We start from the raw sequence: 67,534 nt of genomic DNA, 5'->3' as shown, positions 1-67,534 counted from the left end.
CGTTATATCAGCCCCATTCTACACTTGATCAACGAGACAGCCTTCGGTCTGAGATGTCATTCAAGCACAAGAACCCATTTACAAATGAGGTGCCCACATCGAGTCGTGGACGCGAGGGGGCCTAGGAGGCTCGCCCAGTAGGCCTGACGTCGACAGCCTTCACGTCTCCATTCACCCAGTGAACCATTTAACACAATTGTCCATGCCACATGGATAGACCTATGCCTTTTATGACCTCCGACCGATAATAACCGTACAGGTCGATGTGAGCTCTCCGAGGCCGAGAGCCGCGAATACAGGATGGACCAGATCCCTTTCCCCGCCTCATCGCCGGCAGGCGTGCGAGTGACAGTAAGCCTGCATCTGAATAATCACCTGCGACCGGGACCCACAGCCATATCTTCTCCTGTACACGCGCTCTCGTCCCAGGACATCTCACACAGCCCGGGTTACAATTACAGAATAAATCCTTAGACCACCATGGCCGAGGAGGCTCCACGGAGGCCCGAGGATGCTCCGACCCACAACTGAACACCATGGCCGAGGAGGCCCTGAGAAGGATGAGACTCACCGCTGAACACCATGGCCGAGGAGGCTCCCATCACGGCGAAGAACGAGGCGTACTCGGGGCTGGAGGAAGACATTCTCTCTGTGGTTGGAGTTCAGCTACGAGTGAGTCGTGTCCGTCCTGAAGTCCCAAGGCCGCCGAGCTGCTAGGAGAGGAGAGACGAACAGCTGATACAGACCACCGGTGGACCAGAGGAAAATGGCGAAATGGAAAAAGTCACATGATCCGCTATGTTGGACGAGTCCATGTGGTGGACACGGAGGGGACCGATATCAGTACAGTCGTGTTTTCTCCTCGCCTGTTTGCTTCACCTGATTTCTGTGTCGTTCCAGTGTGTTTGACCGACGGACGAATAGATGAACATGAGATTTGGACGTGGTGGTACATGTAGGTAGCAGTTGGTTCGTTCATGGTTGGACGGGTGGAGTTGGTATGTTCTGCTGCATGTCACTTGCTTGTAGTTGAAATGTTGCATCGGAATACTGTGCAGATATGCATCAAATAGGTTTATAACCAGCCAGGATGATAACCTTACAAATATTTGAGATGACGTCCATTTATGTGGGTTTGTACACAGAAGCATAATGACGTTATAATCTTCCCGATATAAGAGGTCAAATGTTATTGTACCCGTCGACTCCTGCTAGATGGCGCTATTGTGCTTCTTTAAATAGCGGTGGATTTACACAAAAACAAATTACATTGTGTATTTTTGATGCCACTATCCAGATATTGAAAATAACGTTGTGGAACTGGGAACATTGGTTTTCCAAAGGTAACACATCATGCTGGGGGACCTCATGGAAGGATGAGTTCTACACGGTGTTCCCATCGTCAGGCGCTCAGAGCTCCATATGGAGCGCATCATGGGACTTCACCAGGAGCTCCATCATGGAGCTCATCATGGGACTTCACCAGAGCTGTATCATGGGACTTCAAGATCTCTTCAGACTTTAAAATCCCGTTGTCTTTTCCATCTCTAACAATTTAAAATTCGTATTATTCCATCACCTTAGAATCGATTCATTCAACATGCAAAATAGTCGATGTATAAAGGTATATCATTTTATATTTAATCTCATTCATATTATTCGTATGTTGCAGCGATCCACATATTGCCATCCCTATAGTCAATGGTTGGACTCACGACCTGCAGGCGAACAGCGAACTCTGCTGGACAATCAATGTACTGTCACACTCCGATAAATAAGGTATAGTTTGGGGTTAGATGCCCAGTTCTGACATCAGGATCAGATATTCCACGCCTGCCAAATCCCATGAAAAACAAAGTGTTGGTTAAAATATCCACTTTAATGAATGTAGCCGACATTAAAAATCAACATAAATATGCTAAAGTCCAAACATTTGCAGTCTTACCGATTTAACATAATCAGGTGAATGCTCTCCATGTTATGTAACTCACATGACTTATGATTGACAACATCAACACAAGAGTAAAAGAGTTCTATTTTCGATGTCCCCCAGAGGAGGCTGTGAGCGTGTTCCCTGCTGCAGCGGACAACACTTCATTCTACTAGGTCTCCCGCGGGCAGACGACCCTTACCATCCATGTCGGCTCAGCCGCAGCAGAGACCTCAACGTTTAACATTCCTTTGATACACTTTGATTTAAAAAATTGATTACAAAACAGCAATGCAAAAAGAAAGAAGGAGAATCGACAGAATATTCCGTGAACCTGCTCACGGTCGCCCAGGTGGATCCGACATCCGCCCAGCGGGCTTTGAAGAGGTGCACCACCAAGCGCACCTGCTAAATAACAAAAGCTAAGCCTGCGTTCGAATCCAGCTTGTACGAAGATTAAATGATTCAATGTTTTAAATCCTTAGATGACGTCACTCCCAGCAGAGTGAGACTATCCACTCTACACGCACGCGCACACACACATGCATACACGCACGCACACACACACACACACCGTGTGTGTGTGTGTGTCTCCATCACCCGGTCTTTCTCTCACTGGCCTCCACGTGGTTCCCGGTCCCAGCGATACTATTGAATTAGGTCAAGACAAGCAAATGTGCTCCGGTGGTCGTTGGACTATACAATACACATGGACGGTGAAAGGGTATATATATATAGAGATATATCTCGCATCACATGCTACTCTCGGGAAAGCTGTAGGAGGGGAAAGGGGGCGGGGCATGGCGCGAGCGCCGGCTTGAGGGCGGAGCTGCTGATGAAGCGACACTGAAACCCTTTTTTAAGGTCGAAAGGGGTGGAGCTTTGAGGGGGCGAGAGGCGTGCCTCCCCGCGGCCCCGCCCTCAGTCCCAGCCGTTGTCCTTGATCATGTGGGACAGCTCGATGATGAACTTCCCCTCCTTGTACTTCTGGCTCAGCTCGAAGGCTTGCTCCTGGGGAGGGAAGGGGGTGGAGAACATTGGGTCAAAGACTGAAAGGGTGTCCAGCTGTACTCTAGGGCTGGACGATTACTACTAAATAAAGATGTTATAATATCATTATTACTAAATAAAGATGTAATAATATCAATTCATGCATCAATTCATCTCTACACATAAGCCTGTCCTAAAGGAAACAGCAGTATATATGTTGACTGATTCCAATGGTCTGTTGTTCATACTTTAGAATGATGTAATCATTGTTGGGTGAATAATACGGATCATAAGGAACTTTAAAAAGAAAAAACGCATACTAAATCACAATTGCAATATTGGTCGAAATAAATCCCAATTTGATTATTTCCCCAAATCGCTCCGCCCTAACGCGGCCCGGCGCCACTCACGTATTTCCAGCCCAGGGTGGTGTGACAGTTCTCACAGTAGATGTCGGCCACAGCGTGGAGCCCCGTCAGCAGCAGTCTCTCCTCGGCCGCCCCGCAGCCCACGTTCACGCTGCAACGCGCCCACAGAACACCCTCAGACAGAGCTTGGTCTACTGTTCACCTCTGTTTGTGTTTGGTTTCGCTTTCTCTCTTGTTGACACAGTAGCGTCGTTTCGCAAGAAGCAGAATATCTCTCCGTCAAAACCCTGATTGATTTAGAATGCTGGAATGAATCATTCTTTCACAATACATTTGTTGTCCTGGAAGACGGAGGGTCCTTCGAATAGAGACGTACTGACCAAGGGAGAGGGGTGGCTCACCAAGGGAGGGGGTGACTGACGCAGGGAGGGGGTGACTAACCCAGGAAGGGGGGTACTGACCCAGGGAGGGGGTACTGAACCAGGGAGGGGGGTAGTGACCCAGGGAGGGGGGTAGTGACCCAGGGAGGGGGGTACTGACCCAGGGAGGGGGGATACTCACCCAGGGAGGGGGCTGCTGTCCCGGGGAGGGATTGACTAACTGGGGTTGACATCTCACTTCAAAGTCCATTCTGTTACACAACCTCGGTTGCGTAAACAAAAAGCTAAATAAAGCTCCAACTATAGATTCCCTGTTTACAAATGTTGCTGGTTTCTAGGCGATTATAAAAAGGCATGCATGTTAAAGAATGACTTTTATTCAGGGAATTTGACTCCCAAAGAGGAGTCGTTCTTTTGTCCCGCCGGGCTCTGTGGCGTCATGTTGACACTAGAATGCATTCAGCACTCATCTATTCTCACAGACACCCTCACTGGCGTGTATCACGAGACAGGGGTTGACAAACCATCCAGGCATTGTGGACTTTGACCCTGTGGGTCGGGGTGAACGCTAGTTCCATTATCTTCACTAGGCGTGGATCACAGAATTCCCCGCAGCCCCGCCTCCCTCACCCGTAGACACGGTTCGAGGTAGCCATGGTAACCCAGAGGAGTCTTCACAGGTTACAGACAAGGTGTGGGGGAGGGAGCGAGCAGCTGAGATACTCACACAGAGTTGAAGAGGTAGGCTCGTCCCTGGCTCCCCTGGAAAGACTGCAGAAGACAGAGAGGAGGTCACAACCGTGGGACTGAAAACATGAAGCTCAACATGGCCGTGGCACGTGGGCCCGCCACACACATCGCCGCTCTTCAAGGAGGTCGGGTTACCTCTTCTGCTGGCCAACATGTGGAATGGTCAGCTGAATGAAAAGGTTAGTTGGATGAAGGGGTTCGTTTTTAGTTAGATGAAGGGGTTGGGTTGGATGAAGGGGTGAGCTGGATGAAGGGCATAGCGGGATGAAGGGGTTATTGGGCCTGTGCACAAACAGCTTTAAGCGCAGCACATCCATGTGCCATCATCATCATCATCATCATCATCATCATCATCATCATCATCATCATCATCATCATCGCACACACTAAGTGAGGCAGCTGAGGTTTTGGCAGCCGGTCTGCCGCGTGTTTCCACGATGACGGTTACTCTCCGTGGAGTCCGGCAGAAGGCTGGACGGCGGGGCGAGGGCGACTGACCTTGGAGATGAGGTCGTCATGGTTGGCCAGGTGTGCGCGGCAGTGGACACAGCTGTAGCGACGGTGGCAGGAGTCCAGGTAGGCCTGGAAGGTCTTGGCCTTGGTCAGCTTCACCATGTCTGAGGAGACGATGAGAGAGGATAACCATCACATGACACTCTGAGCCTTCTGAAACACGGGACGATGCACGGAGACTTCTTGATGAAGGGTCTTTAGTCTTTTTTACAAAACAAAGAGAGTTGTTATCCTCACTATCTCTGTGAGGAGATATATATAGTTGTTTCTCTTTCTTCTGATCAACGTACTTATTGTAAGTCGCTTTGGATAATAGTGTCTGCCAAATGCCCTGAATGTAAATGTTGCTTTGTGAAGACCTGATCAATCTATCATGCTTGGCATTGAAAAGGCATCGCAATGCTCTATGACAGATGTTCTGATTTTTCATCGAAGTACCCCTTTGACCGGAACAAAACATTGAATAAATGCACTAAATGTAAATGTTGGGAATTCTCCAACTTTATAAACAGTTCACCCGTGGTAATAGAGTAGAATCCTAGCAGACCAGCTTTAGGCCTCTGTACCACACAACACGGTTCTCCACATCCATTAGTCTAATCACGAAGGGTTCCTATCTGTAAGTGCAACTGGCTCGTATTTGCCTATGTGAAAATACTCGTACCCGGTCGACTGCCACACGACCTTAATCTCAAAATGCACCGAGAAGTCTTCCTGGTCGAGCGGCTGTTACAACAGCCTATAAGAGCATGAGCCTGTCTAATTTTAGTCTACTTTAATTTGCGAAACCCGGATTAGTACATTTCCCTTGTGGCATTTTACTGTATTACATGCGATGCGACCCCCTGCAAAGTCAATATCTCGTCTCCAACACAACAACAGTCGGTCACATGAGACCCCCCTCCATGCTTTAATGTCATAACTAATTCCGATATGTGCTGTAGCTAAGCTCCGACGTGCATGCAACATCTAGCATCTATCACGGGGGTGGATTGTTTCCCTGCTGCAGGCAGCGAGGTCAGATGCGCATTGCAGGAGGTTCCTTGTTCGCTTCCTACTGACCGGATAGTGGGGTCTTCACCCGGATAGTGGGGTTTTCACGGTGGGGCTTCGTGGGTTAGCTGACCGTCATCCGATGGACTGTTAAGCCGTCTGGAGAAACACGGGGACCCTGCGGAGAGCTGCTTGTTCCTGGGGGGGGCAGACCATGCGCTGCGGATCCACACATAAAGGATCGCTCGGGAGTCGATCCCTCCAACAGATCCCTCAGCCCCTTCACACCCCTGGCTCACAGATCTGGTCCAACTCGAAACTCACTTCGATGTCGTTATTTAATTAATATTTCAACGTCGTCTCGCTCGAGAAAGGTTATTTTCGCGGCCGTGGCGGGAGAAAAAAATATCCTTGTTTACCAAAACACAGACTGGCGGAAGTGCGTCCGCGCCACCTAGTGCAAAACACATCTCAGCCGACCAATAGCATTCGAAGATTTGATAGACGGAATATAGGTCAACCAATGAGAGCGGACCTCACATGCTTGTCTTGTTATGGCCTCGGAGGTACAAAGAGCAGCAGTCTGAAAATATTGGAGTGAAACTTTCACCTGCACAGTATTATTTCTGCACGACCAAATAATTTGTGTTTTTAAATACAAGAAAAGATAAAAGCACGGATAACAAAAGCAATGTTTTTTAATTGAAGATAGATTGGTATTGTTAGTAGGGTATGCTCATTTGTTAAAGAACATTACAGAACTCTGTTCCTGTGGTCATAAGAGTAGTAATGTCAGCGCTGGAGAGATTAACAGCGATTAATGAGCTCACACCTACTGTATAAACACACAGGTCGCACTGCAATGCACAGCCAGCCCAGTAAGAAAAAGAATTGCTTTGTTCCAGCAGGAAGCTGGTTGATTATTATCACAGTAATGTGTGCAGACTTTGACCACGGGGAAACTCAGAAGACATCCAGTATATTGTGCACATAAACGCCTCTTTGGTCAACAGAAGGTGTCCCTCATTTCACCAGATTGCTAGACTCGAAAAGGTCATTACCTACGTACTTATGGAAATACAAACTTTAAATAAACAGAATAATTTGAGGACAGGATTATTAAAATAATTCAGATTGTTTGTAACTCTTCTCCTATAAATGTAACTATTAATGTTCTATAGGTCAACTGCGCCACAGAACTTAGACTAAGTAATATGAACAAAATCCATAATGACGTCATATTTATTTTCTTATCAGAAAATCATCAAGGCCCAACCCTCAAAACAACCAGTCAAACCAGTACACATTCCCATCGAACCACTGGGTGCATCCTCTGTACTCCAGAACCCCCACTAAACGCACAGCGGGAATAACTAGTTTTTAATCAAAAGAAGGAACCTTTAGTCTTTGTGCTTTCTTTCACATTTCAACATTGTTTTATTTCACCGTTATTCATCTAGGTTGAACTCTATTCAGAAGCATCCAAACCAGCATGTACCCATTTAGGTGGGCTACTTCTGCTAAGCATTAGCTTAGCATCGTGCTTAGCTTCTTCCTTCGGAGAAGAGTCAGCGTGGGTCAGCTTCCTGCGGTCTGAGGCGGGACAGGAAGTTGGTGAGACGTGTGGGGTAATCCGTCATCACCCCCGTGGCGCCCAGTCCCAACGCCGTCTCCATGTCCCGCTCCTCGTTGCAAACAAACAAATGGACCTACAGCAGGTAGTCCTTCCATTAAGCATTAAGTAATAATTACAGGTCCAGCATTGAACCATAAATCAACACCCTGCATTTCTGAGGAGCTTTAGATCTGTTTTGGACGGTTTTAAAATATATATTTTAATGGAGAAAAAAATCCAGAACCTGTGTACTTTAGGAGCAAGGTAGGGAGGGAGGGGGTGGGGGAGAGAGGGAGAGAGAGAGAGAGAGAGAGAGAGAGAGAGAGGGAGAGGGAGAGAGAGAGAGAGAGATCAGACATCTTTCTTACCTGGATCCCGCGGGCTGCCAGGTGTCTGAAGAGGCTCGGTCTCATCGTCAGCCTAGGAGGACGGAGATGATTTGAGTCTTTATATTTCTTTACTATTCACTTATCTTTTAAAGGCTGGAGCAACTGTTACCCAGGGCCCTTTTTCCCGATGCATTTTTCAAAGGAAAAGCAAAACGTAAAACTCGAATCCGATTCGATCAATCAGTGTGTTTACACGCAAAGGGAAACCCAGACTGGTGAGGAAACCAGATGAAGTTATGGTAACCAGGTTATTGTAACCAGTGTGGAGGAGTGGGGGTTAAAACCACGATAGCTCAGCACTTACTTCTCTAGAAAAAGGAGAACCAGCTTGTTTTTCAAGATTCTTTCTTCAGGTATGAACGTCCTTCAGAGAGAGAGAGAGAGAGAGAGAGAGAGAGAGAGAGAGAGAGAGAGAGAGAGAGAGAGAGAGAGAGAGAGAGAGAGAGAGAGAGAATTTCAGCATTATATTTCACACACACGTTCACCTCATCAGCTTCTCACAGCTGAAGCAGCACAGACCTGATAACCAATAAGAACACATGGTGAAGATTGTTTACAGCACACACACACACACACACACACACACACACACACACACACACACACACACACACACACACACACACACACACACACACACACACACACACACACACACACACACACACACACACACACACACAGAAACTCAAAGATGAGCATGAGATCATCTTGTGAAGCTGCTAGACGTTGCCTCCCCCTTCATTTAGCATATTAAGACACAGAGATGAATCCATGATCCATAAGTGAACCACACCCACCTGTTGATGACGGGGATGAGGTAGAACTGCAGGAAGCTCTCGCCCAGAGGGACGAAGGGCAGCAGGCCGCTGTAGAACAGCAGCAGCAGCAGCACACCTCGCCTCATGCTGAAGCTGTACGGCATGGAGGGGTTCTGGGGACGGAGGGAGAGAGGGGGTGAGAGGGAGGGAGGCAGGGAGGGAGAGGGGTGAGAGAGGGAGGGGGGGAGGGATGGAGGGAGGGAGGGGGGAGGGAGAGGGGGACGAAGGGGGGGAGGGATGGAGGGAGGAGGGAGGGATGGAGGGAGGGGTGAGAGAGGGAGGGAGGGGGGGAGGAGGGATGGATGGAGGGAGGGGTGAGAGAGGGGGGAGGGAGGGAGCGTGTGAGCCTGTGAGTACCAGCTGGGTCCCTCAGGCTGAGTCTCTAACCCCCCCGGACGGCAGAGTCCCGGAGGGGGTCGACCGTGGCGGAGCTCACCTCTCGTCTGCAGGTCCTCAGGATGCTGTGGTCCGCCGAGGCCCAGACCGTGATGTGCTCTCTGCCATAGCGCCTCACCAGCTCAGACACCTGCGGAGAGTTCCGGAGAGACTTCACCTCCCTGTCCACGCACACACAGTGTCTATGATGGAGTGGGATTCTCTTTGTTCAGTACAGGACCCGCAGCAGCCACTCTTACAGTTAGTATAGATTCTAGAGACTGGGATATCTGAGTGAGATGGAGGAGATCCAGCACGTTGCGTGGTTAGGTGAGTTAACCCTCCTAGCTCAGCATGCTGCCGTCCAGAGGGACTGACTGATTAAACCAGGAGCCAAACACTCCTTCTCTGGGTCATCCCGGGGCCGAGAAGGACCCAGTGCCCCAGGAAGATCATCCCACCCCTCCTGGTACCTTCTGGATCAGCCTGCAGTTCAGCTCCTTGATCTCCACGTTGACGGGCATGCGGGGGAACTTCCTGAACAGGTCCTCCAGCAGGGCGAACTTCCTGTCCGCCCCGCTGCTGACCTGACCTGGAGGAGGGGGACCAATCAGAAGCAGGGAAGGCTCGGAGTGCACACACACACACACACACACACACACACACACACACACACACACACACACACACACACACACACACACACTTGGCCCATATGAAACAGACTGCCTCGCCCATATTGTGGATAATGAAGACATGAATATGAAGATAAGATAAATCCCACAAACCTGCGTTAAACGTGACTTCCAGCCTCTCCTTATACAGCGGCAAGTCCTACAAGAGAGACACGCATCATGAAGACACTGAAGGTGAGGACGCCTGCTGCTTCGGCTGAGTGACCTCTGACCTAAGGGCCGAGTGACCTCTGACCTGCAGGTTGAGGGAGGACACGTCCACGTCGTGGCCCGTCTGCCTCAGCAGGTTCTTGTCATGTGACACGATCACGTGACCGTCGGCGGTCAGGTGACAGTCCAGCTCGATCAGCTCCGTGCCCAGCCCCTCTGAGCTGATGGAGAGAGGAGGGAGGAGGGAGGAGAGAGGAGAGAGGCGGGAGGAGAGAGGAGAGAGGAGAGAGGAGAGAGGAGGGAGGAGAGAATAGACCAAGGTGAGACCGGCTCCGTCAGGTGACCCCCAACCATATGTGTGAGTGTGCGTGTGCGTGTGCGTGTGCGCGTACTGACTTCTGGAAGGCCTCCATGGTGTTCTCGATCCGTTCTCCGCATCCTGGAGGAGACAAACAACAACAAGCCAGCGATGAACATGTTGCAGTAACAGGGGGGGCTGAAGGGGGTGGGTGGGTACGACGCTAAGGGTCCCATGACATGCCACCAGGTGGGCGTGTCCACCTCGACGTGTGACGGATAGACGAGCCACGTTTGCTACAGTCCACTGGGTAGGCTGGTAGACTGATCAATCCAGCACACATCTAGGTGGACACGCCCACCTGTGATGTCATAAGGGGCAGAATCCCAAAACGGCTTGTAACGGCTAGCCACACCACACCTGGTGGCATGCCATGGGACCTTTAAGACATGGACCCCTAACCCCTTCCCCCCTCACTCGCTAGGGCTCATGGGATATGTTACAGGACCAAGGCCTGCGTCTGACTCTCATCGAACAGTGCACTCTGGGTAATATGTCTTGCTACAGTGCCTCACAGGGAGCCCGATTTGTACTCTCACATTTGTGCAGACTAAATACAATAAACAGAATATAGGGCACAAGTGGACCAACCAGATTGCGTCTCTCTGGACCATGTGACGGCTCCTCTGTGTAACCATGGGGAGGACTTTGAGCTTCACGGAGGGAGGCGGTCAGTGTGTTCCCTTCCTGTTTGTGCAGCCAAGGAGGCTTGAAGCCTGATGATGTGTGGCTGGTCCACCAAACTGCTCGGAGGACCGCATGGGGCGCGAAGAACTGATCAGACCAACAGGAGAGACCGTCTCACTCCCTGAGAGGAGAGACCGTCTCACTCCCTGAGAGGACCGTCTCACTCCCTGAGAGGACCGTCTCACTCCCTGAGAGGAGAGACCGTCTCACTCCCTGAGAGGAGAGACCCTCTCAGGGAGTGAGAGGAGAGACCGTCTCACTCCCTCAGAGGAGAGACCATCTCACTCCCTGACCTCCAGTAGGTTCTCAGGACCGCTGCAGAAGGCTTAGTGAGCGTTTGGTCTGCTGCCTTGCTGCTGCTCTGGGTCAGAGGAGTGAGCGAGGCTCCTTGTGAACCCCAGCGGCTCCACCTCCTCCACCTCCTCTTCACCTCCTCCTCCAAATTGACCTTACCTCACCTCCCCCTCCCCCTCCACTCCTCCTCCTCCTCCTCCTCCTCCTCCTCCTCCGCCTCCTCCTCAGCTCACCTCCGTCTCTTCCCAAAGACCACAACGTATCTTTTCCCGCCCGCAATCCCCTTCCAGCAAACAGGATCTCCTCTACAGTCTCTTGGCTGTAGATCCCTCTGCAGCAGACAGACCAGCCCCCCCCCCCGTGCCCCCCCCCCCCCCCTCCCCCCTCCTACCTCCTCGGTGTGAGATGTGTCGGCTGTGGAAGGCGGTGCGTTTCCTGCGGTGCAGCAGCTGGGGGTTCCTCAGCAGGTAGAGCGAGGTCAGGGCGTACCCGCCCAGCACGGGGAACACCAGGAACAGCAGCCCGCTCATCCTCTGGGACCGGGGGGCACGCTGACACACACACACGCACACACACACACACACACACACACAGATACAGAACAGGCTGCTCAGGTGAACCCCTGCTGGTGGCTGGTCGGTCCGGCCGGCGGTCAGAAGCCAAACATCAGGAATGAAACCACAGAATTCAGACGCGCTGAAGACGCCCGGCGCTCAGAGAGATCTGCAGCGAGTGGAGCTCCGTGCCGAACCAGTAACCTCTAAACATTAACCAGCGCCTCACCTCGCCGCTCACTAGGTCACCTGAAGGCTGAAGAATGTTGAAACTTTCTTCTTCTCCTGAAAGAGAGGATGTCAGAAACCGGTCCGACCGGTTATTGGAAAGCTCTCCCACCGCTGAGGGGCAAAACCGCAGTGAGGAGTCAGGTCCCAGTCAGCCTAGAACGCTCTCCCCTGTGTGTGTGTGTGTGTGTGTGTGTGTGTGTGTGTGTGTGTGTGTGTGTGTGTGTGTGTGTGTGTGTGTGTGTGTGTGTGTGTGTGTGTGTGTGTGTGTCTCTGTGTGTCCTGGCAGGTCCTAACGGATTGTAAAATCTGTTAATGTAAGACCATTCTATCCCTATCTCTCTCAGTCTCTCACAGTATCTCTCACTATCGCTCACATTATCCCTCTCTCTCTCTCTATCTCTCCCTCCTGTGTGTACGACCATGTAGTTTCTCTCTATTTTAGGGGTTTCGATTGAGACCGGGCTGATGTGTTGCTGTGCGAGACACTTTCCTCTGGACGTCTGAAGACTGGGGCTCAAACGTTCATGAAACGTGCTCCTGCAGCCATAAGCCTCGATACAGAACGGGAATCATGTCGAAACTCATACCTTAGTCAGCGTGGTTAAAAGAAACAGCGGTGGTAAATGATTGCTGGACCCTCAGTGAAGCGGGAAGGTATTTCTCTTAGAACAGGTGAGCAGCGTGTTTGACGAGGGAGAGGCCACGCGGATGGAGGCTGTAAACCCAGAACTGACCCTGGGCTCTCCAGAAGGACAGGCCGGTGAAAGCCGACTGCAGCCTCAGCATAGTACTGCGGCTCTCTGTTGTTGTGCGGTCAACAGCCTGGTGAATGAACTGAACGGTGGATCTCGGCCTGGAGGCTTCTAGAGCCGAGGTCAGTCCCGGGGCAGCGCTGCGGACGGAGAGACACGGTCGCACGGCTCCAACACGTTCACCTTGGTCACGATCCGTTGGCTCATGGCAGGTGTTTTATCATTTTGTCACCTCAGCGGTAGCCGACGGCTTCGTTAAGTTTATGACTATTAGTTCTTCTCTGAAAGGATAAATGGACTGCATTTATACTTCGCCTTTGTAACCGGTTGCCACTCAAAGCACTTTACAATACTGCCCCAACATTCACAGATTCATGCACACATCTCAGGGGACACACGTCTCGCTCAGGGCGGACACCTCGACACTCCGGGAATCGAACTAGCAACCTTCTGCTTAAGAGTCGACCTGCTCTACCTCCTGGGCTAATCCGACCCAAAAACACAACTTTAAGAGTATTACTTTGTCTCTTGAAGTTTATCGAAGTTGATTTACGTCCCGACGTGAAGGCGCAGGCGTTCCTTGGCGAGGGCTTTGTGGGGAACATTCCTGGTCATCGGGGGAACCCGGCCTCCGTGTTGCGGCCTGTACCCCCTGCTGGGACACGCCCCTCAGGGCACGCCCCCTGCTGGGACACGTCCCCTGCTGGGACACGCCCCATCCGGGCACGCCCCCTGCTGGGACACGCCCCTCCGGGACACGCCCCCTGCTGGGACACGCCCCTCCGGGACACGCCCCCCGGGACTGTGTAAATCCTTACTTGAAGTCCCCCTAACTGTCTTTTAATTGTGTGTAAGTTATGCGTATTGTTTATATGAGACATGTATTGTCTGTTCCATGCTGCCCTCTTGCACACGGCTCACTTGAAAAACAGATCATCCCACTGAGTTTTACCTGATTAAATAAAAGGTTAAAATAAATAAAAACACTTCCCTCAAACGTCGAGTTCGAGGTAAATTATCCGTGAGTGCGAGAGAAAGTTAACTCCAGGCAGCGATAACAGTATGAGGATTTTTATTTAATATATGTATAATAACCATAGAATATACAGACTATAACCCTTTAGAACTCATCTTTGACAATCAAATCATATTCTCTTAGAATAAAACTTCCTTATAAGACCAGAGGGGGAAAATATAGAAAGATTGAAACATTGCCAATTATTGTTATACACCCATAAGAGAAATGACTCTAAATAAAAACTAATCATTAAAACAGAAAAAAAATACAACTTTAATAACTCCCTTTTTGTGTAAAAAAAGAAAAAAAATAAGACAACACCCCACCAACGACAGCATTAATAAGAACGTTTAAAACCACATCAGGAAACGGACCTTGCATCAGGTAAGCCTTTAGAAATCTGTCTTTAAGTGCAATCGGCCACACAAATGCTGTGTGTGTGTGTGTGTGTGTGTGTGTGTGTGTGTGTGTGTGTGTGTGTGTGTGTGTGTGTGTGTGTGTGTGTGTGTGTGTGTGTGTGTGTGTGTGTGTGTGTGAGCGGTGGGGGGGGGAGTAAGCAGCGTTAGTCCAGAGAAAGACGCTCATGCAGTCAAACACAACTCTGGAGCGCACAGCGGGGAGACGCACACACCTGGAGACGCCACGACGAGGTGTGTCAGCGCACTGTTAACCGTCGCACAACATCCTCATCATCAACCCCCCCCCCCCCCCCCCCAAGCATGAGACAGATGGACGGGGAGAGACATAAGAGGACCAGAGAGCTAACAACAGAACACCAACCCCCACACACACACACCCCCCCACACAGACAGACAGACATATGTCGGGGGGGGGGGGGGGGAGAGAGAAGGGAGCAAGCTAAGGCAAAGTGCAGGTGTGCTGATTGAGCCGTCAGATTGGGACCAGTTCCTCCACACCACACACACACACACACACACACACACACACACACCCCCCCCCCCCCCCCCCCGACGGACACACACACATATAGGTGATGCTCCAATTGGTGATGAGGCCGTTGCTGAAGGGGCCCGGGGGGGGGGGGGGGGATGGAGCAGCCCTTTGAGTGAAGCATGGTGACGGGGGGAGGGGGGGGGGGTTCGGTGACGCCCGGGAGCCCGTAGGTCCGGGATGGGATCAAACCATCTCATGTGAGATGCTCTGTGATTGGGTAAGGCCGGGCCATCGTCCTGGCAACAGGGGGAGCCGGAAGCAACATGAACAGAGCTACCGGTCCAAGGGAGAGGGAGGAGCCAGGCGACAAGAGGGAGGAGCCAGGAGACGAGAGGGAGGAGACAGGAGACAAGAGGGAGGAGCCAGGAGACGAGAAGGAGGAGACGAGAGGGAGGAGCCAGGAGACGAGAAGGAGGAGCCAGGAGACGAGAGGGAGGAGACAGGAGACGAGAAGGAGACAGGAGGGAGGAGACAAGAGGGAGGAGACACTGACAGGAGACAAGACGGAAGAGGGAGGAGACACTGACAGGAGACAAGTCGGAAGAGGGAGGAGACAGGAGGGAGGAGACGAGATTGGAGACAGGAGACGAGTGGGAGATGAGAGATTGTAGGGAGGAGACTATACATTAACCTGGAGGTGAGGTGAGCGGGAGGAGACGTACGGACAGACGGACGCACGGCCTGATGAGCTCACACTGGAGATAAACGAAGCAGAACTCGGAGCACAGCCGTCGACGCGGCGGAGAGACGCCCGCCGGCGTCAGCGCTGGCTACGGAAAACAGGTCTGAACGATGCCAACATAATCACAAAGTCTGAAGATTAGTCGTTTTTTTGTCCGTTTCTTTCTTCTTTTTTTTTTTTTACAAGAAAAATACAACGGCTATCGAATAGCCAAAGGGGAGGAGGGAGGAGGGAGGAGGCAGCGAGCAGGAGCACAGCGGCGGAACGGAGTCTCACATCACCGGTTTGAACCGGGGGGGTGGGGGGGGGGAAGAAGTCTCCGTACGCCGTCTCTCAGTCTGCTCACTGCCCCATCTCAGCCGTCACTAAACTAATAATCCTCTCGTTCAAAACGCCCCGGTCACTGATTCTCTTCTCCCCTCTATGGTAGCGTCAGAAGTGGCATGATCAGAATAGATATGGCAGAGAATTACTAAGCGGTACTGTAATAATGCCAAGTAGTTTAGATTCAAGTAACACCAGCCATGCCCCGCCCCCTGCCCCGCCCCCAGGCCCCTGGCCACGCCCCTCCCCCCAGGCCATGGAAATCATTTCAAAGGACGCTTGATTTTTTGGAGACAATTTGAAAGTCAACGAGGACCTTTAATTAAAAAAAGCAGAAGCTAAATATGGAGGATGGAGCGGGCGGGGTCCTCGCCCGAGACACCGAGGCTGCTGCTGCTGGGAGGAGAAAGCGCTGCGCTCCAGGGAGGAGCCGGGGTGGTCAGCAGGACCCCCGCTCGCGACCTCTGACCCTGGAGCAGCTACTGATGGGTTACATTTTAATCATCACATGCCAAGGAGCCCGTGTTGCTGAGCGCCGGTGATGCAGAAGCACAGGAGCAGAAGCTCCGCTCAGCACGGGCCAGACCCCGGGACTCGGGGGGGCGTTGGAGAGAGCGTCACAATAAGTTGCGTTGTCGAAAGGTCTTGTTAATCATTTACAAAAATAAAACACAAAAAAACAAAACCATTGTTAAATATCACACTTGATCCAACGCTAAATTCTCTCTTGCATCAAAAAAGCTCCTCTAGAAACAGTTTTGAGTCTCTGGTTCACTCGGAAAAACTGCAATCACATCAAAAGACTAAAGTCGAGTTTCACTACAGTTAAAAAATAATGGCTGCAAGTATCACAAGTGCATCTGAAACGGGGCTCGGACCGCCCCCCCCTCCCCCCTTGTTCCTTAGCTTTCCATTTCTAAATTACTTGGCGTTGTTTGAAGCGGGAACTTGAGTTGTGTTTTACCCTCAGAACAGTACAGGTTCAGGAAATGCGTTGAAGTTCAGAGTACAAAAATGTGAGCCACCGCCAGCTGATCATCAGATACCCCCCCCCCGAGAGGAAGATAGCCCCCCCTAGAGGGCGCTAGCCCCCCCCAAGAGGACACTAGCCCCCCCTAGAGGAAGCTAGCCCCCCCTAGAGGGCGCTAGCCCCCCCTAGAGGAAGCTAGCCCCCCCGAGAGGAAGCTAGCCCCCCCTAGAGGGCGCTAGCCCCCCCTAGAAGAAGCTAGCCCCCCCGAGAGGACGCCAGCCCCCCCCGAGAGGAAGCTAGCCCCCCCCGAGAGGAAGCTAGCCCCCCCGAGAGGAAGCTAGCCCCCCCTAGAGGACGCCAGCCCCCCCGAGAGGACGCCAGCCCCCCCTAGAGGAAGCTAGCCCCCCCAAGAGGAAGCTAGCCCCCCCAAGAGGACGCTAGCCCCCCCGAGAGGAAGCTAGCCCCCCCGAGAGGAAGCTAGCCCCCCCGAGAGGACGCCAGCCCCCCCTAGAGGACGCCAGCCCCCCCTAGAGGACGCCAGCCCCCCAAGAGGACCCTAGCCGCAGCTAGCCCCCCAAGCAGAAGCTAACCCCCCTAATAAGACGCTAGACCCCCCACTGCCACTTTGGTACGTTTCAGGAATGCATGCATTCACGTGATCATAGAACTTTGTTTTTTTTCTTTGAGAACAAAAACAATCAAAACCAAAAAACCCAAAGTAGATCAACAGAAGAGTCGACATGCCAGTAAAAACACACGTTCCTCTCAAAACCCCAAAAGTGTTCCAAATGATGCGCAAATATCAACTTCCGAGAAAACGTACAAACACGAACTAACCGACGGGACGTTCGGAGAACGTCGTACAAAACTGAACGAAAGTTAAGCAACACTCATCCACCCTCCCGCCAAAAAACACCAACCCTTAAATATATATATATTTATATTCTATATACATACACGCCCCCCCCCCCCCCCGCCCACCCAGAACCCTCCCACCTCATAACGCCCCCACCCCACCCAATGCCCTGGAGCGGTTAATACGGTAGTAGCCTAAACGTTAGCATACAGACACTAGCGGGGGGGGGGTGGGGGGGGTGGAGAAGGCAGAGTAGCATACAGGAGGGAACAACGATTTGGTCCGAGGGTGGGGGGGGCAAGGGGGGCAGGGGGCGGGGCTAGGGATGGGGTTCGGGGGGGGGGGGGGGGTGAAAGAGGGGCGGTCCCAGGTGGAGGAGGCGTCCACACTCGGGACAACACTGAAGCAGTCGGGAGCAAAAACACAACGGCTTCCCCCCCTGGCGACCCTCGCCCCCCCCTCCCCCCCCAGCGGAGGAGGGGTTGCCATGGCAGCGCTCGCAGTAGAATGGGTAAAGCAGTTGAGAGTCTCGCTCGGTTCCTGTTTTTGTCGTTTTTTTTCTGAATGCCGTTTGGTTTTCATTTTTTTTTTTTTCTTCTTTTTTTTTTACATGATTGGTAGCGGTCGTCGTGGTCGTCGCGGTTTCTTCGTGGTCGTCGTGGTTTTCTTCGTGGTCGCGTTCGGAGTCTTCTGGTGCCGCCGCCGCCACCCGATGCTCCGCCTCCGCAATGCTAAACACACAAACACAGCGGGCCGTCAGCCCCCGGAGAGAGGAGAGAACACCCCCGTGGCCCCCCGGACCCCCCCACAGCCCCCTGAGTCGCTCCGAGGATCCGGAGGCCAGAGAAGGCGCGCTCCTTGGGGAACAGAACAGGAGCGTTTGCTGTGGGCCGGGTGAAGCGCCTGCACCGCCCCCTGCTGGACAGAAGACCCAACAGCAGCCCCCTCAGCAGACTACAGGTAGAACGGCAGGTTTGGTTTACTACAACGAGGAGGGAGGGAGGGGGGAGGACCTGGAGGAGGGGGGAGGACCTGGAGGAGGGAGGGGGGGGACCTGGAGGGGGGAGGGGGGGGACCTGGAGGAGGGAGGGGGGGGGACCTGGAGGACGGAGGGGACCGGGAGGAGGGAGGGGGGGGACCTGGAGGAGGGAGGACCTGGAGGAGGGAGGGGGGGACCTGGAGGAGGGAGGGGGGGACCTGGAGGAGGGAGGACCTGGAGGAGGGAGGGGGGGGGACCTGGAGGACGGAGGGGACCTGGAGGAGGGAGGGGGGGGGACCTGGAGGAGGGAGGGGGACCTGGAGGAGGGAGGGGGGGGGGCCTGGAGGACGGAGGGGGGGGGGACCTGGAGGAGGGAGGGGGGGACCTGGAGGAGGGAGAGGGGGACCTGGAGGAGGGAGGACCTGGAGGAGGGAGGGGGGGACCTGGAGGAGGGAGGACCTGGAGGAGGGAGGGGGGGGACCTGGAAGAGGGAGGGGGGGGACCTGGAGGGGGGGGGGGGGAAGGCCCGTGGGGGTTACCTGCACTCAGGAGCCCTGGTAGGTGGCCTGGAACTGGGCCGTCTCCTCGTAGATCAGCTCCTTCAGCTTCTCCTTGGGGAGGTCGTCCAGCTCCATGGTGAAGGTGAAGGGCTCCTCGGCCACGGGCTGCACACACACACACACACACACACACACACACACACACACACACACACACACACACACACACACACACACACACACACACACACACACACACACACACACACACACACACACACACACACACACACACACACGTTAAAGCTCAGCTGTGTCTAACTAAGAAACACAAAAAACTGATGTCATTCACTCAAGCCCCCCCCCCCCCCCCCCCCCTATTCACAGAGCCATTCCACTAATGCGTGGAGCAGGAGGCTGCCATATCTGGGTCTGGGAGGGGGAGATAGGAGGGGGGGGGTGGGGGGTCGTGTTGCCATGGCGACTTATTGCTGGAGGCCTTCTGTTGACATGATGGTTCACAGCGCTGATCATGATAAAGGAAAACACCGTCCTTCAGGAGAGAAAGCAGGCTTTGTGCTGGGGAGAGCACTCTGTGTGTGGGGAAGTGCACGCTCTCTCTGTGCGTGTGTGTTGGGAAGAGCGCGCACTCTGTGTGTGTATTGGGAGGCGCGTGCGTTGGTGTGTGTCAACCCCTCGTCTGTTTCCATTTCAAGTCGTTAAAACCAACGTGTTATTTTGATAACGCAGGCCTCTGATAGGCCTCTGATGGGACAGCTGAGCGTGGGGCTCAGGACCCCCCCCCCCTCCCCCACAGTGCAGGTCCGCTCGTTAGGATGACCACGCCCCCACGCCGACCACGCCCCCACGATGACCACGCCCCCACACCGCCCACAGGAGATCCACGGGACTGAACTCGCTGCTGATGCCGTCGCACTATATGTCATCACCACAGTGGAGACGATACATGCTCTACGGCGGCGAGTCAAAAAGATTTATTAATTATAAATAACAATTAAAATCTAAGAATAATCAAAGATCCCGGCGCGAACACCGGAACCACGGCGGCACTACTGGGCGGCGTGGTGCCTACCGGTAACCACGGCGACACTACTGGGCGGCGTGGTACCTACCGGTAACCAAGGCAACACTGTACCCTTTTTGTTTCTTGCCCGCCGTGGTGGTGTTGCCGTGGTTACCGGTACCATGTCTGATCCTCGTCGGCGCTGCGTCGGCCATCTTTAGGCCCCGCGCTCGGTTGGACCGAAGCTCACGGCCGAGCGAGTGAGTGAGTGCGCGTATGAGGTGTATGTGCGTCTAGTTGTGCGTACGTGTGTGAATGCGTGTGTCTATGTATGAGGTGTAGGCGTGTGTACGTGTCCATTTCTGAGCTGTGCGTGCGTGTACGTGTATGAGGTGTGTGTGAGTAAGTGTCTATGTATGAAGTGTGTACGTGCGTTGTCTAGGTGTGCGTTTGTGGACGCGTATGAACGCGCGTGCGGGTGTGTACGTCTATGTCTGGGGTGTGCGCGTGTGTGTGCGTCGGCGTGTGCGTACCTCGTCCGTGGGGTCGTAGTACTGCTCCAGGTAGGGGTGGGCCAGGGCCTCCTCCACGCTGATGCGCTTGTTGGGGTTAAAGGTCAACATGCGACCCAGCAGATCCAGGGCTGTTGGACAAATCAACAGTCAGGGGTCAGAGGTCACTGGACTGAGTTTATTCTCGGCTCCCCCTCTACTCTCTCTCTCTACTCCCTCTCTACTCCCCCTCTACTCCCCCTCCCTACTCTCCCTCTACTCCCCCTCCCTACTCTCCCTCTACTCTCCCTCTACTCTCCCTCTGCTCCCTCTACTCTCCCTCTGCTCCCCCTCTGCTCCCTCTCTACTCCCCCTCTACTCCCTCTCTACTCCCTCTCTACTCCCCCTCCCTACTCTCCCTCTACTCTCCCTCTACTCCCTCTACTCTCTCTACTCTCCCTCAGACGTGTTGGGATCGGTCTAGGGCCGGGCCGGGGGGGTGCTGTCTGGGCCCGCAGGAAACACGTTCGAACCGTCCCCGCTGCGTCTGCCTCCCCCTCCAGGGGGGGAGGGAGAGGAGAGGCTACAGGCCTGACACCACCACAACCACCACCACCACCACCCCCCCCCCCCCACCCACTGCTGCTGTTGCTACAGGCCTGACACCACCACCACCACCACTCCGGCTGCTGCTACAGCCTGACCCCCCCCCCCCCTACTGCTGTGGCCCAGCGGGGGGCCCGCGTACCCTTGCCGTCGGCCTTGGGGAACAGCTTGTCCCAGGGGATCTTGGGCTTCTCGGGGAGGGACTGCAGGTAGTTGCGGGCCTTGGTGTTGATGATGCAGTTGAGGTCCTCCTGGGACGGGGAGCCCAGGATCCCTGGGGGGGGGGGGGGGGGGGACAGCGTTACACACAACCGCTCCCAGAGGAACAGCCTGTACTGGGTAGTTCTCCCGCTCTGATGATCTGGTTGATTAGCGAGCAGAGTTTGTCATTTCGGTGCAATTTTTGTTGAATAAGTGACAAAACAGACAATGAGACGGACTCTCTAATTACATACAACGCTTCAGAAATAAAACAAAACAAGGCGTGCAGCTCAAAATGCAAATGAGCTCATCCACTGTAACCAGCAAGTCTATTTTGGACATGCCCACGCGCAGAGTGCAAACCAGTCTCATCGAAGAAGTGCTCTGGTAATAGTGTTACCAGTACATACATATTTTTATTTATTTAATATTTTTATTGTGATAATGCTCCCGTACTGCAACCTTAACCAGGGCTCAACCAGGCCTCACTGCAGCGTAACCAGGCCTTAACCAGGCCACACTGCACCTTAACCAGGCCTCACTGCACCGTAACCAGGCCTTAACCAGGCCACACTGCACCTTAACCAGGCCTTAACCCGGTTCCTGAGCAGGAGCGGGCTACCAGCCTCACTTGAAGGGTGACATTATGCCACCAGGTGTGAGGGTGATTAGCCGCATAATATCACCCCTTCACGACGACCTGCCATTCAGAGGACCCGGCCAGGTGTGAAGAAGAAGAAGAAGAAGAAGAAGAAGAAGCAGCAGCCGTGGCTCTCACCCAGTATGTGATTCAGCTGGTCCAGGTAGTGCTTCCCAGGGAAGATGGGTCTGTTGGACAGCATCTCGGCCAGGATGCAGCCCACGGACCAGATGTCGATGGACTTGGAGTAGCCCTGGGACAGACGGTGGAGGCGGGGTCAGGCACCACGCACCAACGGACCACACACACACACACACACACTAACCCCCCCCCCACACCAACATACTACACACACACACACACACACACACACCTTTGAGTTGAGCATGATCTCGGGGGCGCGGTACCAGCGTGTGGCCACGTACTCCGTCAGGAAGCCGGTGTGGTCGTGCTCCGGGTCGGCTATCCGTGCCAAGCCGAAGTCACAGATCTGAGGAGGGGGAGGAAGAGGAGGAGTCAGGGCCCCTCTCCCCAGGACGGCCCACCCAGAACCAACGAGTTCCATTGATTTGTTGGCGGGAGATTTGTTTTGTACTAATAATGGTGAGGTGAACTCTGCTCTTCTGTGGGGGTGAAACGCTCGTCCTGGAGCGGCTCGTTTAAGAGCCGCTCGTTTGGGAGCCGCTCGTTTGGGAGCCGGACACCAACAAAACTAGCCTGGCTAACGCCGGACCTGATCTAAATCTACATCATGAAGAGGTCTGGGAACCACACATTAATTTTCTAGTATTTGAGGCGTGGACTACGATTGCCCGGACCCGTTTATTAGGCTCTACGAATGTCTATCATACAAATCTGTTTCTCATAGCCAATCGTATCAATTATACCAGATGACGTATGTAGAGCGACAGAAATTCGATGAGGAGGAAGACGATGGTTGTCCCGCATAGACGTCGTCATCGTCTTGCCGTCCCTCCCCGTTCTGTGATTGGTTCCCTGTCTCAGGCAAAAAACTGATCCATGGAATCCAGGCTGCCGGGCAGCGCGAAATGAAATCGCACGCAAGGCAGCGATGGTACACCCAGGCTACAACAAAACAACATCAGGTGTGGAGACCAGCGTCTGGGTTCTTCGGTAGGGTCGGTAATATCTAGCAGCTGTATTAACACGTTATTCAAATTATATATTAATAATACTCTATAGTCTCTGAACGGATCCCGGGTCTGTTCGGGTCGGGATCAGAGGGGTTGGACCAGGCCTTAGCACCATACCTTCCAACGAGGAAGGCCTTCCTGAGGTGAACCCTCACACTCCGGACCCCCTGACCCACTAACCCCACGACAACCTGCCTCGGGTTCTGTGACCGTGGACCCAGACATCCCAGGAGACAACCACTCCTACAAGCCCTTTACTGCCCGACTCCAAACCGCTCTCTCTCTGCTGGCCAGCAGGTCGTTGGTGTAAAAGCAACCGCCATAAACTCTAATAGCTCATCTGAGCGCTGAACGCTGGTTTATTGTGTTGACACAATACACCATACTCATGAGGAGCCAACGCAATGGCTCTCAGGGCAGAGGCTGCCGCGATCAGGCAGAGGCTAGCAGGACGAGGCTAGCAGGACGAGGCTAGCAGGACGAGGCTAGCAGGACGAGGCTAGCAGGACGAGGCTAGCAGGACGAGGCTAGCAGGACGAGGCTAGCAGGACGAGGCTAGAAGTACAAGGCTAACAGGACGAGGCTAGCAGGACGAGAATAGCAGGATGAGGCTAGCAGGACGAGGCTAACCGGACGAGGCTAGCAGGACGGAGCTAGCAGGGGGCTGCCGGCACGAGGCTAGCAGGAGGTTAGCAGGAGGTTGGGGTACGAGCTGAGCTGCCTTCAGTCCGGCGTCCTAATACAACATTCCTTGGATTCCTCTGGCGTCTCCGTGCTACATGATAACGGCGTGCCATCTGCTCTGCAGCCAGCATCCTGTTTGTGTTGAGTCCTCTCCCAAGAATCACTCGTTGGAATCGACCCAAAGTAGGCTTCTGCCCAGAGACATCGGGAATCAAACCCCCGGAGGAGGAGAAGCTTCTTCTATTCTTCTAAAGAGGCGTTTTACAAATTGTACAAGACAGAACGATGCATGATACATCGTTTTGGCATTCTTAATAAATGTACAACGATGAAGTGAATGTAAACACATCTCCAAGAGCGTGTTACTGCCGCTAAAGCATCCTGAGCAAAGAGAGCTCAGAGCACATCGACTTCACAGGTCTGAAACCCATTAGTGTGTGAGGTGGGGGCACCTTCAGGTCACAGGTGGTGTTGATGAGCAGGTTGGAGGGCTTCAGGTCCCGGTGCAGCACGTTGGCAGAGTGGATGTACTTCAGCCCGCGCAGGATCTGGTACAGGAAGTAGCAGATGTGGTCGTTGCTCAGCTTCTGCGTCTTCAGCAGCTTGTACAGGTCCGTCTCCATCAGGGTCTGCACGATGTAGCTGGGGGCGGGGGGGGGGGGGTTAAGGCCAACACCGGGTGGAGCGGGAGGCTGCTGCTCTACAGCCTGGAGATAAGGACCATCCATCCTGCCCCTCCCTGGACCGGGGGCTAGGGTTAGGGCCAGGCCGAAGGCCTTATCATCCCACCCCAAGACCGTTTTGCTCTCATCCGCAGAGCAGATAATGCCAACCATACAAAGCCCCCGCTATAGGATGGCCACCACCTCATCACCTCCTTCCCCTCTCATCTTCCTACCAATACACCTTCTTATTACATTATTGTATTTTGTGTTCACTCTGTAAAGCATCTTTGAGGACTTAGAAAAGCCCTACATAAATCAAATTGTATTCCAAATATTAGAATAGAATATTTATTCTAATTGAGTTAAAAACGATGTATGTATTTACCATGGATCTTTTGATAGTGACAGAAGGGATGTGAGGTTCAGTGATACGCAACACACACACACACACACACACACACACACACACACACACACACACACACACACACACACACACACACACACACACACACACACACACACACACACACACACACACACACACAGAGAGGCCCTAGCATACATTACAAGCCGCACCAGGATGCAGACTTGATTTAATGGTCTGCCCAGTGTTCTTCAGACGAACTGAAGATGCATTAGCAGATCGGATGCTGGGCTCCATGTAAGTAGGGTTTTACTACATGAGAATGCAAAAACTGCAGATTGATTTTTTTTTTCAGAAGTACATTATGGATGCATTTGATGAAGAATAATCTCATAATGACACATCCAATTTAGGTTTGCTTGCACCCGATATCAGTTTAGTTTTAAAGTCTATTTTCAGTTTTGGCCACCATTTTGTCATCATCTATAACCAAATTTAAAAATCGTTAACAGTTCTTCAAAGGGTGGGTTGGGCTGGCACTGAGCGGTCCAGCGGTGCCTCGACTAAAGCAACAGGTCCGACCATCAGGGTGGATCACCCACCTCAGCTCTCTGGGCTTCACTGCACGGCCAGTTGGAACTCAACGTTCTACAGCAGAGGATGTTCAAGTGGAGGTTCAGTCAAGTATTGCAGAAATGCAGCAACAATAAAAGCGTGCACATCTTGACCATGGATGGTGAGCAACAGCACGGCGTTTCACACGCAGGTGGACCGCACACTGGTGACGCATGAACACACACACACACACACAACCCGTTCACTCATCACACACCAACCATCGGGCATTTAGCCTTCACTCCGGGGGGTATTGAACACACACACAAATACTGAACACGCATACAAATAGAGAACAACACACACAAATAGAGAACACACACACACACCTTGTATAAAACCAAGTTGAAGCCAAGCTGTTTGTAACTGTGTGGCCTCATCCCCTCTGTGTGGTGAAGGTTCATCGAGGCTACGTGGACGACCCCAGAACACACAAACACACACACACACACACACACACACAGTGTGTCAGAGGATACACGTCCCTCATGGCCTCCAGTCGGCGGGCGCGCAGGATGTCGTTGATGCCGATGATGTTCTCGTGGTGGAAGCGCAGCAGGATCTTGATCTCTCTCAGCGTGCGCTGGCAATACGTCTGGTGCTCGAACGGGCTGATCTTCTTGATGGCCACGCGGGAGGTGGTCACATTGTCCAGGGCAGAGCTGAGAGGTGGGCAGCAGAGTGCGTGGGGGGGAGAGAAAGGGAGGCAGAGAGGGAGGAGGAGGGAGAGAGGGATGGAGAGAGAGAGAGAGAGAGAGAGAGAGAGAAAGCTCAGGTTACACACTGCGCTAGCTGCCGTACCCTTTATAGCAGGATGGGGGAAACTTGGGGATAATGCTCAAAAACAGAGCACTGCAGGGTCTTTGGTTCGATTCCCTTTCCAGAACCATTGTACTGTACTATAGTGGAGAAAACCAAAACATCTCGCACGGAACACATCCTCCTTTGCGTTTAGTTTTTGTGTATAAACTCAACGTTAAGTCAAAGTGAGAGACAAACATGCATGTCTTCAGCTGACAGCACACACACCTGCAGTGACCTATAGCCCATTATAAACCACCACACTTCACGATAGCGGGGAGCGATCCTTGTAGAGATGTGAACAATAGCTGAAGCTACTTCCTCGGCCTATGTGGCACTCCTTTTTTTTTTCCTATTCAACATTTCAGAAGAAGCTAAACAGAGCCAAACGGATCCGAGCGGTGAACGAGCGGGGCACGGGGAGTGTGCAAGGGGGATTAGTGGTCTTCAGACCGACAGCCTAAACAAGACTTCTATTCACACGTAGTGATCCGATGGGGTGAGGTGGACGGTGGCCTGCTGCGATGTTATGGCGCTATCGGGTCCGATCCGCTATCGGTTCCGATCCGGGGGGGACCGAGTCCACCGCGGAGAGCAACAGGCCCGCTCCCACCCGGATCTGTTGCTCTTCGTGGCGGACTCGGACCCACCCGGATCCGGGTTGGAACGAGTCCATCGAGTCCGACAGAGTCCAACGAGAGCAACAGGCCCGCTCACACAATGCCTCGGATGACCAAATCACGATAACGACACCTCTGCTCTTGCAGTAATCACAGTTCTACTGGCGGGGCATGACACCCGATTTACTGCATCGACCGAAAGTAAAGTACGGGGAGGCAACACCCGAAGGAGAGGTACTACTGGGCATGACTGGGATTTTAGAACCCGCTTTATTAAGTTGTCATGGATCTTGAACAGGTTTCCTCCCCTGATAGCCAGCTAGCTCCTGCGCAACCAGCCTTGTTTCCTGTATGTTCTGCAGCTACTCGCCACGCCTGCAGATCAACACATGAATCGGGTCTGAGCCTCCTCAGGACCGGTCTGTGCCGCCTCAGGAGCGGTCTGAGCCTTCTCGGGAAGGGACTAAGCCCCCAGGAAGGGTCTGAGCCTCATCTGGAGGGGGTCTGAACCCCCCAGGAAGGATCTGAGCCTCCCAGGAAGGGTCTGAGCCCCCTCAGGAAGGGTCTGAGCCGCCTCAGGAAGGGTCTGATACATATGGATCTGTGTTGGCCCCACGTTAGTTGAAGTGTCACTGCGGACCATGACATCTCATTTAACGCGCCAGACAACACCTTGTTCCCGCTAGGCTCCGCCGTGTAACACATCCTATCAGGCGCAACAACACGAGGAAAAGTGTTAGGAGAGCTCACCAGACCATCCCGTACGCCCCCTCCCCGATGTACGACAGGTTGACATAGCGGGGGCCGACGTCGAACGCCTGCCCCTTCACCAGCTCCGACGCCACCTTGGACCCCGCGGCTCCGGTGGATCCGTCCTGCGCCACAGCGCCCGCCGCCCCGGCAGCCCCGCTACCGGAGCCCGGGGCTCCGCCCGCCGCTGCGCTGCTCGAGTCCGCCATGACGGCTCTCCGAAGGACGCGTTCAGTCGACGGATTCCGGGGAGTCTCGGCTCGGGGGTAACGGCTCGGCTCACTGGCAGTCGAATATCGTATAAAAACGTCGGTGTTTCGTGGTTAAAGCGGCGCTCCTCGATCAGGCCTCTTCTACTACCGAGTGAACGGATGAACAGCGCGCGGATCTGAAGCAACACTGAGCGTAAATGCGCGTGCCAAACTACGGTAATAGAGGAATGCTCGTTTTGTTCGCCGGACCTGGGTGACGCGGGCGGCGTTAGATCAGACGTCACCGGTCTGGAGGAGAAGCTCCACCCGAACCAGGCCACCGGGGACACTAAACACGCGCTCCCGTTGAAGCAGCAGCAGCCTCCTGAGTGGGCGTGCCGAGTGGCCACACATTATGTTATGTTAATTCATTTATGCTCTTATTTGATGTGGAGTATTTGTTTCTAGATAATATGTTAATAGTAGGCTTTCTTTGCACGGCACGTCGTGCCCTCTCTGTTGACTATCTTCATAATGGAAGATAGGGTTCACTTAGGCGTTGTACATGTTCGTCTTTAATGATGGTTCGTCTTTAAACACTTCCAAGATGATAAACCTGCCCCACATAAAGATAACTACAGTGATAGCTGATCAGCCCAACTATGAGCACAATATTAATGGTGTTATATTTGCCTCATCATCTACTACTACACGGCTGATCTATCGCCTGTAGAATCCGCACAAGTCAATGGCGTGTAACTACATGAAGACATCCCAGCCAAACCAGTCAAAGGCATGTAACTATAGGAAGATATCCCAGCAAAAACAGTCAAAGGCATGTAACTATAGGAAGAGATCCCAGTCAAAGGCGAAAGGAAAAAATCCCAGCACACCAGTCAGGCGCGTAACCCGGGCAGGCAGGAACACGCGACGTGGACGCGCCCTGGGCCTTGACGTCACTGCAGCGTTCTGCAGCGCTGCTTCCGGGTCTCTGCTTCCGGGTGGGTGGGCGCTGCCGGGAGCTGTTGCCTGGCTGAGATGTTGTGATCCTCATTCTCGGAGTCAAGGAATGAGACGACTCAGGTTGAATCAGGACTGGATCGGCCGGATCAGACTCGCCCTCACCATTGTCGGGTTGCCGTACGCGGTGTGCAAACCAGAAACCAGGTATGACAATATCTTTAATCAGAGCTCATACTATTAACTTATTCATATCGTGTTATAAGTAACATTTTCATTTCGCTTGCGTTATCTAACAGAACAGATCATGACCGCTGACCCATACTGAGAGGTGCACAGGTCGGAGTGGTGCGTCTGTTCAGTCCCAAACTATAACTTCATTTAAATACAATCAATTAAGAAGTGACCAGTCTTAAGTAATAATAACTCAACCATTCAAAGTGCATCATGGGAGTGTGTGACTCAGTATTTCTCCCTGGTTCTGGTCATGATAGCACTGCGCTGGTGAAGCAGATGAATCGATAACCGGAGTAGTATTTCCTATTCTAGGGCAGAGTTTTTATGCACCAATTGTGAAGTGATGAGTTCAGAGCTTATGAGCATTGAGCACCACCGAAGGAATCAGAATTACTTTTATTAGCCTACATCTTATTAACAAGTACGAGTGACAGAAGGGACGAGTACATTTAGGCTTGGTTCTTCAACAGCCACATAGCAGCAATATAACTTGATAAAGTAAATAAAGATCCGTAAAAAAATAAGTTAAAATAAGTAGAAGCATATGCGTAATTGGTGAGGAATGTCGTCCATTCAATGCTGTCAGTGTCCGAGTTGGGCTGGTCGCGACCCACGACAACTCATGGACTTAATCCATTTCCTAATCCCACCCTTCTTCTCTTGCTCCTCAGACTCTCTTCTTCCTCTCCTCTGTCAATCATCCACAGCCCATCGGCCGCAGCCTGGGTTCATAACCCCTACACAAACACGTTGAGGATGACGTCATCTACTGTAGCACCACCCCTCCATCTCAAGTCCAGGTGCCAACCGTACCCCGGGTCACAAATCAAGCGCTTCCCAGTGCCGGATGACAAGGTGGACTGGAGCAAGGTGTGGCCGCAGTACCTCCCGGTGCAGCACACTGACCCCAACGTGGCCAGCAGACCCACCTGGGCCGACCCGGACCTGGGGTGAGACGGCGGACCCTCCGCCGCATGACAGGGGCTCGGTCTAATTAATTAAAGGGGCTTGGTCTAATTAATTAATGGGGCTTGGTCTAATTAAAGGAGCCAGAACCCTCTCGGAGTCCGACCTCGCCCCTAAACCACGACACCTGAGGATTAAAATCACACTTCATGTGTTCACGCATATGTTACCTGACCTTATTGAATCTGATCTGATTGTATGAAGATGAGCCCAGCGCTGATAACGATCTAAATCCATAATTAACTGAGACGGTTCTTGTTGTTTCAGGTCCAAAGTGTTCTCCCCTCGGTTCAACTGCGTCGACGGGGCCGTGGACCGCACCAGCTTCCTGGGGGACTACAAGCTGCTGCAGAACCGGCCCCTGTAAGTGGACCGGCTCCGGGGGGTCTGGGGGTCCCCCTGAAACGAGACCGGCTCCAGGGGGGTCTGGGGGTCCCCCTGAAACGAGACTGGCTCCAGGGGGTCTGGGGGTCCCCCTGAATCAAGACCGGCTCCAGGGGGTCTGGGGGTCCCCCTGAAAGGAGACCGGCTCCAGGTGGTCTGGGGGTCCCCCTGAAAGGAGACCGGCACCAGGGGGTCTGGGGGTCCCTCTGAAAGGAGACCGGCTCCAGGGGGTCTGGGGGTCCCCCTGAAAGGAGACCGGCTCCGAGGGGTCTGGGGGTCCCCCTGAAAGGAGACTGGCTCCAGGGGGTCTGGGGGTCCCTCTGAAAGGAGACCGGCTCCAGGGGGTCTGGGGGTCCCCCTGAAACGAGACCGGCTCCAGGGGTCTGGGGGTCCTGCTCCAGGGGTCTGGGGGTCCTGCTCCGGGGTGTCTGGGGGTCCTGCTCCAGGGGTCTGGGGGTCCGGCTCCGGGGGGGCTGGGACCTTCTCGCTGGGACCTCACCGCTCTTCGTTCTTGCCACAGGAACCCCCGGGGACGCACGGGCCTGGCCGGCCGCGGGCTGCTGGGCCGCTGGGGGCCCAACCACGCCGCGGACCCCATCGTCACGCGGTGAGCCAGGGTCGCCGGGGTTACCTGGGGTCGCCGTGGTAACACACGGGCCGCTAGGACGGGTCTGTGAAGACATGGCGGTGGCAACCCAAATACAGCTTGCCACCGTTTCTTTAAAGGATGTCAGTGGTGTGTACAGCAGTTTGACGTTGTTCAGACCGTGCAACACGAAACGTGGTGGTACTGAGCTGTGATGACCTCCGCCCTGCAGGTGGAAGGTGGACGCCAAGGGGCAGAAGGTCTCCCACCCAGCGTCCAAACGGCCCGTCCTGCAGTTCATCTCCATCAAGAGGAAGGACTGTGGGGAGTGGGCTATACCAGGGGTACGACTCACCGGTGCTGGGCTCACATTAACATGACACTCGTACTGTACCGGGCTCACATTAACATGACACTCGTACTGTACCGGGCTCACATTAACATGACACTCGTACTGTACCGGGCTCACATTAACATGACACTCACTCGTACTGTACTGGGCTCACATTAACATGACACTCGTACTGTACCGGGCTCACATTAACATGACACTCGTACTGTACCGGGCTCACATTAACATGACACTCGTACTGTACCGGGCTCACATTAACATGACACTCACTCGTACTGTACTGGGCTCACATTAACATGACACTCGTACTGTACCGGGCTCACATTAACATGACACTCGTACTGTACCGGGCTCACATTAACATGACACTCGTACTGTACCGGGCTCACATTAACATGACACTCACTCGTACTGTACTGGGCTCACATTAACATGACACTCGTACTGTACCGGGCTCACATTAACATGACACTCGTACTGTACCGGGCTCACATTAACATGACACTCGTACTGTACCGGGCTCACATTAACATGACACTCACTCGTACTGTACTGGGCTCACATTAACATGACACTCGTACTGTACCGGGCTCACATTAACCTGATGCTCGTACTGTACCGGGCTCACATTAACATGACACTCGTACTGTACCGGGCTCACATTAACATGACACTCGTACTGTACCGGGCTCACATTAACATGACACTCGTACTGTACTGGGCTCACATTAACATGACACTCACTCGTACTGTACTGGGCTCACATTAACATGACACTCGTACTGTACCGGGCCCACATTAACATGACACTCGTACTGTACCGGGCCCACATTAACATGACACTCGTACTGTACCGGGCTCACATTAACATGACACTCGTACTGTACTGGGCTCACATTAACATGACACTCACTCGTACTGTACTGGGCTCACATTAACATGACACTCGTACTGTACCGGGCCCACATTAACATGACACTCGTACTGTACCGGGCCCACATTAACATGACACTCGTACTGTACCGGGCTCACATTAACATGACGCTCGTACTGTACTGGGCTCACATTAACATGACACTCGTACTGTACCGGGCCCACATTAACATGACACTCGTACTGTACCGGGCCCACATTAACATGACACTCGTACTGTACCGGGCCCACATTAACATGACACTCGTACTGTACCGGGCCCACATTAACATGACACTCGTACTGTACCGGGCCCACATTAACATGACGCTTGTACTGTACCGGGCTCACATTAACATGACACTCGTACTGTACCGGGCTCACATTAACATGACGCTTGTACTGTACCGGGCTCAAATTAACATGACACTCGTACTGTACTGGGCTCACATTAACATGACGCTCGTACTGTACTGGGCTCACATTAACATGACACTCGTACTGTACCGGGCCCACATTAACATGACACTCGTACTGTACCGGGCCCACATTAACATGACACTCGTACTGTACCGGGCCCACATTAACATGACACTCGTACTGTACCGGGCCCACATTAACATGACACTCGTACTGTACCGGGCCCACATTAACATGACGCTTGTACTGTACCGGGCTCACATTAACATGACACTCGTACTGTACCGGGCTCACATTAACATGACGCTTGTACTGTACCGGGCTCAAATTAACATGACACTCGTACTGTACTGGGCTCACATTAACATGAGGGATCACTCTTGTTGGGTTCACATGAACACGACATTTAGTTTGGTGATGGAACGTTAAACCAGAGCGTGGCATCACGGCCTGATGTCCCTGTCTGGCTGGCCCATGGCGCCCCCCTCATGTGTTCACCCGTGGTGCCTGTGTCAACGTCAGGGCATGGTGGACCCCGGGGAGATGGTGACGCTCACCCTGCAGAGGGAGTTCTCTGAGGAGGCCCTGAACTCCCTGGCCCTCCCCGCGGGCGAGCGGGCCCAGACCCACCAACGCATCACCCAGCTCTTCAAGGGCCCGGGCCTCCAGGTGGGGTCCGCCGGGGGTCTGGGGGTCTGGCCAGGGGGTGCATGGTCTGACCAGGGGTGCATGGTCTGACCAGGGGACCCGGGGGTGCATGGTCTGACCAGGGGACGGGGGGTACATGGTCTGACCAGGGGACGGGGGGTACATGGTCTGACCAGGGGTGCATGGTCTGACCAGGGGACGGGGGGTACATGGTCTGACCAGGGGACGGGGGGTACATGGTCTGACCAGGGGTGCATGGTCTGACCAGGGGGACCGGGGGTGCATGGTCTGACCAGGGGACCGGGGGTGCATGGTCTGACCAGGGGACGGGGGGTACATGGTCTGACCAGGGGGTGCATGGTCTGACCAGGGGTCCATGGTCTGACCAGGGGGACCGGGGGTGCATGGTCTGACCAGGGGACCGGGGGTACATGGTCTGACCAGGGGTGCATGGTTTGACCAGGGGACCCGGGGGTACATGGTCTGACCAGGGGTGCATGGTCTGACCAGGGGGACCGGGGGTGCATGGTCTGACCAGGGACGGGGGGTGCATGGTCCACAGTGTGTGTGGATAGGTTGGGCCGAGGCTTGAGGAGGCCTTTATGATGCCTCACTCGTGTGTGTCTTCTGTTGCCGTGACACCCACAGTGTTATTGACACTGTGTGTGGGTGTGTTGCTGATAGGACAGGAACAGGGCAAAGTAAGGCCCCATCTAACACACACACACACACACACACACACACACACACACACACACACACACGATGCCTTACATAAAGCCCGGCTGTGTGTAACTGTGTGTGTCTGCGCGGCGGTGAAGGTGTATCGCGGCTACGTGGACGACCCCCGGAACACGGACAACGCGTGGATGGAGACGGTCGCCGTCAACTTCCACGACGAGACAGGTACCGACGCCGCATGGTTCTCCTGCCTCCTCGCTGCCTGTTTCCACGGAGACGTCAGTGTAAACATCTGAAGGATGACTCTGTGGTCGCCCTAGGCAACAGCGTGAGCGAGCTGCCGCTGCAGGCGGGGGACGACGCCGGTCAGGTCACATGGGTGGACCTGGACTCCGCCTTCCCGCTCTACGCCAGCCACTCCCACTTCCTGGAGACGGTCGCCAAGGAGAGAGGTGCACACTGGTAACCACGGGGACGAAACAGAGGGCGGCCGGAGAGATGAAGGAACGACTGAAGACAATGAAGGAACCTTATCGCACTGCAGGCTCAATGAGCACCGTCCCCGTGTTAGCAACGACCCCGTGTTACCAACGACCCCGTGTTAGCCCTCACCCCGTGTTAGCCCTCACCCCGTGTTAGCCCTCACCCCGTGTTAGCCCTCACCCCGTGTTAGCAACGACCCCGTGTTAGCCCTCACCCCGTGTTAGCAACGACCCCGTGTTAGCACTGACCCCGTGTTAGCATCGACCCCGTGTTAGCACTCACCCCGTGTTAGCAACGACCCCGTGTTAGCAACGACCCGGTGTTAGCAACGACCCTGTGTTAGCCCTCACCCCGTGTTAGCCCTGACCCCGTGTTAGCACTCAGCCTTTGTTAGCCCTAATCCTGTGTTAGCCCTAACCCCGTGTTAGCACCGACCCCGTGTTAGCACCAGCCCTGTGTTAGCAGCGACCCTCTGTTAGCACTCAGCCTTTGTTAGCCCTAACCCCCCTGTTAGCACCGACCCCGTTTTAGCATCGACCCCGTGTTAGCACTGACCCTGTGTTAGCACTGACCCCGTGTTAGTACTGACCCTGTGTTAGCACTGACCCTGTGTTAGCACTCGGAGTGGGACCTCATTGGGCCTCCAGTATGCCTCTATATTTATTCAACCCTCTCCACTCTCCTCCTCGGAGGCTCAGGGTGAAGGACTTCATGCCCGCTTCTGATCGCTACTGAGTGAACCTGAATGCTACGCCTGTGTGCATATAACACAATAACACATTATACAAATGAGTAGCACTAACTTAACCCAAAACCAGAATCAAACATTACATAACTGCTCACTGTGAGCCATCCGCTAACTGCAGTGAGTCCACTGCTAAACACAGTGAGCCGACTGCTAAACGCAGTGAGCCGACTCCTGAATGCAGTGAGCTGACTGCTAAACGCAGTGAGCCGACTGCTGACTGCAGTGAGCCGACTGCTGACTGCAGTGAGCCGACTGCTAAACGCAGTGAGCTCACTGCTAAACTCAGTGAGCCGACTGCTAAACGCAGTGAGCCGACTGCTAAACGCAGTGAGCCGACTCCTGAATGCAGTGAGCTGACTGCATTTAGCAGCACATACTTCCAGCCCCCTCTCGCCTCTCGCCGCCTCGCGTCTCACCGTCGTGTGGTTAGGGTACTTTGTGAAGACCGTCCCTCTGTGATCAGTGAGCATGGTGCCTCCACACACTAGACAGGCCTCCTGTTGGGGACTGCGCTGTCCTTTTGGGAGGGAGCCGTCTGGACTTTGTCTTTCGTCTTCCAAACAGATCACATCCCACCGTCCCAGACCCGATAAACCACAGATTATAATGACTTTAGGATGGTTACATATTTGATAAATACATTTTTATTTGAAGCTCCCCTAATTGTGTGTGGACTGCATGCTTGTGTCTGCGTGCTGCTTGTGTAGTAGACTTGTGTGTTTGCTGTATGGTTCCTGGACTGCGATTACGCACCCCCTGTTCCCAGACATCCCAGTGCGGGCGGTGTCGGCTTTCGTATCGATCTGAGGTAGCGAGGTTTGGCTCGGGTTCCCTGGTCTGATGAAGGATGTCTTCACCACACGGCTGCGCCATGCACATTAAGGAACAGGGTCAATCCGGTTTTCATCTGTTCATAGAGTACTAACGCACTTTTATATTGAGTCTCAATGTTTTGCAACCAAAAATAAGAATGAATAAAAATGTTGAATCAACTGGGATCTTGTTGCCTGATCCTTTGATACCATCGTAGTGTTTTAACTGCTTGGAGTGCTTTTGATAAGTCGTAATTTGGGGATGGCTATTTTCTAGTTATAAATTATATTAAACACAACACAACATTTCATACAATTTGCTATTTTTTTGTTGGGATTCACCCAGACCCTAGGTAATGTTTATACAGTATGAATATATGCAATTAAGTGTTGAATCTCATTTTCAGTGGAATGCGCCCAGTATATCAGCCATTACAAACTGTTTCCAAATAGGCCCGCCCACTTGGTGACATCAAAAGTGGGCGTGGGCAGAAGTGGGCGTGTCGATGTACAAGCTTCGAAAATCCAAACAGTTGCCAGAGTGGTAGACTTGCAGTTGAAAATACGTTTTGGGCTAAATATCTCGATCCAAGTGTTCTTTTTATGCACACATTTCTGAGTCTGGGGTATGGACTGCTGCCTCGCAATAGACACTAGAGATAAATAATGGTTTTATTTAATTTATATCCAGATTGTATTATAAGAATTCCTAGACTACGACAGCCCATAATATGGCAGCCTCTAAAAGTAGACTCATCCCTTAACTGCCTGCTTATTTGCTGGAATTATGCAATTCACACCATTTGGTAGAATCACCCACGCGTGATCTCTGTTGCACGCCAACATTGCGAAACACAATGGCAGGTTTATTATAATGCACCACTGTGTTGGAGGTCGGCTGACCTGTGAAACAAGGGGCTTGGACTCAACTTCGCTTTATGAACACGATATTGCATCCAGCATTAGGTAACAGAACAGTTTTTTTAATTATTTTTCATGCTAGGTTCAGGAAGGTTTTTTTTGGGAAATATGACATGCTGACGAAGAATGCTGATAACCCTGAGGAACCATGACCCCTGCTGGCGGAGTCCCAGTATGGCAGCCTCATCTCTCCTCTCCTTTTACTCCTTCTCCCCTCTCTCCTCTGGTGTTCCGCAGGGCCGGATGCTCTCAAAGTTACCTGAAGCCAAGAGTCAGACCGCGCTTTATTGTGTTTGTGAGACATGTGAATGGCTCCGCCCCGCCCCCTCGAACAAGGGCTCTTTCTGTCCGGACTGGGAAATAAGGAAACCGAAACTTAGCAGACGCGTCGCCTGAAGTTGTGAACTTGTGACTGTGACACGTTGCCTAGAAGATCAGCATATTGGCGGTCTGCAGGAAATATATTGAACCTTCTAATCGAAAACGATGCTAGAAGAAGACCACATACAAAGGTACGATTAATTCTCAAACGTCAAACTCCGTCTGCTATTGTGGTTTCGGTTTGTGAACCACATTCCTCCACTATGTCTGTGTGCTGCTGCTTATACGGCGATCTAACAGGTGGAATTGAAGGAAATAATATATCAACGTCCTGCAAGCGGTTATTGTTACCGAATGTTAATCTAGTTGTTTATCCTCAGACCAAATGCGGTGGAGATGTTGCAGTCGTACGTCTCCGACACTCTGGACTACTTTGACACAGTGACCGCATTCTGCAACGAAAACTCCAAATGGAGGCTCGAGAGGGAGACAGAGCTGGAGCTGATGAGGGACATCGAGGAAAGGGCCAGCCGACTGAACCGTGGGTTCCTCCAGGTGTTCAAGTCTACAAATGTAGGAAAAGCCTTCGGGGACTATTGGAGTTCAGGCACTAGAAGCAAAGAGCTGGAGAAAGAGCTAGCTACTGTGCTGAAGAACACTCTGGGAGGAGTGGAGAAGCTCACCTGCTTCCTGGATGCTGTGGAGAAGCTCGCAGTAACTTCTCTGCAGGTGTTCATGGGTGGAGAAGAGGTGGTGAAGCTGTCTTTGGGGTTCAGCCTGGAGAGTGTGAAGGACATCATCTTAGCTGCCCGGCTGGTCTGTCCTCACCTCCTGCACTTCAAGAAAGATGCTGAGGTCTTCTTCATGCCCAGCCTCCACAACGTGGCAGTCTTTGCGGCTGAGTTGGACAAATACATCCGCACCACTAAGATTATCTGTAAAACGATTGACGCAAGGTAGGCTGTCTGGGATCGCGACTGAAGATGCATTGATCGATTCATTCACAATTCCCACACACAGTATTCCAAAGTATTATTGAACCGAACCCTGTCATTTAAAATGTTTCGTCTGTATGTATATGTATGTACGTATGTATGTCTATAATGGCACCGATTGCCCTCCTCACCATCCCTGGAAGGAGGGATCCCTCCTTCTGCGTTCCTTCTCAAGATTTCTTCCTTTCTAATTAAGGGAGTTTTTTCTTGCCCTTTGGGGGGCTAGGGTCAGGGGGGGAGGGTCTTATATATGGCCTGTTTAGACCTTTGAGACTGGACCTGTGCTTAAGGGCTACACAAGTAAAACGTAATTGATTTGATTTTAATTCCCAGCTTTACTGTCGGGTTCGGGCACAAAAGACGCCGCCAGCCTTTGGTTGAGTTTGCGGAGGATCTCACGGAGGAGGACCTGCAGAACACCCTGGCCCACGTCGAAGCCCTTTCCAGTCTCAGGTGAGCAGGAGCATCACTGCGGGACCCGGCTGCCAGTCGCCCTCGTGGTCCCACAAATCAGGGTTTAGATCGGTACTTAAAACACAAACATCTTTTATGGAGATTCATTGACATCATTGAAGTTTATAAATATCCTCGACATTCATAACCATCCCCATGAGATATGACAAACCTTTAAGTACTGAATTGGATGTAGACTTAATCTGTATTCACAAAAGTTGTTTCATGGTAAGGTATCGAGGGCACTTATTGAAACCTAAGCTAGCTGTAGAGATTCGATGGCTGTTTTATTATCAATTAATCAATTCAAACCAATACACATGGAAAGGTTTGTTCGTATTGATTATCCTCAGGAATATCTTCAAGGGTTAATAACCTATTTTCATCTTTTCCATTCCGCCGTTCAGGAGGGAACAGGACTTCAGACTGGTGTTCTTATTCCAGGAGCAGTCAGTCTCCAGCTTCGTAGACCAGTTCAGCGAGTGCCATCCCAGAATGCTCGAGTTCCTCGATGAGATGGAGGGCTGTGCCGTCCAGCTGGACCGGATGAGCATGGGCTCCAAGATCTCCACTGTGGCTGGGAGCTCAGTGGGGGCCGTGGGGGGGGTCATGGCCATCGTGGGTCTGGCTCTAGCCCCGGTGACAGCTGGGGTGTCTCTGGGTCTGACCTTTGGGGGGCTGGGTCTGGGGGTCACCAGTGGGGTAAACGGTATAGTCACCTCAGTAACGGAGATAGCGGTCAATAAAGCCCAGCAAACGAAAGCCTGTGAAGGCCTCCAGAGCTTCATGGAGGATGTGGAGAGAATCCAGGTGTGCCTGGAAAAAGTGACCAATCAGAGGGAAGAGGTGTTAGGAGAGGATTATGGTCATGCGTTTGAGGGAGGAGCCAATGTTGTCAGAAATGTAAGTGCAATTGGCCAAGGCGTGAATGTCCTTGTGGACAGCCTTGATGACGTAGGGATGGCAGCGGCCCGTGGGCCAGCCGCCCTCTCCAAGGCCGCCAGGGTTGGGTTCATCGGCCTCAACGCTGTGTTCCTCGGTTTAGACATCTTCCTCATCTGCAAGGACAGCATCAGTTTGGCCAAAGGGGACAAGAGCGCCATCTCCCAGTTCATCAGAGCCAGGGCTGCCCTCCTGCGCTCGATGCTCGACGCGTGGCAGACGATGCACGAGGCCCTGCTCCGTGGGCTGCTGGAGTCCAAACGGGGCTGCAGTTTACTGGAGCAGTCTTTGAATCCGCTGACGGAGGCCACGGAGGTCGACGCAGGAGTTGTCGGTGTGGTGAGCACATGATGAGAAGACGTGGGTCCATGTTGACGTTTGGCCGTCGGTGCTCTTGTACGTTTGGTGGACCAGGCAGCATGGCTGCCCTCAGGGTGTGTTCATGTTGGTCCTCATATGACACACCGAGATTAGATTAGATTAGATTAATTTGCCATTGCACAGGAAAACAACGGAATTCAATGCGTACTCACGTACTGGACTCATTAAAAACAGAAAGGTAGCATAATAAATACTCAATGAAGTAAAATAATACACTCATATCATTCACTCAGTACAATCACGTCTACAATATACCATATACTCAGTGCCATTGTATGCCTTAAAACAGTAGTGCAAAATATATAAAGTGCATAGCATTGCATTAGGTGTGGATGTCACAGATTAATGCTGTCAGAGCTAGTGGGTTTGTTTTCAGGTCAGTTGAGTACGGTGACTGCTTTGGGATAGAAACGTCAAGAATCTTGTAGTGCGTGTTCTGATGGACATGTTACGTTCCCCTGAGGGCAGCAGTTCAAACAGATAATTGGAACAAACAGGGTGGAATGAGTCTTTCAGAGTGTTGTGTGTCTTCTGCAAGCATCGGGAGTTGAAGATGGTGTCCATGGTCGGCAGATGTTGGTTGATGATGTTTTGGGCGGTTTTTATAGTCCTCTGCAGGGACTTCCTGTCTGCAGCAGGACTGCTACCGTACCACGACAGGAGGCCGTAGGTGAGCACACTCTCAATGGAGCAGCGATAGAAGGACCTCCGGTGCTGTTGTGAGAGATTGGCTTTCCTGAGTGTGCGAAGAAAGTATAACCGCTTCTGTGCTTTCTTTACTATTGCTGCGGTGTTTATTGTCCATGATAAGTTCTCTGAGAAGTATATGCCCAAGAATTTGAAGCTGGACACTCTCTCTATAAGATGGATAAATATATTGATTCTTTATTCATCCCCTTGGGAAAATTCAGGTATCCAGTAGCTCACAAAGTCAGTCCAAAAACCGTAAAGTTGACAAAGAACAAAATGGAAGAACAGAAAAAAAGTCAATCACATAAGTCGTTGAGCAAGACATGAGCAATATTGCAAATCCCGCACACCAATGTTGTGTGTTTGCGGGTCCAATCGTCCACTTCTTCAGCCAAACTCAGCCGTGTGAGTCTACTGCCCATATACTGACAGCAGGACACTTTCTGTTATGAACTTTGTAGCCTAAAGCAATAACTTGTATTTTGTGGGAAATAATACAATCATGTGTCAAAATCGAATGACAATGTGGGGGGGGGTGGCGTGTGTGTGCAACCCACGCACACGCACACACACACACCTTGTATAATTGCATTCTGCAGATGTTTAGAAAGAGCTGAATTATTTTCTGCCACCAGGCGCAATTTTATCAATTGTTTAAAATGAGTGAATTCGGTTTGTGGTTTTATGATTCAATGTTTAATCTGCCAATCTAAACCTTCCTTTAAAGTTAGTGTTTGTATTCTTTAATGTGGCAGCCCACTCATTAAAGGCTTTTTCATTGCCAACCTGCTTGAGTGTCTGGGTCTGGGTCCATTATCATCACCTCCTTATGGTGGTTCCTGTTTCTCCTGCTACAGGGTTCACTAGCTCTTGGCTGTTGGTCACCTTTCAACCTCTGACTCTATGGTTTTAAAGAAAAACATACAATATGTCAATTGAATGAATGTATTGAATATCTATAACTTATATAACTATAACTCATTATGTATAACTCATAACTCATAACTATGAGTTAGAACTAGAGTTACAACATAGCTATCATAGAACTAGAGTTATAATAACATAAATATCGTTCTATCCCATGTAGGCTTTGCCTTATGGACTAATGTGAGGCTGTGAACGGAGCCCCATCAAGATCCTCCTGCTGGACGCTGTAGAATGATTGAGGGTCGAGGTTTCTTTTACAACACAGCTTTATTTGCTGCTGAACAGCACACATACAACAGCGGCAGCTTCTCCGGATCTACACACGTGCTGGTTACGTTGTTAAGCAGTTTACTGCCATAGATTATAGCGCTGTCATAAAACCTTAACTCAGTATTGCCATTCACGGCCATATGTGACAGATCCCAGTCATAAAGACATAAGTCACAGAGACCGTAGTCATAAAGACCGTATTCACAAAGACCGTAGTCACAGAGACCGTAGTCACAAAGACCGTAGTCACAGAGACCGTATTCACAAAAACCGTAGTCCAGAGACCGTAGTCATAAAGATCAAAGTCACAAAGACCTAACTCACACAAACCTAATTCACATAGACCTAAGTCACACAACCTAAGCCACACAAACCTAAGTCACAAAGACCGTAGTCATAGTCATAAAGACCTAAGTCACAAAGACCTTAGCCACAAAGACCTAAGTCACAAAGACCTAAGTCACAAAGACCTAAGTCACAAAGCCCTAAGTCACAAAGACCTAAGCCACAAAGGCCTAAGTCACAAAGACCTAAGTCACAAAGGCCTAAGTCTCAAAGACCTAAGTCACAGAGCACATCAGACTGAATAAGCCGAGATTGTGCAAAACACTACAGCTAATTATCTATCGACCGAACTACGATCGGTCCTCAAACATAGCGAGGGTCAGATACCTAGTGGTTAGGGGTGTCGATAAGCACTTCCAGGCTGATCAGGTAGATATGTAGCCTGGTCCTACCAGACCATCATACTTCATTTCATTTGTACAGAAGGTCTGGAACTGCTCAATTGACAAACGTTCACTCACTTGGAGGCGGGTGTCTGTAGAAGTTTTAAAATGATTGGATCTGCTCAGTGCCACTCTGGATCTGCCACAACCAATCGCATAGCGTTTGGTCGTGACGTATGTCATGCGACGGGACCGGCTCCTTCGCCACTAACGGAGCCAGCTGGAAAATCAAACTTTTCCCGAACCCGGTGGGGAGAAGCGCCACAACATCATGGCCACCAACAAAATTCTGCAAAGCTTGTTCTTGCTCCGGCTTTAATTTATCGATTTTCGGCAGCGTTCCCACAACAGACCGAATAGCTTCTCTCGTATCCTTCTCCATTGTCTTCCTCCGACTACAACTGAAACTGGCGCGCGACCTAGACGACATCGTTCTCAGCCACCCCCTCTGTTCGCTGATTGGACCGCCAGAAATCTGGTTAACATGGAACGCATTTACATTAGGCAGACCTAGACCTAGTACTGAAGTGAAATGAAAATTGAGCGGAAGTAGGTAGGTGGGCGGTGCCAGGCTAGTGGATATTATGGTTTCACCCTAAAATGATGGTGTGCGTTTTCTGTGTATCGATGTGTTTTCAAAATATGCCTGGGTTCGCCGTTTACCATCCAAGAGTGCTAACGATGTCAGCAAAGCTTTTAGAGATTATCTCAAAGAAGGACGTATCCCCGCAAAACTGTAGACTGACGCAGGAAAATAATTATACAGCTAAATATTTCAGCATTTGTTGGATAAGATGCTACACAATGCTAAGCACTATTTTTATGTGCCAGGACGTACAAACATGCAAAGAGCGCATAAGAGGGGTATTTTTAGGAGAGTAAGGGAGGAGATGGGGCGGTGGGGGGTGAGGGGGGGAGGCGATGCAGAGTCCAGGTGAACTCTGAACAGGTGAGTCTCGAGTCTCTTACGGGAGCTGGTGAGCGCCTCTGCGGTCCTGAGTCGTCGGCAGGGCGCTCGTGCTACCATTGCGATGCAAAACAGAGAAGCGTGGTGACTCTTTTGTTCGACATTTGGCTGCTCTTAGCGACGGCGGTAGCAGGCGTCCAGCTGAGGTAGTTGAGCGGAGCCCTCGAGCTGAGGTTGTTTGGTCTGACCAATGCTTGGAGATAGGCAGGTTATTTTGATTACGCTCATTATGAGTCTGGGGTGGGGACTGCTACCTCCCAATAGAAAGGGCAGATGAATAATGGTTTTATTTAATTGATATCTAAATTTTATTCTCGACAGACCATAATATGCCAGCCTCTTTATAGACTCATCCCTTTCCTGGCGGCTTATTTGCTGGAAATATGCAATTCACACCATTTGGTAGAATCACCCACGCGTGACCTCAGTTGCATGCCAACATTGCGGAACACTAGGGCAGGCGTGTCGCGGTTGATTATAATGGACCACTGTGTTGGAGGTCAGCTGACCTGTGAAGCACGGGGCTTGGACTCAACTTCGCTTTTTGAACACAAAGATATTGCATCCAGCATTAATTAACAAAACTGTTATTTTAAATGTATTTTTCATTCTAGGTTCAGGGAGGAATTTTCGTGAAATTGTAACATGCTGTTAAACAGACGAAGTTTGCTGATAGCCCTGAGGAAGCCGAACCACGACCCCTGCTGGCGGAGTCCCAGTATGGCAGCATCACCTCTCCCCTACTCCATCTCCACTCTCTCCTCTGGTGTTCCGCGCGCAGGGATGGATGCTCTCAAAGTACCCTGAAGCCAAGAGAGTCCGACCGCACTTTATTAACGTGTTTGTTTCTGAGACATGTGAATGGCTCCGCCCCGCCCACTCGATCCAGGGCTCTTTCTGTCCGGACTGGGAAATAAGGAAGCGAAACTTAGCAGACGCGTCGCCTGAGCCTTTAACTATGACACGGTGCCTGGAAGTCGATCAGGACACTGGCGGTCTGCGGAACATATGTTGTACCTACTAATCGAGCACGATGCTAGAAGAAGAAGAACACATACGAAGGTACGACAAACTCTCAAATGTCAAACTCCGTCTGCTATTGTGGTTTCGGTTTGCTTAAGCAAATTTATAGTGAACAACTATAACAGGTCCGACTCCTTTGGAAATTCCTCCACTAAGTCTGTGTGCTGCTGCTTAGATGGCGATCTACCAGGTGGAATTGAAGGAAATAATATATCAACGTCCTGTAAACGGTTATTGTTACCAAATGTTAATCTAGTTGTTTATCCTCAGACCAAACGCGGTGGAGATGTTGCAGTCGTACGTCTCCGACACTCTGGACTGCTTCGACACAGTGACCGCATTCTGTTACACAAACTTCAAATGGGTGCTCTGGAGGGAGACAGAGCTGGAGCTGATAAGGGACATCCAGGAGCGGGCCAGCCGACTGAACCGTGGGTTCCTCCAGGTGTTCAAGTCAACAGAAAAAGGAAAAGCCTTCGGGGAATACCTTCGCCCCAAGAGTTCAGGCACTAGACGCGAGGAGCTGGAGAAAGAGCTCGCTATTGTGCTGAAAAACACTCGGGAAGGAGTGGAGAAACTCACCTGCTTCCTGGATGCTGTGGAGAAGCTCGCAGTAACTTCTCTGCAGGTGTTCACGGGCGGAGAAGAGGTGGTGAAGCTGTCTTTGGGGTTCAGCCTGGAGAGTGTGAAGGCCATGATCTTAGCTGCCCGGCTGGTCTGTCCTCTCCTCCTGCACTTCAAGAGAGATGCTGAGGTCTTCTTCACGCCCAGCCTCCACAACGTGGCCGTCTTTGCGGCTGAGTTAGACAAATACGTCCGCACCACTGAGAATATCTGTAAAACGATTGGCGCAAGGTAGGCTGTCTGGGATCGCGACTGAAGATGCATTGATCGTTTCATTCACAATTCCCACACAGTATTCCAAAGTATTATTGAACTGAACCCTGTCATTTAAAATGTTTCTTCTGTATGTATGTATATGTATGTATGTATGTATGTATATGTACACAGGGGTGGACTGGGACAAAAATTCAGCCCTGGCATTTTCTGTCCAGACCAGCCCACTACATTATCAGCACTAGGGGTGGGACGAGACGAACGGGATGAACCCTGTACTTTATTAAAACAATTTAATCAAGTAGCCTACATACATCCGAATAATAGTACAGCACTGCAAATAGCAGTTGTTACTTTTTTTTATTTTTTTATTTCAAGTTTGTGTCTCTTCTGCTGCTGACAAGAAAGGTATGAAACCTGAACAGGAAGTTAACAGACAACCTGTGGTCGCTGCATCTCAAACCCCCATATCTACATATCTACAAAACCCTTGTTAAATATCACACTTGATCCACACTTGACCTTTGAGACTTGGCCTGTGCTTAAGGGCTACACAAGTAAAATGTAATGTATTTGATTTTAATTCCCAGCTTTACTGTCGGCTTCGGGCACAAAAGACGCCGCCAGCCTTTGGTTGAGTTTGCGGAGGATCTCACAGAGGAGGACCTGCAGAACACCCTGGCCCACGTCGAAGCCCTCTCCAGTCTCAGGTGAGCAGGAGCATCACTGCGGGACCCGGCTGCCAGTCGTCCTCGTGGTCCCACAAATCAGGCTTTAGATCGGTACTTGATACACAAATAGCAAAATAGTTCTCTTACTCAGATTGAGGGCGACATTTTTCAGGGAGATTCATTGACATCATTCACGTTTGATAAATATCGACATTCATAACCATCCCCATGAGATATGACAAACTTTTAAGTACTGAATTGGAAGTAGACTTAATCTGTTGTTATAAAAAGCTAAGTTGTTTCATGGTAAGGTATCGAGGGCACTTATTGAAAGCTAGCTGTAGAGATTTGATTGCTGTTTTATTATCAATGATCAATTCAAACCAATACACATGGAAAGGTTTGTCGTATTGATTATCATCAGGAATATCTTCAAGGGTTAATGACATATTTTCATCTTTTCCATTCCGCTGTTCAGGAGGGACCAGGACTTCAGACTGGTGTTCTTATTCCAGGAGGAGTCAGTCTCCAGCTTCGTCGACCAGTTCAGCGAGTGCCTTCCCAGAATGCTCGAGTTCCTCGATGAGATGGAGGGCTGTGCCGTCCAGCTGGACCGGATGAGCATGGGCTCCAAGATCTCCACTGTGGCTGGGAGCTCGGTGGGGGCCGTGGGGGGGGTCATGGCCATCGTGGGTCTGGCTCTAGCCCCGGTGACAGCTGGGGTGTCTCTGGGTCTGACCATGGGGGGGTTGGGTCTGGGGGTCACCAGTGGTGTAAACAGTCTAGTCACCACAGTAACGGAGATAGCGGTCAATAAAACCCATCAAACGAAAGCCAACGAAGGCTTCCAGAGCTTCATGGAGGATGTGGAGAGAATCCAGGTGTGCCTGGATGAGGTGACCAATCAGAGGGAAGAGGTAGTAGGAGAGGATTATGTTCATGCGTTAAAGGGAGGAGCCAAGGTTGTCAGAAATGTAAGTACAATTGGACAAGGCATAGATATCCTTGTGGACGGCCTTGATGACGTAGGGATGGCAGCGGTCCGTGGGCCAGCCGCCCTCTCCAAGGCCGCCAGGGCTGGGTTCATCACCCTCAACGCTGTGTTCCTTGGTTTGGACATCTTCCTCATCTGCAAGGACAGCATCAGTTTGGCCAAAGGGGACAAGAGCGCCATCTCCCAGTTCATCAGAGCCAGGGCTGCCCTCCTGCGCTCGATGCTCGACGCGTGGCAGACGATGCACAAGGCCCTGCTCCGTGGGCTGCTGGAGTCCAAACGGGGCCGCAGTTTACTGGAGCAGCCTTTGAATCCGCTGACGGAGGCCACGGAGGTCGACGCAGGAGTTGTCGGTGTGGTGAGCACATGATGAGAAGACGTGGGTCCATGTTGACGTTTGGCCGTCGGTGCTCTTGTACGTTTGGTGGAGCAGGCAGCATGGCCGCCCTCAGGGTGTGTTCATGTTGGTCCTCATATGACACACCGAGATTAGATTAGATTAGATTAATTTGCCATTGCACAGGAAAACAACGGAATTCAATGCGTACTCACGTACTGGACTCATTAAAAACAGAAAGGTAGCATAATAAATACTCAATGAAGTAAAATAATACACTCTCATATCATTCACTCAGTACAATCACCTCTACAATATACCATATACTCAGTGCCATTGTATGCCTTAAAACAGTAGTGCAAAATATATAAAGTGCATAGCATTGCATTAGGTGTGGATGTCACAGATTAATGCTGTCAGAGCTAGTGGGTTTGTTTTCAGGTCAGTTGAGTACGGTGACTGCTTTGGGATAGAAACGTCAAGAATCTTGTAGTGCGTGTTCTGATGGACATGTTACGTTCCCCTGAGGGCAGCAGTTCAAACAGATAATTGGAACAAACAGGGTGGAATGAGTCTTTCAGAGTGTTGTGTGTCTTCTGCAAGCATCGGGAGTTGAAGATGGTGTCCATGGTCGGCAGATGTTGGTTGATGATGTTTTGGGCGGTTTTTATAGTCCTCTGCAGGGACTTCCTGTCTGCAGCAGGACTGCTACCGTACCACGACAGGAGGCCGTAGATGAGCACACTCTCAATGGAGCAGCGATAGAAGGACCTCCGGTGCTGTTGTGAGAGATTGGCTTTCCTGAGTGTGCGGTGAAAGTATAACCGCTTCTGTGCTTTCTTTACTATTGCTGCGGTGTTTATTGTCCATGATAAGTTCTCTGAGATGTGTCTGCCCAAGAATTTGGAGCTGGACACTCTTTATAAGATGGATAAATAGATTGATTCTTTATTCATCCCCTTGGGAAAATTCAGGTATCCAGTAGCTCACAAAGTCAGTCCAAAAACCGTAAAGTTGACAAAGAACAAAATGGAAGAACAGAAAAAAAGTCAATCACATAAGTCGTTGAGCAAGACATGAGCAATATTGCAAATCCCGCACACCAATGTTGTGTGTTTGCGGGTCCAATCGTCCACTTCTTCAGCCAAACTCAGCCGTGTGAGTCCCCATATACTGACAGCAGGACACTTTCTGTTATGAACTTTGTAGCCTAAAGCAATAACTTTTGTGGGAAATAATACAATCATGGGTCAAAATCGATGGACAATGTGGGGGGGGGGGGGTGGCGTGTGTGTGCAACCCACACACACGCACACACACACACCTTGTATAATTGCATTCTGCAGATGTTTAGAAAGAGCTGAATTATTTTCTGCCACCAGGCGCAATTTTATCAATTGTTTAAAATGAGTGAATTCGGTTTGTGGTTTTATGATTCAATGTTTAATCTGCCAATCTAAACCTTCCTTTAAAGTTAGTGTTTGTATTCTTTAATGTGGCAGCCCACTCATTAAAGGCTTTTTCATTGCCAACCTGCTTGAGTGTCTGGGTCTGGGTCCATTATCATCACCTCCTTATGGTGGTTCCTGTTTCTCCTGCTACAGGGTTCACTAGCTCTTGGCTGTTGGTCACCTTTCAACCTCTGACTCTATGGTTTTAAAGAAAAACATACAATATGTCAATTGAATGAATGTATTGAATATCTATAACTTATATAACTATAACTCATTATGTATAACTCATAACTCATAACTATGAGTTAGAACTAGAGTTACAACATAGCTATCATAGAACTAGAGTTATAATAACATAAATATCGTTCTATCCCATGTAGGCTTTGCCTTATGGACTAATGTGAGGCTGTGAACGGAGCCCCATCAAGATCCTCCTGCTGGACGCTGTAGAATGATTGAGGGTCGAGGTTTCTTTTACAACACAGCTTTATTTGCTGCTGAACAGCACACATACAACAGCGGCAGCTTCTCCGGATCTACACACGTGCTGGTTACGTTGTTAAGCAGTTTACTGCCATAGATTATAGCGCTGTCATAAAACCTTAACTCAGTATTGCCATTCACGGCCATATGTGACAGATCCCAGTCACAAAGACCTGAGTCATAAAGACATAAGTCATAGAGACCGTAGTCATAAAGACCGTATTCACAAAGACCGTAGTCACAGAGACCGTAGTCACAAAGACCGTAGTCACAGAGACCGTATTCACAAAAACCGTAGTCCAGAGACCGTAGTCATAAAGATCAAAGTCACAAAGACCTAACTCACACAAACCTAATTCACATAGACCTAAGTCACACAACCTAAGCCACACAAACCTAAGTCACAAAGACCGTAGTCATAGTCATAAAGACCTAAGCCACAAAGACCTAAGTCACAAAGACCTAAGTCACAAAGCCCTAAGTCACAAAGCCCTAAGTCACAAAGACCTAAGCCACAAAGGCCTAAGTCACAAAGACCTAAGTCACAAAGGCCTAAGTCTCAAAGACCTAAGTCACAGAGCACATCAGACTGAATAAGCCGAGGTTGTGCAAAACACTACAGCTAATTATCTATCGACCGAACTACGATCGGTCCTCAAACATAGAGAGGGTCAGATACCTAGTGGTTAGGGGTGTCGATAAGCACTTCCAGGCTGATCAGGTGGATATGTAGCCTGGTCCTACCAGACCATCGTACTTCATTTCATTTGTACAGAAGGTCTGGAACTGCTCAATTGACAAACGTTCACTCACTTGGAGGCGGGTGTCTGTAGAAGTTTTAAAATGATTGGATCTGCTCAGTGCCACTCTGGATCTGCCACGACCAATCGCATAGCGTTTGGTCGTGACGTATTTCATGCGACGGGACCGGCTCCTTCACCACTAACGGAGCCAGCTGGATAATCAAACTTTTCCCGAACCCGGTGGGGAGAAGCGCCACAACATCATTGCCACCAACAAAATTCTGCAAAGCTTGTTCTTGCTCCGGCTTTAATTTATCGATTTTCGGCAGCGTTCCCACAACAGACCGAATAGCTTCTCTCGTATCCTTCTCCATTGTCTTCCTCCGACTACAACTGAAACTGGCGCGCGACCTAGACGACATCGTTCTCAGCCACTCCCTCTGTTCGCTGATTGGACCGCCAGAAATCTGGTTAACATGGAACGCATTTACATTAGGCAGACCTAGACCTAGTACTGAAGTGAAATGAAAATTGAGCGGAAGTAGGTAGGTGGGCGGTGCCAGGCTAGTGGATATGATGGTTTCACCCTAAAATGATGGTGTGCGTTTTCTGTGTATCGATGTGTTTTCAAAATACGCCTGGGTTCGCCGTTTACCATCCAAGAGTGCTAACGATGTCAGCAAAGCTTTTAGAGATTATCTCAAAGAAGGACGTATCCCCGCAAAACTGTAGACTGACGCAGGAAAATAATTATACAGCTAAATATTTCAGCATTTGTTGGATAAGATGCTACACAATGCTAAGCACTATTTTTATGTGCCAGGACGTACAAACATGCAAAGAGCGCATAAGAGGGGTATTTTTTAGGAGAGTAAGGGAGGAGATGGGGCGGTGGGGGGTGAGGGGGGGAGGCGATGCAGAGTCCAGGTGAACTCTGAACAGGTGAGTCCCGAGTCTCTTGCGGGAGCTGGTGAGCGGCTCTGCGGTCCTGAGTCGTCGGCAGGGCGCTCGTGCTACCATTGCGATGCAAAACAGAGAAGCGTGGTGACTCTTTTGTTCGACATTTGGCTACTCTTAGCGATGGCGGTAGCAGGCGTCCAGCTGAGGTAGTTGAGCGGAGCCCTCGAGCTGAGGTTGTTTGGTCTGACCAATGCTTGGAGATAGGCAGGTTATTTTGATTACGCTCATTATCAGTCTGGGGTGGGGACTGCTACCTCCCAATAGAAAGGGCAGATGAATAATGGTTTTATTTAATTGATATCTAAATGTTATTCTCGACAGACCATAATATGCCAGCCTCTTTATAGACTCATCCCTTTCCTGGCGGCTTATTTGCTGGAAATATGCAATTCACACCATTTGGTAGAATCACCCACGCGTGACCTCAGTTGCATGCCAACATTGCGGAACACAAGGGCAGGCGTGTCGCGGTTGATTATAATGGACCACTGTGTTGGAGGTCAGCTGACCTGTGAAGAACGGGGCTTGGACTCAACTTCGCTTTTTGAACACAAAGATATTGCATCCAGCATTAATTAACAAAACTGTTATTTTAAATGTATTTTTCATTCTAGGTTCAGGGAGGAATTTTCGTGAAATTGCAACATGCTGTTAAACAGACGAAGTTTGCTGATAGCCCTGAGGAAGCCGAACCACGACCCCTGCTGGCGGAGTCCCAGTATGGCAGCATCACCTCTCCCCTGCTCCATCTCCACTCTCTCCTCTGGTGTTCCGCGCGCAGGGATGGATGCTCTCAAAGTACGCTGAAGCCAAGAGAGTCCGACCGCACTTTATTAACGTGTTTGTTTCTGAGACACGTGAATGGCTCCGCCCCGCCCACTCGATCCAGGGCTCTTTCTGTCCGGACTGGGAAATAAGGAAGCGAAACTTAGCAGACGCGTCGCCTGAGCCTTTAACTATGACACGGTGCCTGGAAGTCGATCAGGACACTGGCGGTCTGCGGAACATATGTTGTACCTACTAATCGAGCACGATGCTAGAAGAAGAACATATACGAAGGTACGACAAACGCTTAAATGTCAAACTCCGTCTGCAATTGTGGTTTTGGTTTACTTAATCTAGTTGTTTATCCTCAGACCAAACGCGGTGGAGATGTTGCAGTCGTACGTCTCCGACACTCTGGACTGCTTCGACACAGTGACCGCATTCTGTTACACAAACTTCAAATGGGTGCTCTGGAGGGAGACAGAGCTGGAGCTGATAAGGGACATCCAGGAGCGGGCCAGCCGACTGAACCGTGGGTTCCTCCAGGTGTTCAAGTCAACAGAAAAAGGAAAAGCCTTCGGGGAATACCTTCGCCCCAAGAGTTCAGGCACTAGACGCGAGGAGCTGGAGAAAGAGCTCGCTACTGTGCTGAAAAACACTCGGGAAGGAGTGGAGAAACTCACCTGCTTCCTGGATGCTGTGGAGAAGCTCGCAGTAACTTCTCTGCAGGTTTTCACGGGCGGAGAAGAGGTGGTGAAGCTGTCTTTGGGGTTCAGCCTGGAGAGTGTGAAGGCCATGATCTTAGCTGCCCGACTGGTCTGTCCTCTCCTCCTGCACTTCAAGAGAGATGCTGAGGTCTTCTTCACGCCCAGCCTCCACAACGTGGCCGTCTTTGCGGCTGAGTTAGACAAATACGTCCGCACCACTGAGAATATCTGTAAAACGATTGGCGCAAGGTAGGCTGTCTGGGATCGCGACTGAAGATGCATTGATCGTTTCATTCACAATTCCCACACAGTATTCCAAAGTATTATTGAACTGAACCCTGTCATTTAAAATGTTTCTTCTGTATGTATGTATATGTATGTATGTATATGTACACAGGGGTGGACTGGGACAAAAATTCAGCCCTGGCATTTTCTGTCCAGACCAGCCCACTACATTATCAGCACTAGGGGTGGGACGAGACGAACGGGATGAACCCTGTACTTTATCAAAACAATTTAATCAAGTAGCCTACATACATCCGAATAATAGTACAGCACTGCAAATAGCAGTTGTTGCTTTTTCTTGTTTTTGTTTTTCAAGTTTGTGTCTCTTCTGCTGCTGACAAGAAAGGTATGAAACCTGAACAGGAAGTTAACAGACAACCTGTGGTCGCTGCATCTCAAACCCCCATATCTACATATCTACAAAACCCTTGTTAAATATCACACTTGATCCACACTTGACCTTTGAGACTTGGCCTGTGCTTAAGGGCTACACAAGTAAAATGTAATGTATTTGATTTTAATTCCCAGCTTTACTGTCGGCTTCGGGCACAAAAGACGCCGCCAGCCTTTGGTTGAGTTTGCGGAGGATCTCACGGAGGAGGACCTGCAGAACACCCTGGCCCACGTCGAAGCCCTCTCCAGTCTCAGGTGAGCAGGAGCATCACTGCGGGACCCGGCTACCAGTCGTCCTCGTGGTCCCACAAATCAGGCTTTAGATCGGTACTTGATACACAAATAGCAAAATAGTTCTCTTACTCAGATTGAGGGCGACATTTTTCAGGGAGATTCATTGACATCATTCACGTTTTATATATATCGACATTCATAACCATCCCCATGAGATATGACAAACTTTTAAGTACTGAATTGGAAGTAGACTTAATCTGTTGTTATAAAAAGCTAAGTTGTTTCATGGTAAGGTATCGAGGGCACTTATTGAAAGCTAGCTGTAGAGATTTGATTGCTGTTTTATTATCAATGATCAATTCAAACCAATACACATGGAAAGGTTTGTCGTATTGATTATCATCAGGAATATCTTCAAGGGTTAATGACATATTTTCATCTTTTCCATTCCGCTGTTCAGGAGGGACCAGGACTTCAGACTGGTGTTCTTATTCCAGGAGGAGTCAGTCTCCAGCTTCGTAGACCAGTTCAGCGAGTGCCTTCCCAGAATGCTCGAGTTCCTCGATGAGATGGAGGGCTGTGCCGTCCAGCTGGACCGGATGAGCATGGGCTCCAAGATCTCCACTGTGGCTGGGAGCTCAGTGGGGGCCGTGGGGGGGATTCTGGCCATCGTGGGTCTGGCTCTAGTCCCGGTGACAGCTGGGGTGTCTCTGGGTCTGACCATGGGGGGGGTGGGTATGGGGGTCACCAGTGCGGTAAACAGTGCAGTCACCACAGTAACGGAGATGGCGGTCAATAAAACCCATCAAACGAAAGCCAACAAAGGCTTCCAGAGCTTCATGGAGGATGTGGAGAGAATCCAGGTGTGCCTGGATGAGGTGACCAATCAGAGGGAAGAGGTGTTAGGAGAGGATTACGTTCATGCGTTAAAGGGAGGAGCCAAGGTTGTCAGAAATGTAAGTACAATTGGCAAAGGCATAGATGTCCTTGTGGACGGCCTTGATGACGTAGGGATGGCAGCGGCCCGTGGGCCAGCCGCCCTCTCCAAGGCCGCCAGGGCTGGGTTCATCACCCTCAACGCTGTGTTCCTTGGTTTGGACATCTTCCTCATCTGCAAGGACAGCATCAGTTTGGCCAAAGGGGACAAGAGCGCCATCTCCCAGTTCATCAGAGCCAGGGCTGCCCTCCTGCGCTCGATGCTCGACGCGTGGCAGACGATGCACAAGGCCCTGCTCCGTGGGCTGCTGGAGTCCAAACGGTGCCGCAGTTTACTGGAGCAGCCTTTGAATCCGCTGACGGAGGCCACGGAGGTCGACGCAGGAGTTGTCGGTGTGGTGAGCACATGATGAGAAGACGTGGGTCCATGTTGACGTTTGGCCGTCGGTCTTCTTGTACGTTTGGTAACTTGTAAGCCGACAGGATCTTCTTCAGTGTCTCTTCGGAGGAGTCCCATGTGAGCAGGCAGCATGGCTGCCCTCAGGGTGTGTTCATGTTGGTCCTCATACGACACACCAAGTTAGATAAATAGATAGATAAACCTCAACACACGGGTGTGTGTGCAGGTTGCACACATATCCTGAGTTATTGCATTCTGCAGATGTTTAGAACGAAAATTAATTTTCTGGCACCAGACGCAATATTATCAATTGTTTAAAATGTGCGTGTATTCTGTTTGTGGTTTTATGATTCAATGTTTAATCTGCCAAACTAAACCTTCCTTTAATGTTTGTGTATTCTTTAATGTGACAGCTCACTCATTAAAGGCTTCTTCATTGCCAACCTGCTTGAGTGTCTGGGTCTGGGTCCATCATCATCATCATCATCACCTATTTATGGGGGTTCCTGTTTCTCCTGCTACAGGGTTCACTAGCTCTTGGCTGTTGGTCCCCTTTCAACCTTTGACTCTATGGTTTTAAAAGAAAAACATACAATATGTCAATTGAATGAATGTATTGAATATATATAACTCATATAACTATAACTCATAACTCATATAACTATGAGTTAGAACTAGAGTTATAACATTGCTATCATAGAACTAGAGTTATAATAACATAAATATTGTTCTATCCCATGTAGGCTTTGCCTTATGGACTAAGGTGAGGCTGTGAACGGAGCCCCATCAAGATCCTCCTGCTTGACACTAAAAAATGATTGAGGGTCGAGGTTTCTTTTACAACACAGCTTTATTTGCTGGTGAACAACACACATACAACAGCGGCAGCTTCTCCGGATCTACCCACGTGCTGGTTACGTTGTTAAGCAATTTACTGCCATGGATCATAGCGCTGTCATAAAACCTTAACTCAGTATTGCCATTCACGGACATTTGTGACAGATCCAAGTCACAAAGACCTCAGTCATAAAGACCCAAGTCACAGAGACCGTAGTCACAAAGATACTGCATCAAGCATTAAGTAACAGAACCGTTTTTTTATATATATATATATATATATATATCTTTCATTCTAGGTTCAGGAAGGGATTTTTGGGGAATTGTAACATTCTGTTAAACAGACGAAGATTGCTGATATCCCTGAGGAAGCCGAACCACGACCCCTGCTGGCGGAGTCCAAGTATGTCAGCCTCTCCTCTCTTGCTCTTTTTCCCCTCTCCCCACTCTCCGCAGGGCTGGATGCTCTTTCTGTCCGGACCTTGGACATATTAAAGTAGGTCCGGACTGGGAAATAAGGAAACCGATACTTAGCAGACGCGTCGCCTGAAGTTGTGAACTTGTGACTGTGACACGTTGCCTAGAAGTCGATCAGCACATTGGCTGTCTGCTGAACATATATTGAATCTACTAATCGACAACGATGCTAGAAGAAGACCACATACAAAGGTATGACTAATTCTCAAACGTCAAACTCTGTCTGCTATTGTGGTTTCGGTTTACTTAAGCACATTTAAAGTGAATCACTATAACATGGCCGACTTTTTTGGACATTCCTCCACTAAGTCTGTGTGCTGCTGCTTATGTGGCGATCTACCAGGTGGAATTGAAGGAAATAATTTATCAACGTCCGGTAAACGGTTATTGTTACCAAATGTTAATCTAGTTGTTTATCCTCAGACTAAACGCGGAGGAGATGTTGCAGTCGTACGTCTCCGACACTCTGGACTACTTTGACACATTGACCTCATTCTGTAACGAAAACTCCAAATGGAGGCTCGAGAGGGAGACAGAGCTGAAGCTGATGAGGGACATCAAGGAGAGGGCCAGTCGACTGAACCGTGGGTTCCTCCAGGTGTTCAAGTCTACAGACAAAGTCAAAGCCTTCTGGGAATACCTTCGCACCAAGAGTTCAGGCTCTAAACGCGAGGAGCTGGAGAAAGAGCTCGCTACTGTGCTGAAGAACACTCTGGAAAGAGTGAAGAAGCTCACCTACTTCCTTGATGCTGTGGAGAAGCTCGCAGTAACTTCTCTGCAGGTGTTCACGGGCGGAGAAGAGGTGGTGAAGCTGTCTCTGGGGATCAGCCTGGAGAGCGTGAAGGACATCATCTCAGCTGCCCGGCTGGTCTGTCCTCTCCTCCTGCACTTCAAGAGAGATGCTGAGGTCTTCTTCACGCCCAGCCTCCACAACGTGGCCGTCTTTGCGGCTGAGTTGGACAAATACATCCGCACCACTAAGATTATCTGTAAAACGATTGACGCAAGGTAGGCTGTCTGGGATCGCGGCTGAAGATGCATTGATCGATTCATTCACAATTCCCACACACAGTATTCCAAAGTATTATTGAACTGCACCCTGTCATTTAAAATGTTTCGTCTGTATGTATATGTATGTATGTATGTATGTATGTATTTCTATAATGGCACAGATTGCCCTCCTCACCATCCCTGGAAGGAGGGATCCCTCCTTCTGCGTTCCTTCTCAAGATTTCTTCCTTTCTAATTAAGGGGGAGTTGTTTCTTGCCCTCTGGGGGGCTAGGGTCAGTGGGGGGGGGGGGGGGGGGGGGTCATATATGCGGCCTGTTAAGACCTTTGAGACTGGACCTGTGCTTAAGGGCTACACAAGTAAAACTTATTTGATTTGATTTTAATTCCCAGCTTTACTGTCGGCTTCGGGCACAAAAGACGCCGCCAGCCTTTGGTTGAGTTTGCGGAGGATCTCACGGAGGACGACCTGCAGAACACCCTGGCCCACGTCGAAGCCCTCTGCAGTCTCAGGTGAGGTGGAGCATCACTGCGGTACCCGGCTGCCAGTCGTCCTCGTGGTCCCACAAATCAGGGTTTAGATCGGTACTTCGAACACAAACATCTTTTATGGAGATTCATTGACATCATTCACGTTTATAAATATCTTCGACATTCATAGCCATCCCCATAGATAGATAGATAGATAGATAGATCCTTTAATAATCCTTTACAGGAAATTACAGAATGAGATGTGAAAAACCTTTAAGTACTTAATTGGAAGTAGACTTAATATGTTGTTATACACAACGGCTAAGTTGTTTCATGGTTAGGTACCGAGGGCACTTATTGAAACCCAATGTAGCTGTAGAGATTTGATGGCTGTTTTATTATAAATGAATCAATTCTAACCAATACACGTGGAAATGTTTGTTCGTATTGAATATCGTCAGGAATATCTTCAAGGATTAATAACGTATTTTCATATTTTCCATTCCGTCAGGAGGGACCAGGACTTCAGACTGGTGTTCTTATTCCAGGAGAAGCCAGTCTCCGGCTTCGTCGACCAGTTCAGCGAGTGTCGTCCCAGAATGCTCCAGTTCCTCGATGAAATGGAGGGCTGTGCCGTCCAGCTGGACCGGATGAGCATGGGCTCCAAGATCTCCACTGTGGCTGGGAGCTCAGTGGGGGCCTTGGGGGGGATTCTGGCCATCGTGGGTCTGGCTCTAGCCCCGGTGACAGCTGGGGTGTCTCTGGGTCTGACCATGGGGGGGGTGGGTCTGGGGGTCACCAGTGGTGTAAACAGTGTAGTCACCACAGTAACGGAGATAGCGGTCAATAAAGCCCAGCAAGAGAGAGCCAACGAAGGCTTCCAGAGCTTCATGGAGGATGTGGAGAGAATCCAGGTGTGCCTGGATGAGGTGACCAATCAGAGGGAAGAGGTAGTAGGGGATGATTATGGTCATGCGTTTGAGGGAGGAGCCAAGGTTGTCAGAAATGTAGGTAAAATTGGCCAAGGCATATATGACCTTGTGGACGGCCTTGATGACTTAGGGATGGCGGTAGCCCGTGGGCCAGCCGTCCTCTCCAAGGCCGCCAGGGCTGGGTTCATCGGCCTCAACGCTGTGTTCCTCGGTTTAGACATCTTCCTCATCTGCAAGGACAGCATCAGTTTGGCCAAAGGGGACAAGAGCGCCATCTCCCAGTTCATCAGGGCCAGGGCGGCCCTCCTGCACTCGATGCTCGACGCGTGGCAGACGATGCACGAGGCCCTGCTCCGTGGGCTGCTGGAGTCCAAACGGGGCCGCAGTTTACTGGAGCAGCCTTTCTGCAGTCTGATCAGTGACTCTTTAAGTTACACCCAGTGCTTCATAGCATTTGAGGAACAAAGAAGTACACAGATGAACAAGGAAGCAAGGAAAGTTTATCTCAAGTCCATCATAGTTGTGATGTTTGTGGGTTGCTTTTGTTTTTTCTTTTTGTGGAAAAAAACCCTGATTCTGTAAACCCTGATTCAGAAGGGAACAAAGGAACCGGGACCAGAGGTACTTAATTACCCTTAGGCATCATACCGCTGCATAATACTAACCATATTACTGAGAACCGGCCCTTCAACTAAGACGTTCTCTTTGCTATACTTGCCGCATTACTGAGAACCAAGGCACAATCATTAATATGTTCTGTTTGCAAATTTGACTAACTCATTCACTCAGAGATGGTCAAATTAAACAGTTGGAAATCATTCAATCATCATGTATGTGTGTGTCCTGGCCATGCATCTATTGACTGATGTTGGCTGGAAGTTCTCCCCTCCATCTGACAGGGGTACACGGGTGGTGGAGGAAATCACCTCAGGGTTACAGACAGAGGCACCTGCTACCTATCCCTCTATTATCCAGAAGCTCAGACATCGTTTATTAAACGTGTATACCAAATAAAGTAGTCAAAAGTAGAAAGAAGGAAAACACAACTGCAATAGGCCTACGATAAATATATATTAGTGCCTTCCCGCAAGCTTAAAGAAATAACCAAATAAAGAAATTACCAAAATAAGCGAAATGTGGATTTCTTGTGTGAGGGACGATGTATGGAACTCTACCTGGTACCTTATAAAGGCAGTGGAGAGACTTCGCCACAGGGTGGCGCCCATGCTGCTTTAATTAACACCATGTAGTGACGCAGTAGGCGGGCTTCTGATATGATAACTTTAAATGTTTTAGAAATATTTCCGTCTTACAAATAATACATTTGTGTTGATTTTTGTGTGCTGCAGGGGAAGATCTGTTCGTAATGGTATGGCCATGCCCACCAGTTCATGTTCTTGTTCATGTTCTTGAAGCTCATTTCAGTTTGTGCCCTAAGAAATACTATCAAAAATATGGTTTTGTTTCCACTGCGCCGATTCAGCCTATTGATTTTGGGTTTATTTTCCTTCTAAAATGGCCAATAAAATCAACAAATTGGATTTGATTTCAACTTATTTGACCAAAAGATGAAAAACATTTATTACATGAATGTGTTTTGCGTAACATTGTTGTTTTTTATTGGTCGTCATGAAAAAAAACACTGTCGTTTTAATCAAATGAAACATGAGGGGTAACCCTGTCGTTTTTATCAAATGAAACATAAGGGGTAACACTCGTTTTTTATCGGTCGTCATGAAAAAAACATAAGGGGTAACACTGTCGATATTTATCAATCAATACATAGGGGGTAACATTGTCGTTTTTATCAAATGAAACATGAGGAGTGACACTGTCATTTTTCTTTGGTCATCATGAAAAAAACATAAGGGGTAACGCTGTTGTTTTTTATTGGTCGTCATGAAAAAAAACATAAGGGGTAACACTGTTGTCTTTGTCAAATAAAATACAAGGGGTAACACTGTCGTTTTTTATCAGTCGTCAGGAAAACACCATAAGGGAAATAGACATACACACATACATTTTAATGTCATGTATATCCTCTTTATTGATGATTGATTATTGTGTATTGTCATCTCCTCAGTGGCGCAGTGGAGTGCACTCTGCCTAACCCACTGGCGACGCGGCTCAATATCTGAGGACAACAAAATGGCCCTCATTTATCAAACGAACGTAGAAATGAGCGCAAATCTGAACGCATGATTCATCTTACGATAGGACCCACGTGAGATTTACGAAACCTTCGTATCACACCAATCCCAGCGTACGAAGAATCTTGGTGTTGATAAATACGGCGGCTGAGATCGATCGCAATTAACGTAACACGCCCATATAAAAGCACGTCTTCAGAAGTCTCGCCCCTAACTTTTACGACATGGAGAAACGTCCAACGGTAAAATAGAGGAATTTTTCCGAGACCCAAATGGAGACGCTCGGGTCACTTGTGGATGCGAACCGTCTGGTTTTATTTGGTAGCCTAAAAGCTGGCATTAAAGGCCAGCAAAAGAATGCTATATGGAAGGAAATAACTGTTGCAGTGAATAGTGTTTCCAATGTTCGTCGGGCTACGGAAGAGGTTTGTTAATTAAATAAATTAAATAATAAATTAAATGTACAACTTCTGTTATCCAGCTTAAAACATTTCACATATATGCTATTGTTTGCATTCCGTTAAAGTTATTTAATTCCGAATAAGGTGAAGAAAAAATGGTCCGACATGAAGCTCAGCACCAAAAAACGTGTTGCGGCTGTGAAGCCGGCCAAGCAAGAAACGGGAGGAGGCCGGTGCAGTGCGACTGCAGCGTAACTCACGAGATGACTCTGACCATGTAGTGCGCCCTGATGTAGACGATGCCCAACGTTGCTATTTTGGAAAATAAAAGAATCGTGCGTGCCCCCAGGCCATCGGGCTACCATGTTCAGGATTGACATTCTGGCATCGCAAATAATCGGAACATTAACTGAATGGTATTTTGCGGTTGATGTACGCGTAATCATTAGATGGTTCATACGCACATGGGTACAATCAAACGCACCAATCACATTTGGAAACCTAGCAATAGCATAAAAATCCCGTTTGATTCCAGTTTGCTGAATGTTATTATATGGGAATTTAATATAACGTTCGGAGAGGGACATTATAGCTGCCAAAACTGCTGGCATGGTTCGGCTAATACTTGGCTGGGAAATAGCAGACCTGTCCCCGATCTCCCGCTGCAAGATCCCGGTGGCCAACAATCCCAAGGTAGAGCAAACCTGCACAGGTATTGCGTTTGATCGCCTAGTTTCTCGCCTTAACTGTGGCTCCAAAGCATTGCATAGCTCCATCAGGAGATGCCTTGGGAGACGAAAACGACTCAAGAGCCATATCGCCCTCCTTAAAAAAATCGGCGCGGTCTCGAAAAACTCTCTCGTCTGTGCGTTGAGGTCCTTAACAGAGCCAGATCTGCCACCGCTGAGACACGATCACCTATTTGGCAAAGCTCCTGTTAATATAGACGGCTGAATAAACATTTCACCTGTCACATTCTAATTATTTTCATAGCAATACTGTTTTTAATTAGGCCTGACTTGATTGTAATTGTTTGAACGGCTGGGCTCATTCCAATTTATTAGTAATTAATACAGATGTTGAACATGGGCTACTTGTGCTGCACTATTCATCATTGAAATACCCGTATGTTGCGCCAAAAAAACTTGCGTACACGAACTCAGACCTGACGTGAGATTTCATCGCAACCTGCGCTCACGTTCAAATTGATAAATGCCAAGCTCAACGTTGAAATGAGCGTACGTCCATTTTACGCACGTTTTCTGTCGTACGCTCGTTTGATTATTGAGGGCCAATATCTTTCATTTGAAACGTAATTGCTAACATGTCTATTGCACTGTGATATACAACCACAGACATATTGAAATTACAAATCTCAGTGGGAAGTGGACAGAGCTGTGAGCTAACCCCCTGGAGACCGGGGTTCAAGTCCGGTTGATGTCATCTGTTGGAAGACTCGTATCTCTATTTCATGCGAATTATAAAGTCAAGTATAACCATTGTGTTGACTTTATTCAGTGTCTTGATGCTGCATTGATATATTAGGAGGTTAACACTCCAAACAGCTCAGTTTCGGATCCCTGCAAAAACGTTGACAGGGGTACCTCTGTCGTAATTTATCGGCCGTCATGAAATAAACATAAGGGCTAACACTGTCGAGATTTATCAAATAAAACATAGGGGGTAACACTGTCGTTTTTTATTGGTCGCCATGAAAAAAAACATAAGGGGTAACACTGTTGTTTTTTACGGAAGCCGAGAACGGCCATCGATTATTTATTTTTTGATGCACTGTTATCTCGTGATAACGACTTATTATCTCGTTTTCTCGATATAACAAAGGTCGTTTTCTCGTGATAACGAATTAATTATCTCGTTTTCTCGATATAACAAAGGTCGTTTTCTCGTGATAACGAATTAATTATCTCGTTTTCTCGATATAACAAAGGTCGTTTTCTCGTGATAACGAATTAATTATCTCGTTATCTCGATATAACAGACAGACTTTTGGCGCTGGTTAATGTGATCGTGCTGATTTCAGCCTAAGAGAGCTTCCACTGTCTGATCCAGGTGTGTCCCAGGGAGGTGAAAATGGCAGATCACATTATTGATCAACGCATCAGGACCTACTTCAACCAAGGTCTAACACAGGCAGAAATTGCATTGTGCCGGAAAAAAAAACGGAGGGATTATCGCGTTATCACGAGAAAACGAAGGGGAAAAAATATCGAGATAACGAGATAATAAGTCGTTATCACGAGATAACAGTGCATAAAAAAATAAAATAATCGATGGCCGTTCTCGGCTTCCGTAGTTTTTTATTGGTCGTCATGAAAAAAAACACAGGGGGTAACACTGTTGTTTTTTATTGGTCGTCATGAAAAAAAACACAGGGGGTAACACTGTTGTTTTTCATTGGTCGTCATGAAAAAAAACATAAGGGGTAACACAGTTGTTTTTTTATTGGTCGTCATGAAAAAAAGAAGGGGGTTACACTATTGTTTTTTATTGGTCTTCATGAAAAAAACCATAAGTGGTAACACTGTTGTTTTTTATTGGTCGTCATGAAAAAAAACATAAGGGGTAACACTGTTGTTTTTTATTGCTCATCATGAAAAAAACATAAGGGATAACAATGTCGTTTTTTATTGGTCGTCATGAAAAAAAACATAAGGGAAATAATAGAAATACACACATACATTTTAATGTCATGTATATCCTCTTTATTGATGATTGATTATTGTGTATTTTCATCGCCTCAGTGGTGCAATGGAGTGCACTCTGCCTAACCCACTGGAGGCCGTGGCTCAATTTCTGTGGAAAACACAATATCTTTCATTTTAAACGTAATGCTATCATGTCTATTGCACTACTACTATTGCGTCATATATAACCTCAGACATAATTAAAATACAAATCTCAGTGGGAAGTGGAGGGAGCTGTGAGCTAACCCCCTGGAGACCGGGATTGAAGTCCGGTTGATGTCTTCTGTTGGAAGACTCTTATCTCTATTTCGTGCGAATTATAAAGTCAAGTATAACCTTTGTGATGAATATTTTCGGTTTCTGGATGGTGCATTGTTAAATTTGGAGGTTAACACACTAAACAGCTTATGTTCGATCCCCGCAAAAACGTCAACAGGGGTGCCACTGTCGTTATTTATTGGTCAACATGGAAAAAACATGAGGGGTAACTCTATTTGTTTTTATCTGCCGTCATGAAATAAATATAAGGGGAACACTGTCTATATTTATCAAATAAAACATAGGGGGCTAAACTGTTGTTTTTCTTTGGTCATCATGAAAAAAACACAAGGGGTAACACTGTCGTTTTTATCAAATGAAACATAAGGGGTAACACTGTCCTTTTTTATCAGTCGTCATGAAAAAAACATTAGGAGTCACACTGTCGATATTTTTCCATTAAAACATAGGGGGTAACACTGTCGTTTTTATCAAATGAAACATGAGGGGTGACACTGACGTTTTACTTTGCTCGACATGAAAAAAACCAAAAGGGGTAACACTGTTTTTTTTTATTGGTCGTCATGAAAACCCATAAGGGGTAACACTGACATGGGAAAATGAAACGTATCGAATAAAACATAGGGGATAACAGGTGTGTGTGCGTGCGTGCGTGCGTCACTTCCGGTCTCGGAGCATTCATAACGTTCCTGTTCGTCTTTGTGATTGTGGCATGGAATAGGCCTATCTCACGAAAATCGGAAATGACGTCACACCGGGTAAACATTCTTCCGGCGTAGTCATTTTTGTATTGCCGTCAATGCAAAAATGGATCGTTTCTTCGCCACTTCCCTGGTGGGTATTCCCAAATTGCGATTCGAAGATGTGCAGAAGATTGTGGAGACACACTCAGCAACACCACAGCCCAGGCTGACAAAGGGGTACAAGTTTTTTGTGGAGGAGTTTGTACACAATTATCAAGGTAAGTTGTCTAAGGTGTTTTGTTGTTGTCAGTAGGCTACTCAATGGCCGCCTTGCTCATTCATGTTTTGTGATGACAAGCAAACCATTTACGATCCATATAAATCGTCAGAAATATTGTCTGTGTGTGAAATGATCATATTTGTTACGTGTAGACTATAATATTATGAATATAATTAGCCATGGTGGCTATGAAGTCTCCGTGTGTAGCGTTAGCATTTTAGCATTAGTTTAGCCAAGGATAGGTTCAGCTAGTTATTTGCTGACCAGTTTTCTTCCGATCAGCGACATATTATTAACATTATGTACATGCTAAGTGTCAAATATAGTTGATGGAAAGGTGGTAGTGAGAGGTAGATGCAACCGCTCGATGAGGAGCCCCACATACTACAGGTTTCTGCTGAGTTAGGGCCCGTTGGCCCAAGTCTGTTAGTTTTGATAGTCTGTCTGGACTAACAACTGCAGTTGCAGTTTTCCTCTTCTTCTGAAGTTCAGATCATTTTCATTGTTCTTTCTTACAAACAGTAGCGTGCTTAAGACTTGGCCCACCTAGCTTGCTGCAATGTTGTGGCTGTACAGAATAGACCTATGTATTTTTCTTCCTCTTCATTAAGGCACAAGCCGTAAATAAAGGAAATGTGTTGAGTGCATTAAAAGGACAAACATCTGGGCTAGTTCATGTTATAACATTGCTAAAACAACAGATGTAATGGTGGCCCAAGAGTTTTGCACGGAACTGTACATGGCTTTTCTGCGGTTGCAGGCTCCTTGCCAGTTTCCAATGGCCTTATATCAAGGTCCTACCTACTAAGTTCAGTAACTCAATTCTTATGGTGTTCACAGATCACCCTGGAGGCTGTTGGACAACTGGGTCTCTCAGAGCTGTAGCTGTGCTGCGGGCAAAGGCTTCTGTAGCCATATAACCGCTCTGCTGTTCCAGACAGCGCATTATGTGCAGCTGGGCCTTGATGTGGTTCCACCTTCCCTGGCCTGTACCAGTCAACCACAGATGTGGCATCGACCTCGAACCCATGTGTGCTGTTGTGTCCTCTGTTCAAATCATACACTTCAGTATTTGTCTAGAGTATATGCATTTCCTGTATTGTTGTTCGCCTCAGGGAATCCATCCAGAGGCTGTGAGTGACCTGGTGGTGAAGAAACCCAAGTCGGTGGGGAAGACTGGAGTCAAGTCCACACTCTACAGAGCGTATGCTGGTAAGACATTTGTTTTGCAATTTGCACTCTGTTAAACTTGCTCATTATGAAAAGATGCATATTAGAATACATCTGTTATCACTACAATATAAAAAAAAGTCACATTTTTATTTGACGTTTCGCCCTTTAATGTCCCACATCCTAGAGGGAATATCCAGCTTGGAGTTGGTACCATCTCAGCTGTGCTGACCTGGAAGATGTCAGCAATGACCTGTTCTTTAAGGCCAGTTGCTACTCTACAACAGTAGATGAAAACTCATCAATGACTGGAATCTTCCTTGAAGGGCGTGGTGTTGGAATCGCCTCTTGTCCAATCCTCTGTGCTTTGCTCCAATGAAGAATATATTGTGTTGAGGGGCAAAACAGACTCCCAAAACACTTGAAACACTTCTTGAGATGGAAACCGAGTATAATATGTCATGGTCTGATCAGACACACAAAACCTGTTGAGGACAGTTTGTGGCCCCATGGACATTTCTTGCAGCCTTGCCTCCAGCTCAGCAATATACTCCAGGGCATCATCCAGTGCACCTACAAAAAAAGAAGACAAATAAGTCTTCATTACCATTCATTCGTATTCACCCTTTCTTTTTATTGTATTGTTATTCTGTATACTTAAGTTTATTTATATTTCTTATTATTAAATTTATTTGTACTGTTTTCTGTTTTTATTTTTTATGTATTAACTATAGGTTGAGTGTACATAGAGTAAAAACCAAAGTCATATTCCTCGTTTGTTCGCAAACCTGGCCAATAAAGCTGAATCTGAATTAATATGCAACCCCAGTTTAACAGTACGTCTGATGTTGATTGAATGTTTTAACGTTAACCATGCCATGTTTGGCAAAATTATACAATAGCCCAACAAGTGTTGAACACAAATAACAGACATAACAGCTAGTTAGCACACATCTACTTACCGGCAGGGGGGCGTGTCGCGTAGTCATGTTCCCCGGTACCTCTCCGGTCCGTTCGTGTTTTGTCCTCTCCTTCAGCTTTTCGAGCTGACACCCGTTTATACACGGGTGTTTTTTTCGGGGCTGTGGTGTAGCTGTTCCAGTCAAAACGACTAGGAACAGCTCCAGTATTCAGCGTAGCACTCCCGTCGTCATAATCAGCCGCTGAAAAAATGCCGACTACAGACCAGTGTATTCC

At 49.7% G+C, this 67,534-nt stretch overlaps 9 protein-coding genes across 12 annotated transcripts in view; 5 read left to right on the top strand and 4 right to left on the bottom strand.

Annotated features, from left to right (window-relative positions):
• The window catches only part of LOC115532275 (V-type proton ATPase 16 kDa proteolipid subunit), a 4,256-nt gene extending 3,449 nt beyond the window's left edge, over positions 1-807 (bottom strand). Inside the window, exon 1 of the mRNA XM_030341945.1 lies at positions 572-807. Coding sequence (XP_030197805.1) covers positions 572-644 — 73 coding nt within the window. The 5' untranslated portion in view covers positions 645-807. The remainder of the gene's footprint in view (positions 1-571) is intronic.
• Positions 808-1,860: 1,053 nt separating this feature from the next.
• On the bottom strand, positions 1,861-6,383 carry ypel3 (yippee-like 3). The gene is made up of 5 exons (XM_030341956.1): positions 5,994-6,383; positions 4,917-5,035; positions 4,396-4,439; positions 3,331-3,439; positions 1,861-2,941 (listed from the first exon to the last, which is right to left on the bottom strand). The coding sequence occupies exons 2-5, from the start codon at positions 5,031-5,033 to the stop codon at positions 2,852-2,854; spliced, it is 360 nt and encodes a 119-aa protein (XP_030197816.1). The 5' UTR covers positions 5,034-5,035; positions 5,994-6,383; the 3' UTR covers positions 1,861-2,851.
• Positions 6,384-7,150: 767 nt separating this feature from the next.
• gdpd3a (glycerophosphodiester phosphodiesterase domain containing 3a) lies at positions 7,151-12,870 on the bottom strand. Of its 3 annotated transcripts, XM_030341920.1 has the most exons (12): positions 12,681-12,870; positions 12,112-12,204; positions 11,700-11,859; positions 10,366-10,408; positions 10,055-10,190; positions 9,913-9,958; positions 9,598-9,716; positions 9,186-9,275; positions 8,729-8,862; positions 8,233-8,292; positions 7,908-7,959; positions 7,151-7,633 (listed from the first exon to the last, which is right to left on the bottom strand). In XM_030341920.1, the coding sequence occupies exons 3-12, from the start codon at positions 11,836-11,838 to the stop codon at positions 7,493-7,495; spliced, it is 960 nt and encodes a 319-aa protein (XP_030197780.1). In that variant the 5' UTR covers positions 11,839-11,859; positions 12,112-12,204; positions 12,681-12,870; the 3' UTR covers positions 7,151-7,492. The 3 variants fall into 3 exon arrangements, with proteins under 3 accessions (XP_030197780.1, XP_030197797.1, XP_030197789.1); XM_030341937.1 differs by lacking the exon at positions 12,112-12,204 and having other exon boundaries at positions 12,681-12,800; XM_030341929.1 differs by lacking the exon at positions 12,681-12,870 and having other exon boundaries at positions 12,092-12,277.
• A 5,360-nt stretch (positions 12,871-18,230) lies between these two features.
• Positions 18,231-28,221, bottom strand: mapk3 (mitogen-activated protein kinase 3). The gene is made up of 9 exons (XM_030341907.1): positions 27,747-28,221; positions 26,055-26,237; positions 24,381-24,570; positions 22,464-22,580; positions 22,229-22,343; positions 21,392-21,523; positions 20,686-20,795; positions 19,168-19,293; positions 18,231-18,380 (listed from the first exon to the last, which is right to left on the bottom strand). The coding sequence occupies exons 1-8, from the start codon at positions 27,953-27,955 to the stop codon at positions 19,174-19,176; spliced, it is 1,176 nt and encodes a 391-aa protein (XP_030197767.1). The 5' UTR covers positions 27,956-28,221; the 3' UTR covers positions 18,231-18,380; positions 19,168-19,173.
• Positions 28,222-28,387: 166 nt separating this feature from the next.
• On the top strand, positions 28,388-36,306 carry nudt9 (nudix (nucleoside diphosphate linked moiety X)-type motif 9). Of its 2 annotated transcripts, none has more exons than XM_030341894.1 (8): positions 28,388-29,104; positions 29,842-30,084; positions 30,368-30,463; positions 31,005-31,091; positions 31,303-31,414; positions 33,277-33,423; positions 34,224-34,308; positions 34,404-36,306. In XM_030341894.1, exons 1-8 carry the CDS (start codon positions 28,686-28,688, stop codon positions 34,547-34,549), a joined length of 1,335 nt encoding a protein of 444 aa, XP_030197754.1. In that variant the 5' UTR covers positions 28,388-28,685; the 3' UTR covers positions 34,550-36,306. The 2 variants fall into 2 exon arrangements, with proteins under 2 accessions (XP_030197754.1, XP_030197746.1); XM_030341886.1 differs by having other exon boundaries at positions 29,806-30,084.
• A 934-nt stretch (positions 36,307-37,240) lies between these two features.
• LOC115532209 (uncharacterized) lies at positions 37,241-41,618 on the top strand. The gene is made up of 4 exons (XM_030341829.1): positions 37,241-37,559; positions 37,749-38,324; positions 38,697-38,816; positions 39,224-41,618. The coding sequence occupies exons 1-4, from the start codon at positions 37,534-37,536 to the stop codon at positions 40,107-40,109; spliced, it is 1,608 nt and encodes a 535-aa protein (XP_030197689.1). The 5' UTR covers positions 37,241-37,533; the 3' UTR covers positions 40,110-41,618.
• A 2,820-nt stretch (positions 41,619-44,438) lies between these two features.
• LOC115532197 (apolipoprotein L3) lies at positions 44,439-49,119 on the top strand. Its single transcript, XM_030341801.1, has 4 exons — positions 44,439-44,783; positions 45,015-45,599; positions 46,172-46,291; positions 46,731-49,119. Exons 1-4 carry the CDS (start codon positions 44,755-44,757, stop codon positions 47,614-47,616), a joined length of 1,620 nt encoding a protein of 539 aa, XP_030197661.1. The 5' UTR covers positions 44,439-44,754; the 3' UTR covers positions 47,617-49,119.
• Positions 49,120-51,951: 2,832 nt separating this feature from the next.
• On the top strand, positions 51,952-55,390 carry LOC115532203 (uncharacterized). The gene is made up of 4 exons (XM_030341815.1): positions 51,952-52,282; positions 52,360-52,944; positions 53,509-53,628; positions 54,068-55,390. The coding sequence occupies exons 1-4, from the start codon at positions 52,257-52,259 to the stop codon at positions 54,951-54,953; spliced, it is 1,617 nt and encodes a 538-aa protein (XP_030197675.1). The 5' UTR covers positions 51,952-52,256; the 3' UTR covers positions 54,954-55,390.
• Positions 55,391-56,175: 785 nt separating this feature from the next.
• On the top strand, positions 56,176-60,210 carry LOC115532188 (uncharacterized). Its single transcript, XM_030341790.1, has 4 exons — positions 56,176-56,449; positions 56,681-57,265; positions 57,660-57,779; positions 58,249-60,210. The coding sequence occupies exons 1-4, from the start codon at positions 56,424-56,426 to the stop codon at positions 59,249-59,251; spliced, it is 1,734 nt and encodes a 577-aa protein (XP_030197650.1). The 5' UTR covers positions 56,176-56,423; the 3' UTR covers positions 59,252-60,210.
• Positions 60,211-67,534: the final 7,324 nt, after the last annotated feature.

Source organism: Gadus morhua, chromosome 2 (genome assembly GCF_902167405.1).
Source record: "Gadus morhua chromosome 2, gadMor3.0, whole genome shotgun sequence".
Lineage (NCBI taxonomy): Eukaryota > Metazoa > Chordata > Actinopteri > Gadiformes > Gadidae > Gadus > Gadus morhua.
This window is presented reverse-complemented; position numbering and strand designations above follow the sequence as displayed.

Bases quoted from the DNA above. Each gene is read 5' to 3' on its own strand.
- ypel3 (XM_030341956.1), bottom strand. From the start codon at position 5,033: ATGGTGAAGCTGACCAAGGCCAAGACCTTCCAGGCCTACCTGGACTCC. The intron at 4,440-4,916 runs GTCAGTCGCCCT...TGTCTTCTGCAG, and splicing joins ATGACGACCTCATCTCCAAG to TCTTTCCAGGGGAGCCAGGG. The intron at 2,942-3,330 runs GTGAGTGGCGCC...TTCCCTCCCCAG, and splicing joins CCACCCTGGGCTGGAAATAC to GAGCAAGCCTTCGAGCTGAG.
- gdpd3a (XM_030341920.1), bottom strand. From the start codon at position 11,838: ATGAGCGGGCTGCTGTTCCTGGTGTTCCCCGTGCTGGGCGGGTACGCC. The intron at 10,409-11,699 runs GTAGGAGGGGGG...TGTCTCCTCCAG, and splicing joins ACACATCTCACACCGAGGAG to GATGCGGAGAACGGATCGAG. The intron at 7,960-8,232 runs GTAAGTGCTGAG...CCGTCCTCCTAG, and splicing joins GTTCTCCTTTTTCTAGAGAA to GCTGACGATGAGACCGAGCC.
- mapk3 (XM_030341907.1), bottom strand. From the start codon at position 27,955: ATGGCGGACTCGAGCAGCGCAGCGGCGGGCGGAGCCCCGGGCTCCGGT. The intron at 26,238-27,746 runs GTGAGCTCTCCT...CCCACCTCTCAG, and splicing joins GGGGCGTACGGGATGGTCTG to CTCTGCCCTGGACAATGTGA. The intron at 22,344-22,463 runs GTGTGTGTGTGT...CGTCTGTCCCAG, and splicing joins AGATCATGCTCAACTCAAAG to GGCTACTCCAAGTCCATCGA.
- nudt9 (XM_030341886.1), top strand. From the start codon at position 28,686: ATGGCGTGTAACTACATGAAGACATCCCAGCCAAACCAGTCAAAGGCA. The intron at 29,105-29,805 runs GTATGACAATAT...CTTGCTCCTCAG, and splicing joins GTGTGCAAACCAGAAACCAG to ACTCTCTTCTTCCTCTCCTC. The intron at 31,092-31,302 runs GTGAGCCAGGGT...TCCGCCCTGCAG, and splicing joins GCGGACCCCATCGTCACGCG to GTGGAAGGTGGACGCCAAGG.
- LOC115532209 (XM_030341829.1), top strand. From the start codon at position 37,534: ATGCTAGAAGAAGACCACATACAAAG. The intron at 37,560-37,748 runs GTACGATTAATT...GTTTATCCTCAG, and splicing joins GAAGAAGACCACATACAAAG to ACCAAATGCGGTGGAGATGT. The intron at 38,325-38,696 runs GTAGGCTGTCTG...TTTAATTCCCAG, and splicing joins TGTAAAACGATTGACGCAAG to CTTTACTGTCGGGTTCGGGC.
- LOC115532197 (XM_030341801.1), top strand. From the start codon at position 44,755: ATGCTAGAAGAAGAAGAACACATACGAAG. The intron at 45,600-46,171 runs GTAGGCTGTCTG...TTTAATTCCCAG, and splicing joins TGTAAAACGATTGGCGCAAG to CTTTACTGTCGGCTTCGGGC. The intron at 46,292-46,730 runs GTGAGCAGGAGC...TCCGCTGTTCAG, and splicing joins GAAGCCCTCTCCAGTCTCAG to GAGGGACCAGGACTTCAGAC.
- LOC115532203 (XM_030341815.1), top strand. From the start codon at position 52,257: ATGCTAGAAGAAGAACATATACGAAG. The intron at 52,945-53,508 runs GTAGGCTGTCTG...TTTAATTCCCAG, and splicing joins TGTAAAACGATTGGCGCAAG to CTTTACTGTCGGCTTCGGGC. The intron at 53,629-54,067 runs GTGAGCAGGAGC...TCCGCTGTTCAG, and splicing joins GAAGCCCTCTCCAGTCTCAG to GAGGGACCAGGACTTCAGAC.
- LOC115532188 (XM_030341790.1), top strand. From the start codon at position 56,424: ATGCTAGAAGAAGACCACATACAAAG. The intron at 56,450-56,680 runs GTATGACTAATT...GTTTATCCTCAG, and splicing joins GAAGAAGACCACATACAAAG to ACTAAACGCGGAGGAGATGT. The intron at 57,780-58,248 runs GTGAGGTGGAGC...CCATTCCGTCAG, and splicing joins GAAGCCCTCTGCAGTCTCAG to GAGGGACCAGGACTTCAGAC.